Source organism: Acomys russatus, chromosome 16, assembly GCF_903995435.1.
Source record: "Acomys russatus chromosome 16, mAcoRus1.1, whole genome shotgun sequence".
Taxonomy (NCBI): Eukaryota; Metazoa; Chordata; class Mammalia; order Rodentia; family Muridae; genus Acomys; species Acomys russatus.
The window spans coordinates 15807424-15868371 of record NC_067152.1 but is presented as its reverse complement, the minus strand read 5'-3'; the positions used below and the strand labels follow the sequence as shown (position 1 = coordinate 15868371).

At 46.1% G+C, this 60948-nt stretch overlaps 2 protein-coding genes across 2 annotated transcripts in view; one reads left to right on the top strand and one right to left on the bottom strand.

Annotated features, from left to right (window-relative positions):
• The first annotated feature begins 3790 nt into the window (after nt 1-3790).
• Dgke (diacylglycerol kinase epsilon) lies at nt 3791-22281 on the top strand. The gene is made up of 11 exons (XM_051158272.1): nt 3791-4358; nt 9600-9759; nt 11205-11324; nt 12898-13041; nt 13512-13669; nt 14310-14361; nt 15207-15320; nt 16579-16650; nt 19666-19793; nt 21489-21600; nt 21956-22281. Exons 1-11 carry the CDS (start codon nt 3901-3903, stop codon nt 22133-22135), a joined length of 1698 nt encoding a protein of 565 aa, XP_051014229.1. The 5' UTR covers nt 3791-3900; the 3' UTR covers nt 22136-22281.
• A 25841-nt stretch (nt 22282-48122) lies between these two features.
• Trim25 (tripartite motif containing 25) overlaps nt 48123-60948 on the bottom strand; it is a 21562-nt gene continuing 8736 nt past the window's right edge. The window contains exons 3-9 of the mRNA XM_051158270.1: nt 56762-56995; nt 54605-54799; nt 52477-52519; nt 50344-50367; nt 49923-50024; nt 49735-49833; nt 48123-48713 (exon numbers count right to left, since the gene is read on the bottom strand). Coding sequence (XP_051014227.1) covers nt 48184-48713; nt 49735-49833; nt 49923-50024; nt 50344-50367; nt 52477-52519; nt 54605-54799; nt 56762-56995 — 1227 coding nt within the window. The 3' untranslated portion in view covers nt 48123-48183. The remainder of the gene's footprint in view (nt 48714-49734; nt 49834-49922; nt 50025-50343; nt 50368-52476; nt 52520-54604; nt 54800-56761; nt 56996-60948) is intronic.

The following is a 60948-nucleotide window of genomic DNA, read 5'->3' as shown; positions in this document are numbered from 1 at the left end:
ATAATTAGGGACTAGGATGAAGCTCCTCAGTGAGGGAGTGAGGGCTTAGCACGCAAGTATCACAGAAACAAACTAAGATTTCTCAGAAGCAGAAGTTTCTATGAAACTTGTCCTATTCAGGAAAAGTTATCAGCTAATATAAATTTATCCCAGAGGTTGCTTTTGTTTGTTCAAATTGGCCTTGATATAACTAGGAAGCCTAAACTGGCCTCAAACTTGAAGTAATCCTCCTGCCTCAGCCTCCCCAGTGAGGGAACAGGTGTTTACCACTACAATGAGAATATTAATCTTTGAAACATTTTCATAAGCATTGATCTCCTCACTGCCTTTACATGCATGTGCGCATCTAAGGAAACCACATGAGACCGGGGGGGGGGGGGGGCCGGGGGGCGGGTGGGCGGGTGTGCTTGTTATAGCATCTACGAGCAACGGCTTCGCTAATCATGGAAGCAGGTTACATAAAGTATGGGTCACATCACAGAATGGAGTGCTATGGAGCCACTAAACAGGACCATTTTCGCTTAATTTGTGTGTATCTATACATAGAAGTATATAAACACAACATGCTGAGTCCGTCTAGTGTTGTTCATATGTAGGTGTTTTTAGGGCTGACCACATGACACTGGATAATCAATCAAGAGCCTTATACTCTGGGCACGGCTGATTCCTGCCCACCCCCCTCAGTCGTCTTTAATTGACTGTAGCTTTTCATCTATGGGCCTTGTTGAGACACGCTAGTATGTGCCAACTGCTGTCATTTTTCAGGTCTTGGTTGGGCTATAAATATGGTGAGGGGGTTAGTTTTGGTTTATTGGGGCCGTTTTGGTTGGTTGGTTGGTTAGTTTTTCGAGACAAGGTTTCTCTGCGTAGCCTTGGCTGTCCTAGACTCACTTTATAAACCAGGCTGGCCTCAAACTCAGAGCGATATGCCTGCCTCTGCCTCTCTAGTGCTGGGATTCAAGGTCTACGCCACCATGCTCAGCTAAATATGGGTTTCTTTTAAATATGCAAAAGTTAGGGCTGGAGAGATGGATCAGAGGTTAAGAGCACTGGCTGCTCTTCCAAAGGTCCTGAGTTCAATTCTCAGCAACCACATGGTGCTCACAACCATCTATAATGAGATCTGGTGCCCACTTCTGGCATGCAGGCAGAACACTGTATACATAATAAATAAATAAATCTTTAAAAAAAAAAAAAGCCAGGTATGGTGGGGGGCTGGAGAGATGGCTCAGTGGTTACGAGCACTGGCTGCTCTTCCAGAAGTCCTGAGTTCAATTCTCAACAACCACATGATGGCTCACAACCATCTATAATGGGACCTGAGCCTCTTTTGGCCTGCAGGCATCCATGCAGACAGAGCACGCATACATAAAATAAAAAATAAAAGTTTTGCCGGGCATGGTGGCACACGCCTTTAATCCCAGCACTCGGGAGGCAGAGGCAGGACAATCACCCTGTGTCAGACAGAGCAGTGATTGCCAACCTTCCAACACTTTGACTTTTGTTTGTTTGTTTGTTTGCTTTTGTTTGGTTTGGTTTGGTTTGGTTTGGTTTTTTGAGACAGGTTTCTCTGTGTAGCCCTGGCTGTCCTGAACTCATTTTGTAGGCCAAGCTGGCATTGAATTCAGACATCTGCCTGCCTCCACCTCACAGAGTGCTGGGATTGGCATGCACTGCCACGCCTGACTAAAAAAAAAAAAAAAAAGTCATTTTTTAAGAGTATGCTCTGTTATTTTTCTCTTAATAAATTTAAGGGTTCTGCGCCCAGAAGGATTTATAGAAAATGGTGATACTTGCGCACACAGTGCCAGTGGTCAGAGCAGAAGGTGTGCCAGTCCCAGACTCACACTGTGGTCCTGGCTGGTGGCGTCATCAAAGCTCTCATCTGAGGGCTGTTACAGAGTATGTGGTGTGTTAATGCTCCCAGAGCCAGGCAAAGTGGTACTGTAGAGTCGGAGGCAAGACAACTGCAGCAAATTTGAAGCCAACCTGGCTTACACAGGAAAAGCATCTCAAAGGGAAAATAATCTCAGGGCTCTTCCTGAGAAAAGGGGAAACAGAACCTGCATTTTAGAACCCCAGGGCAAGGTTCCCACGGGAGCAACAGCAAATTAGAGAAACTCTTTCTTCCATGGGTTTTACTGAAGCTGACCTGGAAGACCAAAGTAGTTCTTTTTAGAATTTTATTTATTTATTTATTTATTTATTTATTTATTTATTTATGTGTGTTTATGGGTGCTCACATGCCACAGAGAGTATTTGAGTCCCCAACTGAGCCCTTCAGGCTTAGTAGCAGGTGCCCGCACCTGCTGAGCCATCTCACCAGCCCATGTACAGCCAAAGTAAAGCAAATGTGATCTGGGAAGTGATAAACCGTTATCAGTGGGGTTGTTTTAGGCTTGAGGGGGTTGTTTTTGTTTTTGAGATGGAGTCATAGTGTGTACCCCTAGCCGACCAGAAAATGGGCCCTGGTCACGCTTTTCAGAAAAGGCAAAACCCACAGTTCATTGCCATGTCCCGTCAGGTCCCATCAGCGGCTAGCATACATCCTGATGTATTTCCTGCCCGTGAACCTCCAACCCACATGTGAGCAAGCACATCCATGCAGATGGATCAAACAAACAGAGGGCAAATATTATTCTTAGTTGCAAACAGAACTCTTAACCTGAAAGGTATAGTTTTCCTGCTTTGGTTTCACGCACGCTATGAAGTGCATGTAGGTTCCCGAGGAGGCCAGAAGAGGGCGTCTGATCCCCTGGAGTTTGTGTTCCGGTCAGTTATACACTACCTGGCACGGGTACTGAGAACCAAATTCAGTTCCTCTGAAAGAGCTCTTAACCGCTGAGCCATCTTTCTAGCCCTTAATAATTCTTGTTAGACGTGTTTCTACAGGCCTGACGCCCGGCGAAGGCTCGAATTTCCCACACAGTAATTGCAAAGCAATCAACCAGTATGTGTGTCAATAATCCCAAATAGAAGACTAAGGTAGCTCAGCATAGTGTTGGCTAGCATGTTGAACCTCTGGGTTGAACTGCTGGGTCCCCAGCACCAATATAGAAATAAATAAATACAGACAGAGAGCAAGAGCATTGGTCACTTTTAGCAATCTTTGACTTAGGTCTTTCGGAATGAAACACTTTTGAAAGAGCAGTAACGCTTTCAAAGGGGGCCAGCTTTCACCATTCTAATATGCATTATCATGCCACTCCCTCCATCAGTGAGAAAGGGAGTCAGGCTCAAGATCAAATGCTATAAGTCACTTACGGTAGAACTTCCTTTGGTTCTGAACTTAGGCCAGTCAACCTTGCACACTAATATACGCATTACTCCGCCCCTGATTTCCCGAAACCACGCCTCCCTTCACTAGCCCCCTCCCCCTCCACTTGACCCTGCCTATAAATGGTTGTATCCGCTCAGGACCCGCCTTTCTTTAACCCCGCCCACTAGCGGAATGGGCCGCCATAGGCCTTGTACTACTTGGCCCCGCCCATGCTCTGGTCGCGTCAGGCTCCGCTCATCCCTCGCCGAGCGGCCGGCCGGCTTGTGGACTGCGCAGGTGCACACCGCGAGCGCTGCCTCTCATCCCACGCAGATCTCGGGGCGTGAGGGTAGGACGGAGGCCGCAGGTTTGGCTTCGCGTAGAACCCAGGGCCACGTGAACGGATCGGGGTCTCCAGAGACCTCGCGAGAGGGGCGAGGCCCCCGCGCGACGGCCGTTGCGAGCCTTGGTGGCCGCGAGCCGGGCCTGTGCTGGACTGAGCCCACGGGTGCTTCCTGCGCCCTCCTCGGGGCCGAGGCCGCGCGCGCGCGCTGCGAAGACGAGCCGCAGCCCCACGCAGTGAGTCCTAAGGCGAGCCCGCTGGACCCTGTAGCTCCCTAGGCCACGCCCGGCCTGGGAAGATGGAGGGGGACCGGCGGTCCGGCCCACCCGCCCAGAGCCTGCTCCCCGATGGCCACTTGGTCCTGTGGACGCTGTGCTCCGTGCTGCTGCCGGTATTCATCACCTTCTGGTGTAGCCTACAGCGGTCGCGCCGGCAGCTGCACCGCAGGGACATCTTCCGTAAGAGCAAGCACGGCTGGCGTGACACCGACCTGTTCAGCCACCCCACCTACTGCTGCGTGTGCGCGCAGCACATCCTGCAGGGAGCCTTCTGCGATTGCTGCGGGCTCCGCGTGGACGAGGGCTGCCTCAAGAAGGCGGACAAGCGCTTCCCGTGCAAGGAGATTATGCTCAAGAACGACCACAGGGCCACGGATGCCATGCCCCACCACTGGATCCGCGGCAACGTGCCCCTGTGCACTTACTGTGTAGTCTGCAGGCAGCAGTGTGGCAGCCAACCTAAACTCTGCGATTACAGGTATGGGACGGCCCTGTGGGAGGCAGGATTGCAAAACAGTGAGTCGTGAGACCTAAATTCATCTCAACTCAGCAAATGATTTAAGCCACTCACTCAAAGGCATCCCAGGCTTTCACGGCAGGTCTCGTTTATATGTTGCTTTGGTGGGGGGGAGGGTATTTGTTTTTTGTTTGTTTGTTTTCCCTTTCTGAGACAGGGTCTCTCCTGTAGCCCAGGCTGCCTCAAACTCACTGGGGAGCAGAGGATGACCTTGAACTTCTGATTCTTCTGCCTTCACCTCCCCAGAGCTGAGATTACACCTCAGCACCACCAGAACCAGTCCACGAGGTGCTGGGGATCCAACTCAAAGGCCGTGAGCACGTTATTCAAGCCCTCTGCTGCCTACTGAACTCCACCACCACCACCTCCTACTTTTTCACCCCTGCTAGGCGTCTTAAGGGCTGCCTGCCTCGTGGTTACTCTATAGCACCCCATCTTATATAAGGAAAAATGAAGAGCACACAAAGTATGTCAGTCACAAAACCGATGGGTCACCCCAAAGCTGTGCTTTTCCATTTCTTTTGCTAACAAAAGGTGTTGGGGTCATAGCGAAGTGTTTGACACACAAGATTAGGAAAGGAGTATTTCTTTTATGTTTTCCCTCTGTTTGTTTATATGGGGAGGTGCATTTTCAATGGAGTTGTACATGTGGGGGGGGGTGGGGTCAAAGACAGAACTTTATGGCGTGAGCTCCCTTCTGCTGCATGAGTCATGTGGTTCTAACCCATCATTCTGTTGGGCCATCTCACCAGCCCTGAAAGGAATATTTCTGTTGTCATATCTTTCAGGACTGATGTCTCAGATGAGTCACCTTAGTTAAATTTAAGAATATTTTCATGAGCCAGGCGTGGTGGTGCACACCTTTAATCCCAGCACTCGGGAGGCAGAGGCAAGCAGATCGATATGAGTTCAAAGCTAGCCTGGTCTACAAAGCGAGTCCAAGACAGCTAAGGCTACACAGAGAAACCCTGTCTCAAAAATCAAAAACAAAAAAAGTATATTTTCATGGCCTCAACGATACACACCCCACAATGCAAAATTCATTATTTAGTGTGTATGTTGAAGCCATACAATGAGTTTTGCGTTGTGGAAAGCTGTCTGAAATAGGCTTCTGTGTTTGGGGCGGGGGCGGTGGGGGGGCGCGGTGTTACAGATCATCTATTCTCATTTGTTTCACGCTTGAGAAAATTAAAGATAAAATAGCACAGTTCCTAAAAATTTCTAACACCTAGTTTTGTCAGAGCCTTGTCAGAGATTTTATTTCTGGCAAATAGAAACTCCCACACACACTTTCAAGAACTGAACAGAAAGGTGGTACTGGCTCTGAAGCTACTGGGGCGGGGGTTGTTGGTATCTGTATGTGAGTGCAGATCCCCACAGAGGCCACAAGAGGGCGTCAGCCAACCCTGGAGCTGAAGCGGTAGGTGGTTGTGAGCTCCCCATCATGGGTGTTGGGAATCAAAGGGTCCTCTGGGAGAACAGTAGTACATACTCTCAAGTATTGGTCAACCTCTCCATCTTATGTATGCACTTATTGTCCCTGCTGGGACACACTGAGAGCAAAAGAGAGCACTATTAATAATGATGCCAGATGCTGGGCTTGGTGGTACACACCTTTAATCCCAGCACTCAGGGGGCAGAGACAGGTGGATCTGGGAGAGTTCAAGGCCAGCCATAGTGAGACCCTGTCTTAAAAGACAAAACAAAAAATAATTTCTTGTATTTGGGCCTGGGGAAGTGGCTCAGCCATTGTACTGGTTACTCTTCCAGAGGACCCAGGTTTAATTCAAAGCACCCACATGGGAAGGGTCAGAAATTCGCAGTCACCCTTGGCTACAGAACTCAAGGCCAAACTGGGATACAAGAGACTAACTATCTATAAATAAATAAGCAAACAAACTGATGCATTTTTTAAAAAATAACTGACAATAAAAGAGATTTCTGGGTAAATAAAAGTGTATGCAGTTATCAAAACCTAATGACAGGGCCATCAAGATGGCTTAGTGGGTAGACTGCTGCCTCCAAGTTTTACCACCTGAATTGAGCCTGTCCTAGGCCCAATGGTGGAAGGAGAAAACGGAGTCCCAGAAGTTTTCCTCTGACCTCCACTGATGTGCTGTGGAATGCCCCTCTAACACATTGTGATACATTAGAGGATAGGTAAGTAGGTAGATAAAAGGGGTTTAAAGCCAGGCATGGTGGCCCACGCCTTTAATCCCAGGACTTGGGAGGAAGAGCTGTGAGTTCAAGGCCAGCCAGGTCCACAAAGTGAGTCCAAGACAGCCAAGGCTACACAGAGAAACCCTGTCTGGGGGTGGGGGGAGAAATATGGCCAAGGCTACATGATAAGACCCTGTCTCAAGTCAAAAATAATTTTTTTTTAAAAGATGACTGTAACACATAACTGAGTTCACAAAAAAGGCAACAGTTTACCTAGGTTATCAAAGATCTCTCAATTAATACAATAGAGTATCTTTTTTTTATCACTAAGACAAGTTTTTAGGTACTAATGAGCAGTACTTTAAAAGAAATGTTTTTAGGGCGTGGGGTGTAAATTAGGTGGTAGGGTGCCTACCCTAGCATGCACCTGGGATTGAGTGCTATCTGTTGATGACTATGGATACCTTCCTACATTGCTAAATTCTCAAGCATAAATTGGTATTATTTAAAACATAGTTTCTTTTATTTTTTGAGACAGGGTTTCTCTGTGTAGCCTTGGCTGTCCTAGACTCCCTTTGAAGACCAGGCTGACCTCGAACTCACAGCAATCCGCCTGCCTCTGCGTGCCCCGCCCGCTTCCCCAACACCCACCCCCCCCCCCACCCTGTGCTGGGATTAAAGGCATGCACCACCACGCCCGGCTGTCTAAAATACAGTTTTACGGGCACACCTTTAATCCCAGCACAGGAGGCAGAGGCAGGCGGATCTCGGAGAGTTCAAGGCCAGCCTGGTCTACAAATCAAGTCCAGGACAGCCACGGGTACACAGAGATACCCTGTCTCCAAAAACAAAACAACGTAGTAAAGAAATTCATGAATATATTGTAGTTTTTAGAAACTTAAGTAACACACAAAAATAACAGGATTAGAAGTCCATGCCCTTTCAACCTGAGTCTTTTCTTCCCAGAAGAAATTATTATGATCACTTCCGTGAGCATCCTTGCAGAGTATGCCCAGTAACAATGTGCTGCTCTTAGGTTGTGGTTCTCTATTATGAGGCCCCAATCGTGTAAGCCTGTGCCAGGAGGCTAACCCGAGGCTCTGCCCTTGTTTTTTGTTTTTGTTGGTTTGGTTTGGTTTTTGGTTTGTTTGTTTGTTTGTTTTGGGGGTCTTTTATTATTTTATGAGTAGTAGGGTTCCGCCTACATGTGTGTCTGTGTGCCACATGCATGCCTGGTGCGCACAGGTCAGAGGAGGGTGTCAGGTCCCCTAGAACTAGAGCTATAGGTGCTTTTTGAGCCGCCTCGTGGTTGCTGAGAACCCAGCCAGGTTCTCTGCAAGAGTGACAAATGCTCTCAACTGCTGAGCCATCTCCCCAGCCCCTGCTCTTGTTTTTTTCAACACTATAGGGGGTTTGTTGTTTTATTTTGCCAGGGGTGTGTGTGTGTGTGTGTGTGTGTGTGTGTGTGTGTGTGTGTGTGTGTTTGTGTTTCTTTTTCAGTTTTGTTTTGTTTTGTTTCAAGAACAGCACTTTCCTAAAGGCAGGCAGTGGTGGCCCATGCCTTTAATCCCAGCACTTGGAAGGCAGAGGCCGCAGAATCTCTGTGAGTTCAAAGCCAGCCTAGTCTACACAATGAGTCCAGGACAGCCAGGGCTCTGTCACACAGAGAAACCCTGTCTCAAACAAACAAAAACAACACTTTCTGAATGGGAAACTGTGACTCCTCAAATATGTCCCCTGTGCTTGTCTCCGTGGTGGGAACAGTTTGCATACCAAATCTGATTGGCTGTGCAGGTGTGAAGCCAAAGAGTCAAATACATCAGAGTCTCATAGTCTTGCTCGGCTTAAAAATCAGTGGTGAAATTTGACCCTCTTCCCCACAAATAAATGTGATACTGTGGGGGGAAATATACTATATTAGTCTAGAATGAGCTAGGCCACAGTGTAGGTAGGTAGGTAATAGAATATTTGAATAGCATGAACAGGTCCTGGGTTGCATTCCAGCACCGATTTTTTTTTTTTTTTTTTTTCCCAAGCCAGGTTTGGCCATCTATAATCTGAGCACTCTGGAGCCTGAGTCATTAGGATTAGGAGCTCAAGACCAGAGGACCAAATAGCAGGATCTTCTCTCAAAACCAACGATATTATATGCACTGGTGCAATAAAATAGTAATTAGCTGTAGGTCACCAGTAGATGGATTATTTACATCAGTCGTGTAACTATCTGTTACAGTTTCTGAAGTTAAAGGCCAGGGTTTATAAATGTCATGAGCTATGTTATAACTGTCCTTTACACATTGTGCAGGTATCTGGTTTTAGCCATCAGTAGAACTCTTGAGGAAACAGCAGTAATTACTTGACAAATCTCAACATCCAAAACACCTTTAAAATAGAAGGCCACGAGTTAACATCCAGCAGGAAAGTGTTCAGCCCCCCCTCCTTTTAAAATTAGTTAATTCTGTCCTTCTCTGATGGCCTGCGTCTGCTCAGTCAGATGTGTCTTGCTGCGAGTGGATTAAATAGCTTAGCAGATTAATAATAGAAAGCCTGAGTCTCGCCAGCACTATTCCCTGCCTATTGTTGGCACTGGCACCCAGTACAGAGGCAAATCTGAAAGCACACGTCCTGTCTTTGTTTCAGAAGCAGACATGGAGCTATTTATCAGCTCCTAAAAGAAATGGGATGTTTTACTTTCCACATACAAGTTGAAAGGTTTCCAGACCAGACCTGAGGAACCACAGATGTCATAAACAGGTTTCAGCTAAAGCACACACACTGCTAATGTGTACAGCTGTTCTAGATTGACCTTGTGGGGGGGTGGGGGGTTGAGGGCATGGTGTACCTTCAGGTGTCGCCACGGTACAATATTGCAGCAAGAAGTTGCTATTATTTTTTAAATTATGATCGTAAGTACTACATTTTTTGTCAAATTCATTACATTTATTTGTGTGGGGATGTGCTGTTTTAACTTCGACAGAATGTGGGTTTTGGATTAGGAACACTGGTTTAAAATTAATTGACAGCGGTTTCTTCTTTCCTCAGGTGCGTTTGGTGCCAGAAAACAGTCCATGATGAATGCATGAAAAGTAGCTTAAAGAATGAGAAGTGTGATTTCGGAGAATTCAGAAATCTCATCATCCCACCGGGTTATTTAACTTCCATTAACCAGATGCGTAAAGACAAAAAAACAGATTATGAAGCGGTAATTAGTTATTTTTTATAAATTTATTCACTTAAAGATGGCAAGTAAAATGTTTAATTAATTCTGTGTACCTGAGAAAGTGGGAATTAAGTAAATAAGAGGTCATGGGTTATAAATGTTATTATGGTAAGTCATAAAACCTTGCCCAATGCCCAGTATGATGGCCGTAGAGTGGACTGCTTTATTAATGAGTTCCTTTAATTTTTTTCCATGAGTGTGTATGTGTATACATGTATGCACTCACACATGAGTATCACACACACAAAACTGAAAATGAAAATAAAACATTTTTAAGTGCTTATCACATTTACTTATTTCATGAGGTGAGGTGAGAGGTTAACTTGTGGGAGTTGGTTCTTTGTACCAAGTAGCCTCCAGGGAGTGAACTGAGGTATCAGGCTTGGTAATAAGTGTTTTTACCTGCTAAGCTGTCTCACCAGCCTCTAAGTATTAGTCATAATTCATCTAGTACATGCTTGGATGTTCATGTTTAAAGGACCTCTAGCTGTCTTCTGAGAGGCAGTTGTGAGCCGCCTGAAGTGGGTTCTGGGGACAACACTGCAAGAGCCCTATGAAAGTACTGTTTAAAGTATGCTAAAGGGGCTGGAGAGAGGGCTCAGCAGTAAAGAGCACAGGCTCTTCAGAGGGCCCAGGTTTAATTCCCAGCACCCACATGGCAGCTCACAACTGTCTGTAACTCCAGTCCCAGGGGATCTAATGCCCTCTGGTTTCTGAGGACACTGCGTACTTATGATGCGTGTACATGTAGACAAAACAGTCATACACACAAAAATAAATTTAAAATATATTAAAGATTGATTAAATTTAGCAGGTGGTAGTGGCATGCACCTTTAATCCCATCACTTAGGAAGCAGAGGCAGGTGAGCTTCTGAGTTCGAGGCCAGCCTGGTCTACAGAGTAAGTTCCAGGACAGCCAAGGATACACAGAGAAACCCTGTCTCAAAAAGGGGGGGAGGAAGTGATTAAATTTGATTTCTTTAAAAGGGCAATGTGAAAAGATTGCAGTGGCGACCGGGGAAGTGGTTCGGTCAGTGAGTACTTGCCGTGTAAGCATGAGGACTCATCCTCAGCATCTGTGTAAAAGGCTGAGCATGGCGGCATCTATGTGTAGTCCTGCCAGCAGAGGGCAGAACTCCTAGGGCTTGAGGCTAGCCAGCCTAGCATAACTGACAAGTTCATGACCCATCAGGAGACCCTAGCTCAGTAAAGAATGTAGCCTCTCGTTGCTGGAATGCCTTTCATCCCAGCACTTGGGAGGCAAGGACAGGTTGATCTCTGTGAGTTCCAGGCCAGCCAAGGCAATGCAGTAAGACTCTCGAAAGACCAATTACAGAACCGTCATTACTAAAGAAAGCTTTATGTTTGCCATCTCTCAGACACTAATCCTGTTTTTTGTTTTTTTGTTTTTCCATGTTCGTTTTTAGCTAGCTTCTAAGTTTGGAAAGCAGTGGACTCCGTTAATAATCCTGGCCAACTCTCGGAGTGGGACCAACATGGGAGAAGGACTGTTGGGAGAGTTTAGGATCCTATTGAATCCAGTCCAGGTAACTAAAGAGAAAAATCATCCTTTCTACATCACCTGCCTTGGTCTTAGCTTTTATTTCCATAAAATGTAATGGTTATAGATGCTTTAAATCACTGCCTAGTCATAGGAAAGAATATAACAGACTTAAGCCCTTCAAATATAAAGTAAAACAAAAACCGCACAACCGATCAATCCTGTTTCAAGGGAAATCAAGCCTTAGGTCCCACAGGGATGGGTGCAAATGTTTGATGGCAGCATTATCCATAAATGCCTCAAAGTGGAACGGCTTGACTGTGCATGGCCTGCTCAGTGGATAAATAAACTGTGTACCCATAGAGCCACCAGGCCCGGCTCAGAGAGAAATTTTTGATAAGTAAATTATACCTTGATTTTTTTTTTTTTTAAATGGGTCAGGCATGCCATTAAAATAGAATATGCAGCCAGGCGTGGTGGCTCGTGCCTTTAATCCCAGCACTCAGGAGGCAGAGGTAGGTGGATCACTGAGTTCGAGGCCTACCTGGTCTACAAAGCAAGTCCAGGACAGCCAAGATAACATAGAGAAATCCTGTCTCGGAAAACCAAAAAAAAAAAAAAAAAAAGTGCCTGTCTAGGTGTAGTGATGTAACCCTATAATCCCAGTACACAGGAGGCAGAGACAGGTGTATCTCTGAGTTCAAGGCCAGCCTGGACTACAAGTAAAGAGCCTCTCTTAAAAGCACATTTTAAAAAATAAGAGTATATGTATATGCTAGATAACATGCAGCTGTCAGAAATGTAATTGCTTTTTTTCCTTCCAGTTTATGCTTTTTACATCTTTAGTACTGGATCAGTAGCCCAATGATAAAGCAGCTCTAGCCCTGAGAGCCCAGATTTAGTCCTAATAGTAAGATGCACAAATTTGCATTTCCTGAATGATGTAAATATTTTTTGCTATTGCAATATAGCTTTGTAATTACAAAACTGGCAACCAAAGTCATTTAACAGATATGCAGTGATTTATCGAGTTTCCTACTGTTGAAAGTTGAGACTGTCCCTGCACTTGGATTACTATAAACTGTCCCACAGAAGCCACCAGCACAGACAGCATTAGCCTCTTAACTATTTTCCTGTGTCAGTAAATACTTACAGATATTCAGAGTCCTTATACTTTAGGTCACTGTGTATTTCTCAAAATTATTTTCTAGAAATTTGCACTAGTGTTGTTTTGTTCTGTTTTTAAGGCATGAAATACGGAACACTGGCTAAAGATAAGCTTAACACACTTTAGTTTGATGTGAATAAAAAGGAGTCAAAATGGAACGGTAGTCTTAGTTTGAATTGTCTTTCAGCATCTGCAGAATCACAGGCCTCTGACTTGACTCCCAGACCTCAGTGTCCTGGGCAGTAGAATCAGGCCGGTTCCTCCTTCGTAGGTCAGTGCAGGGTGAGCCACAGTGAACAGGTCTGGTCCTGTCTCTGAGGCACTGTAAAAGGAAAACACATAATAGTCAGTACTGCTGCTCAGCTATACCTCTGTTCTTCTAGAATTCAGTCATCGGCAGGCAAAGGACAGTGTTAGGCAAAATAATTTTTTCTTGCCCTTTCACTTTTAGGTGTTTGATGTAACTAAAACGCCTCCGATCAAAGCCCTGCAGCTCTGCACGCTTCTTCCTTACTACTCAGTTCGAGTCCTTGTTTGTGGAGGGGACGGGACTGTGGGCTGGGTCCTCGATGCAGTTGATGAGATGAAGATTAAGGTACCTGGCTTTAGCACCTACTGCATGGGGCTGATGGTTTGGCTCCGTAGTAGAGCACCTGCCTAGCATATGTGGCTTCAGTTCCTAGCACTCCACCCACCCCCAAAGGTTAAAATTAGCAGGTGACTATTAGAAGATGAAGCCAGTCAGGTGTGGTGGCGCACGCCTTTAATCTCAGCGCTCAGGAGGCAGAGGCAGGTGGATCGCTGTGAGTTCAAGGCCAGCCTGGTCTACAAAGCGAGTCCAGGACAGCCAAAGATAGATACACAGAGAAACCCTGTCTTGAAGGAAAAAAAAAGGAAGATGAAGCCAATTTGGGTAGTTAGGAATGAGACACTGATTAGAGGTCAACACAACCTACAGTTGTTATGTTTGTGTCTTTGTTCCTTTAGTCTTTACATTTCACAAAATACTATTATGCTCCAAATAATCTAAAGGAAAAAATCTGCAGTACATCTTCTATATTCTAGGGACAAGAAAAATACATTCCACAGGTGGCAGTCTTACCTCTGGGAACAGGCAATGATCTGTCCAATACCCTGGGTTGGGGTACAGGCTATGCTGGAGAAATCCCGGTTGCACAGGTCTTGAGAAATGTAATGGAAGCAGATGGAATCAAACTGGACAGGTAAGCTACGCTGTGCTAGCAAGTCTGTCATTTGAGCTTGGGGATATTTTTCATATATATGAAGATGTGTGTAGCTATAGAATTTAATGAAGTTGGCCAGGCATGGTGACTCATATATGTAATCCCAGCACTTGGGAGACTGAGGCAGGAGAGAATTGGGATGAGTCTGAGGCCAGCCTGGGCCATAGAATTGAGATCTCGTCTCAAGAAACCAAAACCAAGTTAAATGTAATTTAAATTAAAAGAACTGAGCCAGACGTGGTAGCGCACGCCTGTAATCGAAGCACTTGGGAGGCAGAGGCAGGCAGATCACTGTGAGTTCGAGGCCAACCTGGTCTACAAAGCTAGTCCAGGATAGCCAAGGCTACACAGAGAAACCCTGTCTTGAAAAAAAAAACAAAAAACAAAAAAAGAACTATATTCGTTGTGCTGGTATCTTAGTCGTGGTATTATAAATAATTTCGTTATAAATTATGCCAAAATTTGAACACTTACTTGGGTGTAAATATGATCTCAAATGCTTTAAAATAGCATCCATTAAAATAGAAATTTTCGTCTGCCAGGCTATCTAGAATACGGGTTTTTTTTTTTTTGGTAAAAAGTACTCTCTCTTTTTTTTTTTTAAACTTCTATTTTTTAGATGGAAAGTACAGGTAACAAATAAAGGATACTACAATTTAAGAAAACCCAAGGTATGTTTCTAGTGCTTCAGCTGTAAGCAGTTCAGCAAAGGCACACAGTGTCTGCGGTACATGACTCCAGGCTGGGGGGGGGGGGGTGAGGTGGGGGGAGGGGGAACAGGGAGAGACCTGGTATCTGAAGGGAGCTGGGTCCAGAGCGGAAGAACACCCAAATGCTGCTTCCTCACTGACCCCTGCTGGGTTTGGTTTCGTTTTCCCCCCACTGGCTTGTGTTTTGGGAAGTGCTAGATTATTACCCTCCCACTGAGCCACATCTCCAGGCCCCAAACTGGACTATAAATGTGCCAAAGAAGAAAATATTGCCCAAGGACGCTTAGTCCTGGCCTGGCAGATCAGGTTAATTTGGGTCAGCAAAGAAACACAGAGTTTCCCACACAGAGGTAAGCATGTCAGCAAATAGCAAATAATACAGAGATAATAGAGAATATGTGAGCCAGGCCCAGTGATGCACGCCTGTAATCCCATGGAGCTCTGTGAGTTTACTGAGAACCAAAGTCAGGATCTCACACATGCTGCCCACGTACCCTGCCACTGAGCTACCTACAGACCCAATCAGTATTTTAAGAAAGATCCTGAAGACAGTGTGACCGTAGTTCAGAGACTCAAGGAGAGCCTTGAGGACACTAGGGTCCCAGAAGCCTGCATATGTAGAATCGAGCCATTCCAGATGGGAAGTTCTGAGGTAGGATGTGCAAGTGAGATGGAAAGTAGGAGTGGCTCTGGAATTCCCGGCCTGTAGCTTCAGCAGGCAATGTGTGACAGTAAATACAGAGCGCGGGCTGGGACTGGCCTGTGCGCGGCACAGCTGCTAGAGTCACCGTCCTTCCTCTCTCCAGGAGTTCACAATGAATAACTACTTCTCTATTGGACCCGATGCCCTCATGGCTCTCAATTTTCACGCTCACCGTGAGAAGGCGCCATCTCTGTTCTCCAGCAGAATCCTTAACAAGGTGTGTGGGATAAAATAACATTTCCTGCTTATCACCGAAGGTACAGTAAAAACCAACACTTCAATTATGTTTAGCACTCTTAGATTCAGATCACACTGGTTTATGGAGACATGTGCTCTCCTGTATATCGGATTTCTAATTAAGATGTGTAGATATATTTTGTTAACAATAACAAGAGCTTTAAAACTGTAAGTGGAGTGCCGGGCGTCAGGCGTGGTGGTGCATGCCTGTAACTCAGGCAGATCACTGAGTTCGAGGCCAGCCTGGTCTACAAAGTGAGTCCAGGATAGCCAATGCTACGCAGAGAAACCCTGTCTCAGAAAAAAAAACAAAACAAAACTAGAAGTGGAGATATTTTACCTAGATGGAAGGTAATTGGCACATGTTGAAGTTTATCTTAAATAGCATAAAGAAATTCTAGGGAAAATAAACTTTGTTGCCTTAGGAAGCCCCACAAGGCAGGTGAAGTGAGGAAAGGGCCGTTTGTTACCCATGGCTCAAGGCACCACCATCACTCCAGTTCCTAGCAGAGCAGACTCCTTTGTTGGAGATATTGTTTCGGTTTTTGTTTGTTTGTATGTTTGCTGGTTTTTTGTTTGGTTTGTTGTTGTTATTAGTTTTTGTTTTGTTTTGTTTTGTTTTGAGACAAGAGTCCCAGATGTAGCCCCGACATTTGCTAAGTAGACTAGGCTGGCCTGTAATTTTCAGGGATCCATCTGCTGCCGCTGCCGCTGCTGCTGCTGTGCTTCACCATGCCAGGCTCTGTTTAGGGTTTGTTTGATTGTTATGGCTTTTGACTGTGAAATATAAGTGCAAATTAGTTGTATCCCTATTTCTGTTTTACAAATCGTTGAAATTTCGTAGTAGGTTACAGAGGGCGGGGAATGTCTTTGTGACTTTTATGGACAGCTGAGTGATGAGCTTCTGGGAGCAAGAAGGCAGGGCTGCTCAGCATGACTCCGTAGCCAGTGGTGGCTCAGACTTCAGGTATCTTGACCCCAAGTGGTCTGTTTAGGCATATTTAAGCACAGCACAATTTGGTGAAAGCTTTTCTGATGATACTTAACTCAATTTGTCCAAGCAGACAAATAAAATAAGCCAAATGCAGATCAGCTGTTACTCCACCTGCCTCTGCCTTCCAAGTGCTGCTATTAAAGGCGTGTGCCCCACACTGGGCCTTGTCTTCTTAATGTTTTAATGCCATAATTACAGTGTCTTCTTAATGTTTTAATGTCATATTTTTGTCTATTTTTCATAGGCTGTTTATTTATTCTATGGAACTAAAGATTGTTTAGTGCAAGAGTGTAAAGATTTGAATAAAAAAATTGAGGTAAGATACTAATGTCTTTTCTAAAGTTGGGCATTGTCTAGATTCTGCAGTTCTTTATCAAAAGCTAAATTTTTTGGAAACATACTTTGTTCATGAATGTGGAATGTTTGTATGCCAGGCACTTGGCTATGTTCTTTTTTTTGTTTGTTTGTTTGTTTGTGTTTTATGTATATAAGTGTGTTTGGCCTGTATATATATGTGTGTGTCTGGTGCCCTTAGTGGTCCAAAAAGGGTACCAGATCCCCTGGAACTAGAGTTCAGGACAGTTGTACAAGCTGCCTTGTGTGTACTTGGGAACTGAATTTGGGTCCTCTGTAGGAGTACCAGGTGCCCTTAACCAGCGAGCCATCTCTTCAGCCTCCACTTAACGAGGTTCCTTCATATGCATCATTCCTCTAAATTATCATTACAGCTCTAGATGGCACGCATTACTATATTCCAAGAGACGGCAAAACTGTCTGAAATTTAGTAATTTTCCTAAGTTACATAGTTCTTAGCCATAGGAACTAGTAGTCACAAGTTGAACCCAGGTTGTTCCCAGAATCTGTTTAACTGGAGCTGGCTGATATCAAATGTAAAGTTCTTAACACAGTGCTGACTCATTTGAATGCTCAGGAAAATTTGAAAGATGAGTTCATGGTTTTTAGCAGTCATGTGTATCTTGCTTGCTTCTAGAAAGATTCCATAATGGTTAATAGCGACAGAAACATTAATTAGAAAGCATCGAAAAGTAACAAGGGGAGAAATGATAACCACCTTGGGGCAAGAATGGAGCACGTGGGCATCAGGAAGCAGCCGGGTCCACTAGCCCCGTCCAGCAAGCCCGTGGCTGAGAGCCTCTGCAGGCAGGCACTGGGCAGGGAAGGAGCTGCGAGGGTCCCATGATGGTTGTGCTGAGTGTGGTGCTGGGCATCCGATGTTTGTTTGTAAGAGAGCTTCAGTGCAGATCATGGCTTGCAGGGAAGAAGAGGGCAAGAGGCAAGGCTAAAGACATGCAGACAGATGTTGAAGAAAGTGGGTTATTAATATTTACTATTAACCATGTAATTATTACAGTGGTTATTTTCTAACCCACTACCATATCAATAAAAGACAGACACCTCTTAGATTTGTAATGCGCCTTAAACTCTGGGGCGCAGCAGAAGCTACCCCCATGAGCTGTCATTTACCCCCCAGGCCACATCCCATGCCTCTTGCTCCACCTCCTGACCTAGGGTTAACTTCATTAAATCCTGTGTACACAAAGCTCTTGATGTGTGGAGGGCTCAACCATGCCAAACAAAAGACAGGTTTTTACATTCACAATCTCAGGGATCACATTGAGATAAAATATTCTGCAACATCTGATTTCCTACCAACTGGCTGTAGGGAACACAGTGTAGATAGTGCCAGGCTCCTGGTCTAGAATGTAAGGCCCCATGCTACTTTCTCCTAAGATGGGTGATGAGAACAGGTTGCAGAGGAGCTTTTTTCTTTTCCTTTTTCTTTTTTTCTTTTTTCTTTCTTTTTTTTTTTTTTTTTTTTTTTCTTTTGATACAGGGCTTCTCTGTAGCCTTGGCTGTCCTGGATTTGCTTTGTAGACCAGGCTGGCCTCAAACTCACAACAATCCACCTGCCTCTGCCACCTGAGTACCAGGATTAAAGACATGCACCACCACGCTCAGCTTCATACAGAGCATTTTTATTTATTCATATTCTACATGTATATGAGTGTCTGGGAAGGGTTACACCCACATGCAGGTACCCAAGTACCTAAATCCAGGGCAGTCTCATGCATTCTTCTGGCATCCCTGGATACTAGGCATGTAGGTAGTGCACAGACATAGAATCCGGAATTCATATTACACATAAAATGTTTTAAACATATAAATGTTTAAAAAGGGGGGAAAAAAAGAGCAGGGTAGTGAGAATTGAGAGAAAGGATGTTGCCCGGCATGGTGGTGTATGCGTTTAGTCCCAGCACTCAGGGAGACAAAGACAGATGGATCTCTGTGAGTTTGAGGCCAGCCTGGTATCCAAAGAGAGTTCCAGGACAGCCAGGGATGCACAGAGAACTCTGACTCAAAAAAAACAACAGAGACAGAGAGGATGTTGTTGATAAGTTGATTAAAAACTGCTCTGCTTAGGGCTGAGGGGATAGTTGGTGATAGCTTACAGTGCAAATGGAGGCCTTCCGTCCCCAGAACCCAAGGTTTAAAAAAAGTAAAAGTAATAAGTGCCAGGCAGTGACACTCTCAAAACCGAGGTGTGGCTCAGAGGTTAAGAACACTGACTGCTCTTTCAAAGGTCCTGAGTTCAATTCCCAGCGACCACATGCAGCTCACAACCATCTATAATGTGATCTAGTGCCCTCTTCTGGCCTGCAGGTGTTTGTACAGGCAGAACACTGTATATAATAATAAGTAAATCTTTACAAAAACAACATGCATATAGCAGTTATCTTCAAAATCATGAAAGAATTCACACTGGAGAGAAACCCTATGAATATGGTAAAGCCTTTACATGTCTCAGTACTCTTCAAAAGCATGAAAAAATTCATACTGACAAAAAAAAAAAAGAAAATCCACCAGGAATCTAAGAAATGAAGTATAGACTTGCCAACCTCATTCATTTTCCACACTGAGTCCTCTCCCTGGTGCGTGAGTCAGATGAGTAGAACCAGTCCATCATTAAAGTATTGTCTCCTTTTCAAATTGTTGACATATTGTCATCCAGAAATACAGGGACAATTTAAGTAATAAAATCTATATGTAAATGAAAAAAAAAAAAAAAAAAACAGGGTGTGTAGCCCCTGGGAACGATACCTGAGATTGACCTCCAGACACCAGGAATAAACGAATTAAGACGGAAGTCATTGTTTGAAGAGAAAGGCCAGGTTGCCTTGAGTTGAGGTTGGAAGTTGTCTTCCCCTCAGGTGTCTCACATCTAGGAATATGCTTAATAAGTTTGAGTTCCGTAGATGGGTGTGCAAATAGGGTGCCCTGTAGTAACTAACTACTTAACATTTCTTTAAAGCTAGAACTGGATGGTGAACGAGTTGAACTGCCTAGCTTGGAAGGCATCATCGTTCTGAACATTGGATACTGGGGCGGTGGCTGCAGACTGTGGGAAGGCATGGGGGATGAGACTTACCCTCTAGCCAGGTATGCACCCTTGCAGTGGAGCTGGTGGGCGGTTTGGGGCGAGGGCTTGGTTTAGTTTGGGGGGGGGGAGAATGTCTCACTGTGTAAACCTGGTTAATCCAACTCTGTCCTCCCCTCCTGCTGCAGCCTCCCTAGGACTAGATTGTAATTCTGAGGTACCACAGCTACAGTCTGGGTTCATCACTTTCCCTTAAAGCGCTCTGGTTTGGGTTGTTTTGGTTTTTGTTTTGTTTCAAGACAGCGTCTTACTGTGTAGCTCTGGTGTTCTGAAACTTACTGTATAGATCAGGCTGGCCTTGAACTCACAGCCTCTGCCTCCCAAATGGAGTTAAAGGTATGCACTACTGTACCCAGCCTTCTATTTTTGTTTTTGAGGATTTGGGGGGTACGGGGAGGTGGTTATTGGTTTGCTTGCTTTGGGAGGACTTGTTTTTTTGTTTTGGGGTTTTTGTTTTGTTTTTTCTTTTCTTTTTTTTTTAATAATTTATTTATTTTTATTTTATGTGCATCAGTGTTTTGCCTTCATGTATGTCTTTGTGAAGGTGTCAGATCTTGGAGTTACAGACAGTTGTGAGCTGCTATGTGGGTGCTGGGAATTGAACCCGGGTCCTTTGGAAGAGCAGTCAGTGCCCCCTTGTTTTGTTTTTTCAAGACAATATTTCTCAGTTGTAGCCTTGGCTGTCCTGGACTCACTTTGTAAATCCACCTGCCTCTGCCCTTGAGTGCTGGAATTATTAGTGTGAGCCACCACACCCAGCAGTTTGTTTGCTTTCCCCCTTCCCACCCCACAGGGTTTCTCTGTGTAGCCTTAACTGTCCTGGACTCACTTTGTAGATAAGGCTGGCTTGCCTGGAACTCACAGTGATCCACCTGCCTCTGCTTCCCAAGTGCTGGGATTAAAGGCATGTGTCGCCATGCCTGGCTCTTGTTTGCTTTTTAAACTTTCATGTTTCCCTCAGGTTTTTACTTCTGTATTGTTGTTATAATGACAGTAAAAATCCCAAATGTTCAAGTTTATCAATAAACACTCAGGAGCCAGATGCTGGGGTGAAAGCCTACTAGCTCAGTGAGGCCAAGAAAGTACCCAGCTGACCTTCCTACTCAGCCAACATCCCAAAAGGAAAACAAAAAAGCCCAAAGCCTGAAGCTTGCTAGCTCAGCTGACAGCCCAGGAGGAAAAGCCAAAAAACTAAAAGCCAAAGAATTTGCTCACTCAGAGCTTCTTATCCATGCTGTCTTAAAGGGCTTTGAACTCAAAGGGCCTCCTACGCTTTAATCCCCGTCAGCTGGTGTCTTGCTCCACCTCCTGGCCCATGGTTAACTGTATTAAATCCTGTGTACACAAAGCTCTTGGATTAAAGGTGTGTGCTAGGGCTGTCTGAACCACACCGTAATCACCTGTTTACAGTAAACACAGAGTTCTTGGATTAAAGGTGTGTGTTAATGCTCAACGACAGCAAAGAAAGGGGGTTTTACAGTTCACAATCTTGGTAGTTCACAATGGGATCAGATATCCTGCAACACTGTATATGGTAGTAATAAGTTAGAGTAGGGTATGGTGGCGCAGCATTCCTTTAATCAAATAAATAAATAAATAAGTTGATGGCCTGCTTGTATTAAAAGAGTATGTGGTTTTCCATGGATAATGTGATTTTACTGCATTCTGTAATCCACGTTTTCCTTTTCCAATGTTAGACATGATGATGGCTTACTGGAAGTCGTTGGAGTGTATGGGTCTTTCCACTGTGCTCAAATCCAGGTGAAACTGGCAAACCCTTTTCGAATAGGACAAGCACATACAGTGCGGGTAAGTGGCATAGCTCTGTAACCAGCTACTTTTTTGTTGGTTTTTCGAGACAGGGTTTCTCTGTGTAGCCTTGGTGTAACCAGCTATTTTCAAGCATTAATATGGAGAAAGCAATGTGGATCCATTACTTTCCCTAAGCTTTATAGCCTATAGCAGGGGCTTGCAGGAAGCTAGCCAGTTAAAGAACTAAAATACTCACTGGAAATGAATCCCTAAACAATCTATTAAAAAGATATATTCAGATTAATTTTTTTTAAATGTCAGAGGTTAAGGACCCACAAAAGATAGTGGTGGTTAGGAACCCCTTCCTGTGGTGCCTAGAACTGACGTCTTTCTAATTGTTCCCTGACTTCAGCTGATTCTGAAGTGCTCCATGATGCCAATGCAGGTGGATGGGGAGCCATGGGCCCAAGGACCCTGCACCGTCACCATAACACACAAGACACACGCGCTGATGCTGTACTTCTCTGGAGAGCAGACGGACGATGATGTTTCAAGTGCTTCTGATCAAGAGGACTTAAAGGAAGCTGAGTAGAAGGATGGAATGAAGCAGCATCTGCCAAACCAGGAGACACATGGCCGTCCACAGGAAGTACTGTTGGCACTCTGCTCTTCATTTCATTCCTAGTATAATGTGTGTGAGCTCTGTAAGCAGCATTTCCACAGCTAGGCTTCGGCACCGCACAGACTCTCTTGTCACCAATACACTCTGATCATTTCTCACTAACTCTGAGAAAACACAGCAAGTTCACGAGGATGGAGCGCTCCTCCTGGCTGGACGTGCTAAGACTGGCGCTCACTCTGCACTGTGCACTCACTGTCTGCATGGACAGGATGTGGATGAAAAGATCATTCCCTTAGTTTTTTTATATTGTAACAACATAACATGTTAAAAAATTAACTTGCTTTTTGGACTGCTGTGGTTAACACTGGGCTTCTGCCTGCAGTGTGCTTCTTGAGATCCCCCACACCCCAAACCAAATGGACCCCACATCCTGGTTTCTAGGAGCACCTGAGGAGAAAAGTGAAAGAGAAACAGTATTTAACAATTTTCACAGTAGAATCTTTTGTATCAATTTTATTCCTTCAGGTATTTAATGACCATATTGAGCTGAAATGCAAAAATGTTTTAATTGTTTTTGTTTGGGCAATACTAGGTCCTCTGGAAGTCTAAACAAATGTTCTGTCATTGAACTACATACATATATACATATACATATGGCTGGATGGGTCTAAAGTAAGATATAGAGCACTTTGGATTGGAAGCTCTACAATTTCCATCTTCTCTTTAAATTAAAAGATAGTGTTGACAGTGAGAAAAAATACACATAGTGAAGCTTCTGGATCAAATTAATTACTTTAAAAAAAAAAAAATTCAGGCTGACTGCCTTCAACTTGAGTGGTCTTGTGTTGTGAATCACTGCAGGACTCTTGACAGCGTCACCCTCAGAGAGGGAAGCTCTGCTAAGATGTTTATATTTATTTCAAAGTGAGAAAGATATATATTTTTAATTTAATTTATTATTTACCTTGTGGCATGATGCTCGTGTTTAGCGTTTACACTGTATTGTACAGCTTTATTTAGAGAAGTGCTCACATAAATCTGCTGGCCACAGTCACATAGAACTCTCTCTTGGCTCCCATGGCATATATCCTCACCTATGCTCACTCCTCAGACTCTAAAGGGGAGGGCACATGATGAAGAACTTGGGGTTTCAAAGCTTTGTCTCATTGCACCTCCAGTCTCCGTTGCCAAGTGCTTATTGAAGGCAGTTCCGCGGCTCTCCATTAGGGGGTGCTCTTCTGCTGTTGTCAGTGGCCTGCCTCTGCACTCAGCTGCACCAGTGGGCAGCTAACTGGGTGTATTTCTGACAAATGGCATGTTTGCACTTGGTGGTCTTGCATAAATTAATTGCTAAAAGACTAGAATCTATTTCCAAAACCACCATTTATCTCCCTTTTAATGGTTTATTATGGATCTTCAGTCAGTGAATTGCTATAAACTTCAATTTGAGTCATCTCAGGCCTAGAACATGTTCTTAAAGGACAACTTATAGTATATATTAGTGAGCGCATTGTCTAAAGTAATTTGACACTGCTAACTTAGCCTCTTCCACCTGTTCCTGGGTGATGCCAAATTCTACCATGGAAAGGTGTTCCATAGGTTTGTTAGTTACGCATGCGCCTCCACTCTGGACAACTGCAGCTGAGGGCCTGGGGGAGTTGTGAAATGATCCAACCTCAGACTGTTACACAGTCACTCTCTGAGGCTGTTGAGTTGACTTGGCTGTAGGTTATACCTGTAATTCACAATGCTCATTTGTGGTGGAAACAGATTGTCGATTCTGGCCTGTCAACCAAAATAGTTAAGTAACTACTATAGAGACGCACCAGGCAGAAGCGGGCTGGGGTCTCCTTCCTATGACGCACCGGGGTGTTTTCTGATATGTACTCACTCAGATTCTGTAACTTTCACAATACACAACACTGCATCGCAAAGCATACCAGCACTTGGTTTTGCTACATACGGCTCACCCTTTTAGGCACCAGTTTACCCAGCATTCGGATAAATGGATAGGCCTGTGCCTTGTTTGAATACAGTTTATAGGTCTTGGTGTTTGCGAGTTACACGTTAGGCGGTGGCAGCTTACTACCAGGGCTCTGTACTTTACATATATACTGACTCACCGTGAGACCCCTCTGTTCTGTTTAAACCCATAGCAACATATCTTACACGTTCTCAGGAAAAGCTGCAAACCGTCTCTTGTCCTCTTCTGCCCTAATACATTCCTCACACCATGTGACTTAGTGGCTTAAATTCCGAGTACCCGGCAGCTCCTCTCGGTCCTTAGAGAGTTTTCAGTGCTTTGTTTTTTTTGTTTGTTTTTTTTTTAATAGAGTCAGGGGTTCCTGTCTCAGAGTAGAAGTTATCCAGTAGGAAGGGAACTAAGTTTAAATGTTTTAGATTTTCTGTAACTCTTAGCCGTGAACCTGATGTGTAGCTGATATTTATAAAAATTTTATAGTGAAAACTATTTATTTTATTTTTTTAGATTATGAAAACCTGTAGTATTTGCCTTTTGGACATTTGTGTACCCAGTTGTAATGAAGACTGACTCAGAAAAGTTCTTTTTATGTTTTAACTTAGCACTTGTGCCAGCATGTCAGAAAGAGCAATTTTCATCTGTAATATAAAGTAAAATATTTCTAATGTACACTGTGGGATTTTTTAATTTGCACTAGCTAGAAAACTTGAAAGGTTATGATAGTTTACACATTATTGTGGACCTAAATACATAATCTGATCAGAAAGCTCACTAGAATAGGTATAATTTCATGATACTTTTGTTCAAAATAAAAATATTAAAGCAAGAAACCAGCACTTTATATTCAGAAATGTGGTAGGTGGGGAGTGGTTAATTTGGTTTCTGTGACTTTTTAAACTTCTGAACCATTTAGGACAGGAAATGTTAAGTAGATTATATATATGTGTGTTTGTATATATTTTTTTCTTGCTTTTTTGTAATCTAGAAATTCCAAAAGAAAGATAGTTTTGTTACTTGATCCCAGTCCTCATGAAGTCACGTGCTCGGCCACAGCACAGGCTCTTTGGCTCACCTTGAAGCATGTCTTGTGTTTCCAGAACCCTCAGGCCTACCCTCTGCATCTCAGGGGTTCTCTCAGAGCCAGGAGGCCCAGGAGTGTGATTGAGGGGTAAATTCCTGAGCCTGGTCGAAGGACAGAGGAGCCCCCCCCTCCTTTATTTTTTTGAACAGCACTCATGTTTATATTAAGTTGGCAGCATATGCTGTTAGAATCCCAATACCTAGAGGCTGAATTCAAGGCCAGCCTAGCTATATATCTCAACAACAACAAAAAAGTTTATATTCTAACCCAATTAATGGCCTAGTTATTAATGATTGGTAGTCCCTGCTGTGAATATAGTGTTTAGACTGCCGGATGGACTTTCAAGGAAGTAAGAGCACAGCTAGTGGAGCAGAGTGAGCGAGCACTCAAGACAAACCACGTGCTGTCACCTCTCAGTGCGGCATGTTAGACTGCACTGGGCTACACTGAGTGGTGTGTGGGACCAGTAGGTAATACTGCCACTGCTTAAAAACCAGCTCTCCCTTGGGTATGGTAGCAGTATCTGTGATCTTAGAAAGAGGCAGGAAGATCTTGGAGTTGAAGGCCAGCCAGCATGGTGTTTGTGTATGGGTGTTTTGTCTGCATGTGTTAACACCATGATGGTTCACAGGGAGGCCAGAAGAGGGTGTGAGGTGAACTGCAATGTGAAGGCTGGGAGTTGAACTCAGGTCCTCTGGGAGAGCAACCAGTGCTCTTCACCACTGAGCCATCTCTCCAACCCCAAGATTGTATTTTTTTAATAATTTATTTCTATTTTATATCATTGGTGTTTTGCCTGCATGTATGTCTGCGTGAGGATGTCAGATCTTGGAATTACAGACAGTTGTGAGCTACCATACAGGTGCTGGGAATTGAACCTAGGTTCTTTGGAAGAGCAGTCAGTGCTCTTAAATTTTTTTTTTAATTTATTTATTTATTATCGTGTATACAGTGCTCTGCTTGCATGTACTCCTGCAAGCCAGAAGAGGGAGCCATCTCACATTACAGATGGTTATGAGCCACCATGTGGTTGCTGGGAATTGAACTCAGGACCTTTGGAAGAGCCCGCGGCGCTCTTAACCACTGAGCCATCTCTCCAGCCCCCGCTCTTAAATTTTTTAAAAAGGCATTTGGGAAGCACTTTCTTTGATGAATTTGACACGTAGTTGATTTTCTAATGGTTTTTGGTTTTGGTTTGGTTTTTGTTTTTGAAACAGGGTTTCTCTGAGTAACAGCTTTGGCAGTCCTAGAACTCGATCTGTAGACCAGGCTGGCCTCGAACTCACAGAGATCCACCTGCCTCTGCCTCCCAAATGCTGGGATTAAAAGCATACGCCACCACCGCCCAGCTTTCTAATGATTTTTGTACGCATTCAAAACCTTGTATTTTTCTGAAAATACTTCTTTGGGGAGAGTCTCAGTTGCCATTTGGAATACACTCAGCTATCTCACAGCTTTCCGGGGGAAGGGGGGGATTTTTGTTGTATAGTAAAATGCCAAACATAGTCACAAGATGTTGTGACTATAATGTGGAAATTCCCTGTGAATTCAGTTACTTGCCATAAATACACACATGTGTTTATTACTCTGATGCCCCTTGTTTGCTGTGTAGGAACATGAGGCTTACTGGTCTCAAAGGCTATATCCAAAGATTCTTGAGGAAAGCATATTAGAAAGTCAAGTTTTAATGCAGACACTGCTGAGATTTAGCCCTCTGGGAACATCTGCAGAATATAGCTACCCAGAAAGCACGCAATCATGACGCTGATAGCAGACTAAAAACAGTTCCTCGGTCTCTATAAGGATAACCTGGGCTACTCACATTAAACGAGGAGCCAGCACAGAATACACTGAACAGGAAAGGAATTCGATCTCTGGTGACTGACACAGAATGTTGAAACAGAGTTTGGAAGTTATATTGTTTCCTGGGTTTTTGTTGTTTGTTTGTTTTCTCTGACAGTGTCCAAGCAGGACAGCATCCTGAATGGATGGGCAGGCCAAGAAAACTGCAGGCTTAGACAGCACTGTGTGCTCTTAGGTGGTGATTGCCTCTTACGGGGCTTCCGTTGCTGGGCTCTGGGCTATGCTAGTGTTCCTTACAGCTTGAGCATTTGGATGAAGCAGCTGACTAGACTGGCCTTCTGCTCCGTACGAGTTTAGGGCAGCCTGGCTGGATCCTTGACCCTCTCACAAGAGCCAGCTACTCACACCCCTTAACCCACAGCATTGAAGATGCTCAGTGTGTCCTCTGGAGCAGCCAACCAGCTTCTTGCACGTTTATCCCTGCTCTGAGCACAGTACTACTGTCTACCACTGGCCATCACTCTTACGTTAATTGCTTCCGTTGAGTCGGGTCTGTATCCTGCGACGAGTGCCTACAAGCAGAAATGTAAGGAGAAGCATTTGATATGTCGACGTTATGCCTGCTTGTTTTAAAATAAAATGTAAAGTGTAGCACTTAAAAAGTGTGGTGGTTGTGTTTGTCAGTGACATAAAAGAAGCTGTGAGTCTCCACCCATGGTCGCTGTCCTTCAGCAGGGCAAACAGACTTGGTGATAAATTCTAAGTCAGATATTTTTGGGTGGAAGGAAAAACAGAAAAATTATAGAGCCTCTGGATGTGGTGACATACCCTGTGGTGACTTGAGTAAGAATGGCCTTCATAGGCTCATGACACTTGGTCCCCAGTTGATGGAACCTTCAGGAAGAATTAAGAGGTATGGTTTTGGAGGAGTGGGCTTTGAACCTTCAAAAGCCCCTCCCATCCGCAGTGTGCTCTCTGCCTCCTGCTTAGGGTTTGGCATGTGAACTCTCAGCTGTTCCTGTTGCCATGCCTTCACCACTCTTCCATTAGAATTGTAATTCAGTGGCACCGAAGAGACGGCTCATCAGTTAGGAGCACCTTCTGTACAACCATGAGGACCTGAGTCCAGATCCTATACCCATATAATAGGCTGGTGTGGTCTGTCAAATCCCTGTAGCCCCAGCATTCAAGAAACAGCCAAGCATGGTGGCGCACGCCTTTAATCCCAGTACTCGGGAGGCAGAGGCAGGCGGATCTCTGTGAGCTTGAGGCCAACCTGGTCTACAAAGCAAGTCCAGGAAAGCCAGGACTACAAGAAAAACCCTGTCTTGGGGGGGAAAAAAAAAGGCTGGAGAGATGGCTCAGTGGGTAAGAGCACTGTCTGCTCTTCTAGAGGTCCTGAGTTCAATTCCCAGCAATCCCATGGTGGCTCACAACCATCTAGAATGAGATCTGATGCCTTCTGGCCTGCAGGTGTACATGCAGATAGAGCACTCATACATAAAATAAATAAAAATCTTAAAAAAGAAAAGAAATGGAGACAGAAGGATCCTGGAGCTTGCTCACTACTAACCTAGAAAACCAAAAGGGCCACACATAGTGGCAATACGTCTTTAATCTCACACTTAGGAAGCAGAAGCAGGGATCTCTGAGTTTGAGGCCTGCCTGTTCTACATAATGAGTTCCAGGCCAGTCAGGGCTGAAAAGTGAGAACCTGTCTCAAAGAAAAAGAAAGAAAGTGAAAGGGAAAGAAAGAAAGGAAAGGATGGAAGGAGGGAGGGGAGAAACCTGTTATACCCAGGTAAGTAGGCGACTGTATAAACTAGAACATAAAAGCCACCCCATATGTCCCAGGTAGGAGGTGCAGTAACATCTGCAGAACATCTGTCATTCATAAAGCAGTTTCAATTATTCCTTTCAAAAAATGAAAGTGAATTAGCAAAACATATATAATTTCTGTTGCCCAAATCATGATGGTTATTCAGAAAGGTTAATGACTTGCTGAGGCTACCCTGACTCCATTTTGCATCTGCTTAGACACTTTCAGCCCTCTACCCGATCCCTCCAACAACCAGGTCTGCCTTGGCAACACATCTGGGATTTCCGTGACCCTGACCATGGTCCAGATGTATTAACCAAAATAAGTAATGAGTATACAAACCACATAAGCTAAAATAGCTGGAAAGGGTATAAATCAAAATTAATTGTCATTTTGTGTCTGAAATAATTAGACTCTATCAAAATAAATGTTGCAAGGTTACTCTGACCTCATCTAAGATCGATATAATTGTGCTTTTTTTGGCTTTTAAAAACACTACCCTTAGTCGGGCAGTGGCGCATGCTTTTAATCTCAGCACTCAGGAGGCAAAGGCAGGTGGATCACTGTGAATTCAAGGCCAGCTTTGTCTACAAAATGAGTCCAGGACAGTTAAGGCTACACAGAGAAACCCTGTCTCAAAAAAAAACCAAAAACAAAACAAAACAAAAAAACCACTACCCTTGGGCTGGAGAGATGACTCAGAGGTTAAGAGCACTGACTGCTCTTCCAGAGATCCTGAATTCAATTCCCAGTAACCGCATGGTGGCTCACAACTATCTATAGTGTGATCCGATGCCAGATTCGATGCCCTCTTCTGGCCTACAGGTGTACATGCAGGCACAACACTGTATACATAATAAATAAATGAATCTTTAAAAAAAAAAAAGAACAGGCCAGGTGTGGCGGCACACGCCACGCCTTTATCCCAGCACTCAGGAGGCAGAGGCAGGCGGATCTCTGTGAGTTCGAGGCCAGCCCAGTCTACAAAGTGAGTCTAGAATAGTCAAGGCTACAGAGAAACCCTGTCCCAAAAAACTAATAATAACTATTATTATTATTTACTAAATATTTAAATAAGTTATTAAATATTAAAATTGAAAGGTATCTCATTATCTCTCACTGTATCGATTAGACTGGCTAGCCAGCAAGCCTGAAGGATGTGTCATCTCCATGTCCCCAGTGCTGGGTTTAGAACCGTATGCCACCACACCTGACTTTTTTACATGGTGTTGGGGGATGGGATGGAACTCACATCTACGGGTTCACACGGCAAGCACTTTACCAACTGAAATTATCTTCTCAGACCAGAAAGCAGAATTTTGTAAGGACCTCGTCAGAAGTGGCCTGGTAAGATGATGCCGCCAAGCCTGATGGCCTAAGTTTGATCCCCAGGGCTCACAAGCTGGAAGAAGGGAGCAGCCTCCATATGTTATTCTCTGATCTCCACATTTGTGCTGTGGCTTACATACATACATACTTACATACGTACGTACATACACATACACACACATACATACACAAACACACACACACACACACACGATAAGTAAATGTAAAAAAATACAGATTTTCAAAACAAAAAAAAATACAGATTTTTCACCAGGCACAGTGGCTCACACCTGATATCCCAGCACTTGAGGAAGCAGAGGCAGGAGGATCTCTGTGAGTTCAAGGCCAACTTGGTCTACAAAGCCAGTCCAGGACAGCTAAGGCTACACAGAGAAACCCTGTCTCAGAAAAAACAACAACAACTACTACAGCAAACAATCAAACAAAACCAAACAACAGATTTTCCCAGCCAGCATGATTGATAGTGTCCATTTTTAATCTCACCTCTCCCAGAGGCAGGTGAGTTTCTGTGAGTTTGAGGCCAGCATGATCTATGCAGCAAGTTCCCGGCCAGGCAGCAGGGCTACATATTGAGACTCTGTCTCAAAAACAAAAACAGCCAAAACTCAGCAGTTCTAGCCAGGGGTGCCACACACGGTCAATATAAACTGGCCATGCATGAGCTTGTTCTGCACGGTCTGCTTCTGCCGCCCCCAGTCATTTCCGGCTCTGACTCACACAGTGTGTGAGACTGCAGGGTCAGAAGAGTTAACAGGAAAAGAAAAGTGGTACCATGAGCTTAGAAGGAGCTGGCAACCTAACCAATTCAAGTCCAAAGATGTCACGCTGGACAGGGTGGCAGGAAGAGCCGAGTGCTAGCTGAGGCTCAAGGGGAGAGGAATTTGGAAAAGTAGCAAATAACTAGGTAAGGGAGGTTTTTTTTGTTTTTGTTTTATTTAGGTTTTGTAATTGTTTTGTTTTTGTTTGTTTGAGGTTTTGTTTGTTTGTTTGTTCTTGTTTTTTAGTTTTTCGAGACAGGGTCTCTCTGTGTTAGCCTTGGCTGTCCTGGACTCACTTTGTAGACCAGGCTGGCCCCAAACTCACATCAATGCTCCTGCCTCTGCCTCCCAAGTGCTGGGATTAAAGGCATGTGCCACCACACCTGACTTGTTTTGTTTTTGAGACAGAGTTTCTGTGTGGGGCCCTGGACTCACTGTCCTGGACTCACTTTGTAGACCAGGCAGGCCTCAAACTCACAGAGATCCTCCTGCCTCTGCCTCCCAAGCGCTGGGATTAAAGGGGAACACCACCACCCCATCTCCTATATAGCAACTTCGAGGACAGCTTTGGCTACAATGAGACCTTGTCTCTAAGAGGGAGTGGGTGGGGCTTGAGCCTTGGAAGGACAAATCTATTCAATTACTATTAGGCACACTCTCGTGTGGTGACAGAAACAAAAGCATGGGATGCTAGCTCACAAACACACAATCTAGGCCAGCTCCTGGCTGATTGGATCAGTATGCTTACTTGGAGCCACTTAGGGGCTGGTGACATAGTTCAGCAAGGAAAAGTGCCTACCACCAAACCTAATGACCTGAATTTGATCCCAAAGCCCCAAATAAGTTACAGAACTCTACTACAAAGGCGAGAACCAAGCCAGAGGGGTGGTAGTGGTGGCATACGCCTTTGATCCCAGCGCTCAGGAGGCAGGGGCAGGCAGATCGGAGTTCAAGGCGAGCCTGGTCTCTAGATTGAGTTCCAGGACAGCCAGGGCTACACAGAGAAACCCTGTCTCAAAAGAACAAAAACAAACAAAGGTGAGAACCAGCTCCCAAAAGTTGTCCTCTGACTTCCACAAGAATGCACAGGCCCATACATACACAATAAATAAATCAATGCTATTAAGAGAAGTGTAATACAAGTGAGTCCAGGATGGCCAAGGCTACACACAGAGAAACCCTGTCTCGAAAAACCAAAAAAAAAAAAAAAAGAGATAGAGAGAGAGAAGTGTAATAAAGCCCGGAGGTGGTGGCACATGCCTTTAATCCCAGCACTCGGGAGGCAGAGGCAGGTGGATCTCTGTGGGTTCAAGGCCAACCTGGTCAACAGAGTGGGTCCAGGACAGCTAAGGCTATGCAGAGAAACCCTGTCTCAAAAAAAAAAAAACGGTCAAAGTCATCCTCAGTTATTTACAGAGTTTGAGGCCAGATTGGGATTTTTCTTAAGAGACCCTGCCTAAACAAAACAAATAAGCCAAAGGTGCCAGGTCCCCTTGATTTTTGTCATATAAACCAGAAAGGGTCCAGCACTGACACTGAAGGCGCCAGAAGACCACAGTGAACATGGTTGAGGAATGGGCTAGGAAGCTGCCTCTGGGCTTCTGTATTCTAAAGTAATGGTTTGATGGGGCCGGACAGGAAGTTCTCTGCTTCCTCCCACCTCCCCCGCAGAAGCCCTGAGAAACGAGAAACTGTCTGATAGCTTCTCCAGACTGCTAGAAGAAGGACCCCTAGCACTCCATTGAAGGCCTCCCAGATCCAAGAAGATCATAGGGTGTTCTGCCAAGACTACCTTTCAAGTTCACCTGAGTACGTTCAAGGTCACCATGATGCCAGGGCGAAGCCCTCCCCACACATAGGAGCTGGCCTTTTCAGAAACTGCAGATGAGCTGGGTTTTAGATACAGACACTGGACAGGGAAGTGCCTAGGGCTACTGTGAATGGACAGTGTAGGCCTGTGTGTCCTGTGCAGAGTCGTGGCGATGACTGGGTCTTGGAGAGACATTTCTAGTCTGGGGTCAGGTCCTGTCTCTGTGACACCTGTTGTGGTTTCAATCTGAGATGTGCCCCGCAGGCTCCTGTCTTGAATGTTGTTCTCCAAACTATTTTTGGGAATCTGTGAAGCCATTAGGATGGGGGGGTGGGCGACCAGCTTGCTATAGTTAGTCACTAGAGGTGAGCCTTTGAAGGTCCTAATCTGGCTCACTCTGCTTCCTGCTCTGTCCTGATGTGAGGTGTCTCCGCCAGACTGCCACCACGATGACATCCACCATGCCTTCCTGGCCTTCCTGAACTGAGACCCGTCTGAAAGTGTGAGTCAAAACAAATCATCCCTCAGGTTGTTAATGTCAGGTATTTCATCACAGTGACACCGAAGTAGCAGACACAGGGTTGCGTTATTAATTGCCTCAAAACTTGGTAGTTACATTTGTGAGGCGGCGGGGCGGGGGTGGAGGGAATGCTTTTCAAGATGAGGCTTCCCCCAGTTCAACTCAAACTAAGGGGTTCAGGTAGGTGATACTGGCTGAGTCCACAACACCCTCCTCTGACCTCTCTGGGTGGCCAATGTGATACACAGGGTCTCCAGAGGCTCTGTTGTAAAAGGTGGTCCCGTCTCTCTTTGGTTCTGCTGGGACAGCTGCCCTGAGACCCCAGCCCTTTCTTCAGTCTCACTCACATCAACAACACAATATGTCTTCCAGGTGCTGGGAGAGCAAACAGATGCATGGGTGCTCCCAGTTGCTGTTAATGGCTGGTGCAAAGGGATCCCTCCATCCTCCAAACTACCCCAACAGATGCCATGTGGACAGGAAATGAGCTGCGCCTCCCAAGCTGTGCACACATTGCTGACTCAGAAGGGGAACACACCTGTTTTCTTCTCCAAGTTCGCTGTGCTTGTCACAGAGGGTTGACGCAGGCAGAATCAACCCGGAGACACCCTGCCTCGGGACTGAGAGTTCTTGAGATGGAGGATTTCCTCATTCTTAAGAGTTGGGTTTGGGGGCTGGAGAGGTGGCTCAGAGGTTAAGAGCACTACTCCTCTCTCAGTGGTCCTGAGTTCAATTTCCACCAACCATATGGTGAGTCACAACCACCTATAATGTGATTGATACCCTCTTCTGGCCTGCAGGTGTTACCTGCAGGCAGAGCATTATATACATAATAAATAATAAATAAATCCTTAAAAAACAAAAATGACTTGGGTTTTCAAGCACGGCATGGTGGCTCATGTCTTTAAACCCAGGAATCAGGTGGCTAAGGAGGGAGTTATGTCTTAAGTTATGGTTCAACGCCAGCTAGGGCTACAGGTTAAGATGATGCCTCAAAAACAAAAACAAACAAACAAACAAACAAACAAACAAACAAAACCAAAGTTGGCAAAATGGCTCAGTGGGTATAAGGGTACTTCAAGCCTGATGAGTTTGATCCCAGGACCAGTCATGTGAGAAGAGAGAACTTTTTCCCACAAGTTGTCTTCTGGCCGCAGGTGTGTCCTGGCATCACCCCACTCCTCCAACACAACTTTATGTAATTAAAAAATATATATGACAAGTTGTCCTCTGATCTCCACGCACACTCAGTGCCACATATGCGCGCACACACACATACCCCACACAAAAGAAATATTAAAAACTTAAATTTTTTGTAAGAACACCAAGGCTGGAGAGCTGGCTTGGTAGTCAAAAGCACTGGGTTTGACCCCCCAGCACCTATATGGCAGCTCACAACCATCCATTTCTCTAGTTTCAGGGGGCGGTGGGGGTGGGTGGGTGTCCAAAACCCTCTTCTGGCTTCTGCAGGCAACAGACATGCATGTGGTGCACACACATACATGCAGCTAAAACATGGATACACATAAGATAATCATTAAAAAACAAAGTTGGGTTCATTACTACAAGTAGCACCCTGGGGCCATGTTCATGCAGAGTGCTGCGTGGTGACCAAGAAATAGAAAAGTGCTGGGCGTGGTGGCGCATGCCTGTAATCCCAGCACTTGGGAAGCAGAGGCAGGTGGATCTCTGTGAGTTCGAGGCCAGCTTAGTCTACAAAGTGAGTCCCGGACAGCCGAAGCTACATGAAGAAACCCTGTCTTGAAAAACAAAAAAAAGAAAGAAAGAAAGAAAAACAACAACAAAAAGCAAAATGAGAAAGTGTGCTACCAGGTATTGTTCTTTTTTGTTCTTGTTGTTGTTGTTGTTGTTGTTGTTTTCCGAGACAGGGTTTCCCTGTGTAGCCTTGGCTGTCCTAGACTCACTTTGTAGACCAGGCTGGCCTACAGTGATCCGTCTGCCTCTGCCTCCCGAGTGCTGGGATTAAAGGTGTGCGCCACCATTAACCACGCCCGGCTCCAGGTGTTGTTCTTACATTGGGTGGGAATCACAGTGGTGCAGGGGAAACAGCCGTTGAGAAGTCGCCCTCCAAATAGTGGAAGTGACGGTCACCAGAAGGTCAGAATGACAACCAATAAGAGAAAGCAAAGTCAGCTCACGCCTTTAATCCCAGCACTCAGGGGGAGAGGCAGGAAGATCTCTGAGTTCGAGGCCAGCCTGGTCTACAGAGCGAGTTCCAGGACACCTAGGACTGCACAGAGAAACCCTGTCTCAGAAAACAAAAGCAAAAAAAAAGCAAAGTCAAGTTTACCCTGAAAACAAAACTGAGGAACCGTGAACATCAACTACCAAAGAGTCAGTCAGAGACAGGACAAGGGCCACAGGTACGCTCTTCCCTCACCTCAGAAAGACCTCAGGGGAGCCATGTGTGACACTGCAAAGTCTGATGTCCTCTGACACACAGTTCTTAGTGTAGTTCTCAGACACCAGCTAGAATGTGAGTTCTGGAGACCTGTGGCATCAGGTGCCAGAGAGACAGAGACAGAGACAGAAAGGAAAGAGAGAAAAAGAGAGAGAGAGAGAGAGAGATTGATTTAAGCTCTGGGGTGGTTCCAAGTCACCAAAACGCTAAACAGTGGGGAATTTGCTCCCAGGGGCTGTGAGCACTGGGAAAGGCCTCGATGTCATGGAGGACATCAAATCCTCAGCAAAAATGATCTTACTGATAAAGCAGTGCAGACACGCAGGGAAGGAAGTTTTTGTTTTTTGTTTTGTTTTGTTTTCCCATAAGAAACGGAAGGCAACACTCTGCCCAGCAGTGTCACTCGAGGGCAGGAGAGGGCAGATACAGAACAAAGCCTGGCCTGTGCCTGGCAACCCCTCTGAGGAGTCTAACTTCCCCTTTTCTCTAGGACTCTGAGCATCAGGGTGTTGTTAGTGTTTGAAACAGAATCTCACAGTGTGTCTCAGGCTGGCCTTGATCAAAATCCCCGTGTCAGCCTGGAGAGCGTAGTGATTTCAGGTGCGGATCGTCATCCTCTGCTCAGGTTTTAAAGATGATGATGATTATATTTGCACAGGATTGGGGGTAGGGTGTGGGGGTGAGGGAATATGCACATGTGGGTACCATTACCCTTTAAGGCCAGAAGAGAATGTCGTTGGAGGGATTCCTGGAGCTGGAGTCAGAGCTGTGAGCTACAGAGCTACTGAGAACTCCACGTCCAGTCCTCTTGCAAGAACAGGAAGTACTCTTAACAGATGAACCATCTCTCCAGCCCACGGCTCAGGACTTACACACACACACACACACACACACACACACACACACACACACACACACACACTTTACTTCCAAGCCTTCATTTTCTCTCTTACCTTTGCCTTCTGGGGCCTAAAGAGCTCACCACTCCCACAAAGAAATCTTCCCTGATGCTTTAGATAGAGCGGCAAACAATGTCTATTTATTATGTTACAGTCTTGTCTCTTTTCTCTATAGTCCCCTTTCCCTACCTACATCCCCGTGTAGGATCTAGAACCCCCATCACACACCGGGCATGGATTGGGGGGGGGGTGCTTTTTCACTTCTGTATCTCTAGCATGGTTGCAACGCCTGGCACATGGCAGCCCCTGCAGGTAAACTTCCTGGGTGAGAAAGTCACCCTTCTGTCGATGCTTGGCAGCAGCAGTGGCAGAGTTCACAGCAGGGACCCACAAAGGCTGGCCAGGCAGGCAGGACAAGTGTGACACTGAGAAGCAGCTGTTCTAAATGGAGCAGCAGACATTGAGCTGAGAGCACTGGGATTTCCTCTGAGTGGTGTTGCTTTAAGAAGGACTAGAGGGCCAGTGTCTCAGTCAGTCAGTGTTCTGGTGCTGGGAAGAGACATCATGACCCTGGCAACTCTTATAAAAGACTTGCCAGAGGCAGGTGGATCGCTGTGAGTTCGAGGCCAGCCTGGTCTACAAAGGGAGTCCAGGGCAGCCAAGAACAGTACTGGAACCATAGCTAAGAGCTATGTCCTGATAGAAAAGCCTGGGATGTGTGGTATGGGCGCACCCTCAGTGACACACTTCTTCCAACATGGACACTGTTCCTACTCTTTCTCATCCTCTCAAACAGTGCCACTTCCTGGTGACTAAGCATTCAGACATATGAATGTATGGGGCCCATTCTTTTTCTTTTTCTTTTTCTTTACTTTTGTTGTTGTTTTTCAAGACAGGGTTTCTCTGTGTAACAGAGTGCTGGCTGTCCTTGAACTCACAGCGACCCACTTGCCTCTGCCTCCCGAGTGCTGGGATTACAGGTGTCCTCACTTCTAAAATACTCTTTTCTTCCCCAGTAAAGACTACGGGGCTCCTAACAATGGCATCTTTGTTGGCTGCCTTTCACACAGGCGACAGATGAGAGGTCATTGCCTGACATGGCTATAGTGTGCCTTAAAGAAATCTGTCTTAAAGTCTATTAAATAGACTCTCTATGAGTCAGTAGAAATGGGGAAGAAATAGGAACTAGAAACTGGCCCACCCAGCAGGTGCCATTGGCTTCGAGGACAAAGTTCAAAGTTACACAGGAACTAGAACCATCCAAGACCAGGTCAACCTTTCTGTTTATGTTTCTGGGAGAGTTACTCTATGAAAGACTGCACATTGATACTTCCTGTTTCTTTAGTGCCTGTGTGGATGTGTGTGTGTGTGTGTGTGTGTGTGTGTGTGTGTGTATAACACAGCTGAAACTGCTCTCAACCTTATATATTTTTCTTTTTTTAAATATTTATTTATTTATTATTATGTATATAGTGCTCTGCCTGCATGTACACCTGCATGCCAGAAGAAGGCATCAGATCACATTACAGATGGCTGTGAGCCACCTTGTGGTTGCTGGGAATTGAACTCAGGACCTCTGGAAGAGGAGTCAGTGCCCTTAGCCTCTGAGCCATCTCTCCAGCTCAACCTTATATATTTTTTAAATGTTTTAGAGATAATTTCTTCTTCTTCTTTTTTTTTTTTTTTTTTTTTTTGTTTTTTGAGACAGGGTTTTTCTGTGTAGCCTTGGCCATCCTGGACTCACTTTGTAGACCAGGCTGGCCTCGAACTCACAGCGATCCACCTGCCTCTGCCTCCCAAGTGCTGGGATTAAAGGCGTGCGGCACCACGCCCGGCTGATAATTTCTTTTTTTATGTCCATGTGCTTGTACATTTGTATGCACAGCTGTGTGAGTGTCCGTACAGGTGCCTTGGGAAGCCAGACTAGGGCTTTGGACTCCCAAGCGCTAGAGTCACAGGCTTTTGTGAGCTGCCCAACAGGGGTACTGGAAACCCAGCTCTTATTCCCCTTGACTAAGCAAATGCTCTTCACAACTGAGCCAGTGCTCCAAATCAGTCTCTCTTTTTTTTCTGTTAAAGAATCACTGATTAACTTTTGTGTTTTCTACGCCTTTAATCCCAGCACTCAGGAGGCAGAGGCAGGTGGATCACTGTGAGTTCAAGGCCAGCCTGGTCTACAAAGCAAGTCCAGGACAGCCAGAGCTGAAAAAAAGAAAAGAAACAAGTGGCTTTAGAAGAGGTAAGAGAAAGGCCAGAAAGAAGACATACAAACACATATGCCCTGACTCTGGCCATGTGATACCCTGAGTTGGCTTAGAATTTTGCCAGTAAGGTTCTGCCAGCCTAGTAGAATGGTACCTTAGTTGGTGTTCTGTGGCTGTAAAGAGACGCCATTACCAAGGCAACTCTTATAAAAGAAAGCGTTTGACTGGGGGCTTGCTTACAGCTTCAGAGGCTTACTCCATTATTGTCATATTGTTGCGACAAGGAGCATGGTCCTGGAGCAGTAGCTGAGCTATATCCTGATCTCAGGCAGGGGGAGGGGGTAGGGAGAGACGGGGAAGGAGAGAGAGAGAGGGAGAGAGAGAAAGAGAGAGAGGAGAAGAGAGAGAGGAGAGAGAGAGAGAGAGAGAGAGAGAGAGAGAGAGAGAGAGATAGGGCGCAAAGGACCCAGTGTGAGTTCAAACTTCAAAGCCCACCCCTACAGTGACACACGTGGTGATCCTTCTGATCTTTTCATACAGTTCCATTCCCTAGTGACTAAACATTCAGATATAGGGGCCATGGGGGCCATTCTTAGTCAAACCACCACAAATGGCATGCGCCTATAGTCCCACCCAGCACTTGGGAAGTTAAGGCAGGAAGTTAGTGAGTTTGAAGCTATAATATGGTACATTGAAAGCCCATCTTAAAAAAAAAAAAAAAAAAAAAAAGCTGTTGGTACTGGAGAGATGGCTCAGCGGTTAAGAGCACTGGCTGCTCTTCCAGAAGTCCTGAGTTCAATTCGCAGCAACCACATGGGGCCTCATAACCATCTATAATGAGAGCTAGTGCCCTCTTCTGGCATGTAGGTGTATATGCAGGCAGGACATTGTATATGTAATAAATAAATCTAAAACAAAACAAAAACCTGTTTCTATTGTAAAATTAAACATAGCTTTCATGCGCTACACCAATGACTCCTATAGCAGAAGCTTTTCATTATCCCATAATACTATGTGTGCATGTGTATTGTGTGTGTGTGTGTGTGTGTGTGTGTGTGTGTGTGTGTGTGTGTATGGGGTCTGTCTAGCTGACTTGTTCTGATAAAAGAGGCCTGATGTCTAGCTACAAAGCAGCCCAGGCTGGCTTCTAGCTCACTGTGCAGCCAAGGATGAGACTAGATTGTCTCCACCACCCAAGCACTGGAACATTGGCACCATCATGCCAGGGTTAGTTCTGGGCATTGAATTCAAGTCCTCTTACGATCCAGGTAGGCACTCTGCTGAATGAGCTACACGCAACCTTGTTTTTCTTGTCTGCCCGCATGTGTGTGAGCTCTCCCCCCCCCTCCCCCCCCCCCACCTCTCTCTTTTTTGATAGGTCTTGCTAGGCAGCCGAGGCTCTGTGTGTGTGTGTGTGTGTGTGTGTGTGTGTGTGTGGTATATGAGTGTGGGTGCATGAGCCAGGTGTGGAAGTCAGAAGACAAGCTGCAGAAGTCAGTTCTCTCCTGCCATGTGGGGCACAGGGACCTAAATGAAGCCAGCATGCTTGGCAGCAAACACCTTTACCCATGACCCATCTCATTGGCCCTCCCCCAGAATGCTTTGATCTGAAAAGTTGCCCTGTAAGGTCCTTAGATTCTTTTTTTTTCTTTTTTTAAAGATTTATTTAGTTATTATTATGTATACAGTGCTCTGCCTGCATGTACACCTGCAGGCCAGAAGAGGGCACCAGATTACATTATAGGTGCTTGTGAGCCACCTGTGGTTGCTGGGTATTGAACTCAGGACCTCTTGAAGAGTAGTCAGTGCCCTTAACCTCTGAGCCATCTCTCCAGCCCCTGGCCCTTAGATTGTTATAAACAAGATTATAAGCTTTGTTCACCATTCCTTGTGACACCCCACAGTAAGGATTCTTCCAGTTTGGTGACTGGTTCGTCTTATCTCTGCCTAACACCCTTTAGGACTTCCCTGTGCTCTGATCTACTAAAAAGAATGGGCTTCTTAGAAACACTTTGAACAATGTAACTTCTAAAGCCACCAAAACACTACAGTTGGCTATCGCTGAAACAGCACTCACAGGTCTCTCTTGAGAAGTCCACACCCATGCCTTGGCTGTGTACCGTTCTTTTTTAGGCACCCGTCTCCCTACTGCCTGTGCTTAAAAGCTGTTTTCCTTCTTTTTAAGATTGATTTTTTTTTTTTTTTTGTATATGTGGATGCCTGAGTGTATATATGTGCACCACGTAGTTACACATACACACGGAAGCCAGAAGATAGCTGGACCCCCCCGGAACTGGAACAACTGGTGTTTGTGAATCCACATGGGTGCTGCAACTGGTCTCCGGTTTGCTGCAAGAGCAGCAAGCTCTTTTGACCTGTGAACCAAAGTATCACAGGGAAAGCTAAGCTAAAACAAACACTCCAGGGACAGACTGGAGTGGGCACCTTAGCCGGCTGAGGATGTGTTTTGTTTTATTTTGTTTTGTTTTTGGAGACAGGGTTTCTCTGTGTAGCCTTGACTGTCCTGGACTCGCTTTCGAACTCACAGCGATCCACCAGCCTCTGCTTCCCAAGTGCTGGGGTTAAAGGCGTGCACCACCACACCCAGCTGTGCTGAGGATTTTAAAGAAGTTTTTGACATTGATGTATTCATTTTGTGCATGGGGGCACATGCGGAGGTCAGAGGATGAACTTGCTGGAGGCGGTTTCCTTCCACCTCATGTTTACCAGGCCATTTAGGCTTGAAAGCAAGTACCCTTACCCTCCGAGCCATTCGTCCAGCCCTTTATAGAGGCTTTTATGAATATTCATGAGGTGGGTGGCATACTCTTGATGAGCCTTTTTTCTGTCTGAAATTTCTGTGAACCAGATCTTCCCTTTTAAGAGTATTTCTTCCCATGATTCCTTTAGAAGGGAACAGGCATCAAAACCACAGTATAAGTGATATAACAATGTCAGGTCTTTTGAGGACCTAAGCAAATGCCTGCATCAGTTCCCAGTATAGAAAAACAACCTACCTACAGCAGCAAGATGTTTCATTTCCCCCCCCCCCCCCCCCCCCCCAACCCCATGCCAGCCTTGGCTGTCCTAGACTCACTTTGTAGACCAGGCTGGCCTTGAACTCACAGCAATCCACCTGCCTCTGCCTCCTGAGTGCTGGAACGCAAGGCCTCTGCCACCAGGCAGCAAGGATGTTTAACTATCAAGGACATCTCTGACCATCTGGGGACAAAGGTCCCAAGAAGTGGCTGTAGTTTTCCTTGGGGCGATCTTCCTGGAAAAGGTGGAGGCTTCCTTAGAAGGTGTTTTTTGTTTTTTTGTTTGTTTTGTTTTTCTCTTGTTTTGTTTTTGAGACAGTGGTTCTCCGTGCAGCCCTGGCTGTTCTGGCACTCACTCTGTAGCCCAGGCTGGCCTCAGCGATCTACCTGTCTCTGCTTCCAGAGTGCTGGGACTAAAGGCATGCGCTACCATGCCCAGCCTAGAAAATATTCTTGCAGTTCTCTGTGTGTTGCAATATGTGGAAGAGCAACACCGCCTTAGGCAGCTAGAGCCAGCCAAGACAGGCCTTGTTGTTGTCGGTTGGTGCTGCTTCCCGCCCCCAACCCTGTCCTTCCTCTTCTCTGAGCAGCCTGCAAGCCTTCTTCGTCACCTTTTCTCAGTGTTCCCAGACGTCATAATGTTAACTTCAACATTAATTTTAACATACATTTGTTTCCACCGTAGTGCAATCTCAGCCGGGAGTCACTCAAATAGACCATGGACAACTTTAAAATTGTTCCCAACAGAAGGTTGGGGAGTGGGGAAGGCTGGAGAGAGATAGCTCAGAAGTGAAGAGCACTGGCTGCTCTTCCAAAGGTCCTGAGTTCGATTCCCAGCAATCACACGGTGTGGCTCATCTGTAATGAGGTCTGGTGCCCTCTTCTGACATGTAGGCACACACCCTGGAAGAAGACTATATCCATAATAAGTAAATACATTTTCTTTTTCTTTTTGTTTTGTTTTGTTTTCGAGACAGGGTTTCTCTGTGTTGCCTTGGCTGTCCTGGACTCACTTTGTAGACCAGTCTGGCCTCGAACTCACAGCGATCCGCCTGCCTCTGCTGGGATTAAAGGCGTGCGCCACCATGCCCGGCTCGTAAATAAATTTTCAAAGAAAGAAAAAAAAAAATTGAAGGCCACTCTTGGCTACACAGCAAATCAAGAAGCCTGGGCTAAATGAGACTGTTTCAAGCAGAAACACCCCTGACTTTGGGGCTGGAGAGTTAACTCAGCAGTTAAGCTTTCTCAGCTTTCTCCTCTTAGCAGTGCCTGAATAGCAGGGCGGGGCGGGGGGAGGGGGTGGGGGTCGTGACCACCCAGAGCTCCAGGGGGTTGGCATAAAAGCTACTGCCTCTAGGTTTCTTAGCAACCTCTAATGTCATCACCTGCCTCTGCCAGGTGTGTGCATGCCTGCACCACAGTGTGCTTCAGCTGTGCCAGATATAAAGGATTTACCCACCACTGCACTCTGGATCTTACTTTCTTCTCTTTCTCTCTCTTTCTAGCACTCTCTGCCTGTCTCTATGTCCCCCAGGGGTGCCCCTTCCCCTTTCTTTCTCTCCCCAAGCTTCTAAAATAAATCTGTCTATATATGTATTTATTTTTAATGATAAAAATACGGGGGAGGGGCAGCCCTCTTCTGGAGTTCAGGGTGCACCTGCACTCACATGGGCACATTTCCACATTCACAAACGCGGCTTGCCTTGACTGAGTCGCCCCTTGCGAGTTTTATCTGAATGACAATGTTCTGGGCCAGGTGAAGTGGCATCTCTGAAGTGTCTCTGACTTTGTGAGTATTCCCAGAATAAGTGGAGAAACAACTCTAAGAGAGCCCTGTGTTTTCCTGTGACAGGCTGCCCATCCCTGCAGGCCCCATCACCTCTGTTCCAGCAGCAATTGCTGTACTGCAATGGTGGGACGGACGGGGGAGGGAGGGTGGCGCATGCCAGCCACCAAGAAATGTGGTGCCCCAAGTTAAGGGACACATTCCCCACCCCCCCCAATGCCTTGCCAATCCTGGAAGTGACTGAGACCCGCCAGCGTTTTGGCCACTTGCTAGAATTCACAGACGGTAGGACAATATTGCATTTGTAATTTGAACTTTATTCAAAAGAACAAGAATCAGAAGCAGTCAAATAAAGACACATACAGGGCAAGGCCTGGAAAGGTCTCAAGCACAGAGCTCCCCTGTCCTGCCGTCATGGGACAAGAGTGCGTGAGCCAGAAGCACAGCCATGTTGTGTTCATCTGCGGGGAAGTTGCACTCGGTCTCAGCCAGAGCTGGGATTCAACCGTCATTTTCAGGCAGGATTCACAAAGGTCTTGCACTGCCCTCACTCTCCAGTTCCCTCTTCTTCCCTCCAGAGGTCCTTTGAGCCCAATGCCTCATCCCTGTTATCAATCAGTAAGCTAGCTGTCTTTAGAGTGCCTGGCTATCACCCTGAGCCATCTCCTCTCTTGACACAAATTCCACTGTGACCAAGAGACAGACAAATAACAATGATGCTCCACCCTCTCAGGAAATTCCAAGGACTTAACACACACACCAGGGACACAGGCCAGCCAGATTCTTTAATAGCCAACAAAGTATCTACACTTCCTGAGACACCTATTCCTCTGTAGAGAAGATCACAAACAGGGTCCATCTCTGGTTGAGACTGTTTTCCATTTCACTATTTAACTTTTCATGGTAGAAATGTTCAAGCCCACACAACAGTAGGAAGAGCAAGAAAACAAGCCCTGGGCTCCCTTGCTGGTTACTCAAGCGGGGCTTAGTCAATGTCCCGCCTTTGTTTGCACTATCTTGAAGTTTAAGCTCTCACATTCTCTCTCTGAGTATTCTCCACCCAGGGTTCCCTGCAGTCGGTGCTACGCTATGGCAAGCTTCAAGGGAGCAGAAGTCTGGAGTGGAGACTGAGCACTCAGAGGCCCTGGGCAGAAGTTTTCGGGGGGTGGAGCGAGTACCTCATCAGCGGATTTCAGCTTGAGTAACATCTTCCACCCACACCTCAATCCAGAAGGGTCCATGAAGGCTACTTCAGTGCATTCAAAGTAAGGTCCAACAGTGGAGCGATGAACAGCCAAAACTATCCCAAGTCCCCAAAGGCCCCACCTCTTGTTTTTGGCTCACATTTACATCTCCTCTTAGAATTTGTTCAAGGATGTTTTTTTCAGCTGGTTAACAACCAATCTCCCCTACGAGGTGGTTCGACTTCTAAGGGGGTAAATATCACCTGCTCTCTCACAAGTCTTTTTCTCATCCCCCACTTGTGACCTAAACAAAAAAACATGTTTATCTCTCCTTCATACACTAGTCAGCCCTGCCCTGTTTGTCACGATTATCCTAATAATGAATTACCTCTAAAACACTAGGTTCAAGAAGTTATAGTTAAAACATCAGTAATTCATTAAATCAATAGTGTAAAAAGATAATATATCAACATTAGTAATATATCAAAAATCAATTTTCCGAGTAATTAAAAAGACTAGTCAGCCAGTTCTGAATAATAATACAAAGACTTGACCTTTACTTTATCACACCAGAGTGACTGAGACAATCCTCAGTACCTGGGTCTAGGATAGTATTTTACAAGAATGTTTCTGGAATTCTCTGTATGTCCACAAGGCCCCAGGGTTTTCCTGTCACCCATGTTGGGCATCTCCACGTTGGAATGACAAGAGTCGTGAACAGGGCCATCCTCCTCCTCCCCTCCTGCCTGCCTCTGCAAAAGGCTAAGTGAAATGGAAACCCGGGTTCCGTCCATGCCAAGAGCCTGTGGTATGCCAACCCAGAAACGCTTACGGTTACGGTAAGGTCTTACCACTGCAGACAGAAGGGTATCAGACAGCAAGGGTATACACTCCTCCACTCACAACTCCAAAGCATCTCACCCAGCTCTGGGCTCCGGTTGCCTGCTTGGCTCTCTTAATCAACAGAGAGGTGCGTGCCTTCCTAGCCTGAACTGCACTCCTAGGAAGAGTCTCGTCTGCAGAAGAGCCTGAACAGGAAGCCCAAGTTAACCCTTGGGATTCCACTTCTCTTAACCAACCTGCTTCCCAAGTCTCACTTGGCTTCAAACAAGGCTTTGTTTCAGAAGATCAGCAAAGATGCTTTGGGAGCGTCTTCATGTTTGGAGAAGTACCACCAAGAATGTGGCAAAGGAGGAAACCTTCCAAAGCCCACATCATATCTACAGGGACATGCTCCCTGCAAAGATGCTCCCAGGGAACAGAGCATTCCTCTGGGAGAGGACATAGATCACACATCTGTCAGGAATGCCATGCTAAGAGCCCTGGAATCCCATACAAGACCCTGAGATGTGTTATGCTCTCAAATATCCATCCATATGAAAGATCTAGGGACCCCACCTTCCCTAATGTGACCCCTCTTCATAAGAATGCTTACAAGAGAGAGAGAGAGAGCTCCCACTTAGCAAAGAGAGAGCTGGACGCCTGTCCCAAGAGGCCAAATCCTTACACTTTCTTGATTTGACATCAGGACAGAAGGAGGGTGCCCTTCAGTGGCCTCGGCTATTTTCCCTGGGTGAAAGGGTGCAGAGAAAACAGCCGCTGGCTAGACCCTCCTTAACTTATCTTATCTTTTCTTATCCTTAAATGTCTTCCCAACCTGTGGTTTGGTCTGTATGAGCATCTGGAATTAGAAGACAGCAGAAGGATCAGGGCAGGTGACAGGCCTGAGACCCATCACTCGGCCTGCAGTCTGTGGCTAGGGATAAACAGGAATATCGCTGTCTCCCACAGGTCTATTATAGGACCCTTCAGGCTACTGGTAGTCACCCCAGTGGGGTGATCTAGCGAGGTTCCTGAAGCAACCACACACAGTATGTCCATATGACGGTAGGGTTTGGAAATGTGGTGTGGCTGGCCGGCCACTTAACTGTGGTAGCCACGGGAGGCAAATGTCAGCATTTATAGCCATCGGCCTGATATCTACAACAGAGGAGGGGGACACTACTGCTGACAATGCAAAATAATAGTTAGAGCAAAGCCATTAGGCTCCCATCAATCCAGCCAGGGTTCTGCTCCCCAACCCCCACTGCCAGCCAAGGCTATATAGGAAGAGAGGACTCTAACTGTGTGGTCACAGTCAACAGGTCCCTGGAGAGATGTCCCTTGGGAAGGGAGAGACTCCCATCTCAACCAGGTCTGGGTTATGTTGACAAAAATCAACACAGGCTGATCCAGAGCAGAGCCTGAAGCCTTAGCTATAGAAGGTTCCTATAGAAAGGGTCATATGGAAATTCAGAGTAGGGGTGATGCTCAAGAGTCGAGCAAGGGCTGGGCGTGGTGGCGCACGCCTTTAATCCCAGCACTCGGGAGGCAGAGGCAGGCAGATCGCTGTGAGTTTGAGGTCAGCCTGATCTACAAAGTGAGTCCAGGCTGGCCAAGGCTACACAGAGAAACCCTGTCTCGAAAAACCAAAAAAAAAAAAAAAAAAAAAAAAGTCGAGCAAGGCCCCAGATTCAATTCCCAGCACCAAAGAGATAATATATACACTGAACTCAATAAGAGGTTTTTGTTTGTTTGTTTGTTTTGTGGTGACAGGGCCATACTATGTAGCTTTAGCTGTCCTGAAACCTACTATGTAGACCAAGGTGGCCTCAGACTCATAAAGATGCGCCTGCTTCTGCTTCTTAAATACTAGAATTAAAAGCATGCACCACTATACCTGGCTTTTTTTTTTTTTTTTTTTTTAAGAACATAATCAAAGCAGGAAGGTCCGAAGGCTACCCCAGAGAGCAAAACAGGGTGGACATCTGTCACCTGAGAAAGAACATGATATCAGGCATTGGTGGTGCACACCTTTAGTCCCAGCACTCGGGAGGCAGAGGCAGGCGGATTGCTGTGAGTTCGAGGCCAACCTGGTCTACAAAGAGTCCAGGACAGCCAAGGCTACACAGAGAAACCTTGTCTCCAGAGGAAAAAAAAAAAAACAGAAAAAAGGAAAAGAAAGAGCATGGCTATAGATTTTTCTGTAAGACAACAGGAACACTAATGATTTTACTCTCTGAGGCTCCACCCAAGTGGCTAGCGGCTTAGAGATTTCCCAGAACACTGGGAGGAGGTCAACCTGCCCTCAGGGCCATCAGGAGGTAGATATTCTTCCTACCCACAAGACAATTACCCCACCCCTTTCTGAGCCAAATCTCCCCCTTTTACTCCCTCTGTCCCCTCCCTGGCTTCCCTCCCAATCTCCTATCTGCTGGGGACTCCTTTTTCGGACAGTCCCTCCTACCGCACTTTTTTCCCCCCCGCCAAGTCTTGGATATTTCCCAGCAAGGCCAAGTGTCTGTGGCTGGCTTAGAGGCTTGCCTACTTGGAGGAGCAGATGGAGAGTGTGGTGCCCGCAGAGAACACCCAGAAGGCTGGGTACAGAGCTTCAGTAAAGTCCACCTTGAACTTGTACATCGGATAGAGCTTTTCAGTGGCAGCAAAGAAAATCACAAAGCCGTGGTCACAGTTGAGAAGCACGCCAACCCGCGTGGCCTTGGTGGGGGGCAGGGTTTTCTCCACGTTGTTGTGCCAGGCGGAGATCTTGTTGTTGAACCACTCCACACACCACGAGTTGGGGTTCCGGCCCAGTCGGCTCTCAGGGCCCTGCCGATCCATGCTGCCATAGCAGACGCCGACGCCGCAGAAGTTGTTCTTCTGTAGTTCCACCTCCCAGTAGTGGATGCCTTTCTTGTAGCAGTGCAGCCCCAGCACCTGAGAGCAGTAGGTGAACCTCTGGGGATGGGAGCGGTAGTGCTGGGGCACATCAGCCACAGAAGCGGTGGTGTAGTTGTCCGTGAGAGCCACTTTGTTGTGGGCGGTATTGTAGTCGAAGATGACTTTAACGAAATCTGAGAAAACATCCCCCAGAGAACCAATGACAAAGGGCCCAAGGTAATTGCACTTTTCTTTTTCTTTTTGGTTTTCCGAGACAGGGTTTCTCTGTGTAGCCTTGGCTGTCCTGGACTCAACTGTAGACCAGGCTGGCCTTGAACTCACAGGGATTCACCTGCCTCTGCCTCCCGAGTGCTGGGATTAAAGGCGTGCGCCACCACCGCCCAGCGTGGTACTTGCCACCCACTCATCTAACTAGCCATCTGTCTACCCATCCACCCACTCATCTAACTGGCCATCTGTCTACCCACCCACCCACTCATCTAACTAGCCATCTGTCTACCCACCCACCCACTCATCTAACTGGCCATCTGTCTACCCACCCACCCACTCACCTAACTGGCCATCTGTCTACCCACCCACCCCCTCACCTAACTAGCCATCTGTCTACCCACCCACCCACTCACCTAACTAGCCATCTGTCTACCCACCCACCCCCTCACCTAACTAGCCATCTGTCTACCCACCCACCCACTCATCTAACTAGCCATCTGTCTACCCATCCACCCACTCACCTAACTAGCCATCTGTCTACCCACCCACCCACTCACCTAACTAGCCATCTGTCTACCCACCCACCCACTCACCTAACTAGCCATCTGTCTACCCACCCACCCACTCACCTAACTAGCCATCTGTCTACCCACCCACCCACTCACCTAACTAGCCATTTGTCTACCCACCCACCCACTCATCTAACTGGCCATCTGTCTACCCATCCACCCACTCATCTAACTGGCCATCTGTCTACCCACCCACCCACTCATCTAACTAGCCATTCATCTACCCCAACACCCACTCAAATACACATATCATCATTTATCTACCCATTTAGCTACCTACTGATGCACTGACCACCCAATCGTCTGTCTGTTCATCCACCCACCCAGCCACCCACTTGCCCATCTATTCATCTGCCATCCATGTATGCATTTAGCCACCCACCCACTCTTCCATCCACATAGCCGAGCTACTCACACTCCAGGAGCTCGGCTCTAGACTTGGTTAAGAAGTTTTCTAGTATCTTAGCCTTGAGTGCTGTAGAGTTTGGCTGTGGGGCGTTGGCTTTGGGTGTGGCTAGAAGAGGAAACGGAGAGTGGTACTTAAGAAGACAAACTCGGGACAAATGGTAAATACTTGCCTGGCACTTGTCCTCAACAACTCACCATCGGGGTTGGTTGTTTTAAAATCCATTGTCTGTCCCGGAGCTCCAAAGGTGGGAAGCTTGTTGGATGAGGAAGAGGAGAGGGTAGGGCCAGCAGCACCAGCTGGGAGGTGAGGGAGGACAAACACAAAGAGCAATATGACATAGGGGACTAGATTTCTCTCCCCTTCCAAGATGACTGTCAGCTTCCACAAACACATCTGACCAGCCAGGGCCACACAAGTGAGATCTGATAAAGCTCTCTGTCTGTCTTACACTGGGCCTCATCTCTCTGCTCATCCCTGCCCGCCTTCCCAGCATACATCTGTGAGAATGGCTCCATCGCAGAACCCTTGTTAAAACAGGTCAACTGTTGCTGCCCACCTTAGCTCTAAGCTCAAACAAGTCAGGAAAACAAAAAGATACACAAATGCATGACTTACGGGTTTTCTTGGTCTTCTTTTCCTCTACAAAAGAAAGATTTTAGGATTGAGATATTTTAAAGCGCAGTGCCCCACACAAAAGACCAATACTAGCATTCATCAGCATGCATTTGACTCATACAAACTAAGGAAGGAGGTGGGCGTGGTGGTGCATGCCTTTAATCCCAGCAAGGGCAGAGGCAGGCTATCATTGTAAATTCGAGGCCAGCTTGACCTACAAAGCGAGTCCAGGACAGCCAAGGCCACACAGAGAAACCCTGTCTCAAAAAACCAAGACAAAAACAAAACGAAAAACCAAGGAAGGATGACATATAAGGCAGTGGTTGATAACACATCTACAAGTAGGGGCACTCCCACCAGGGTCATGGATGGTATAGACCGTCTATTAGGAAATACAAAAGACTTTTCTAGGAAGTGTTTACATTAATTTGGGTAATTGTAACAGGGAATTCATTTGTCAAAATGTATTTAACTTTTTGGCAAAAAAAAAAAAGAAGTCAGAGAGAAAAAAAACCAGTCCTGGTTAAGTATTAACAATAGTGCTTAAAGACATCCTGTCTTCCCCAGGGCTCGCCTCCTTCTACAAGCACACTGTCACCAGGTGTTCTAGTCCACAGAGAGAACAATACCCAACGGTGGTTTGCTGAAGACAACCCACACAAAATAAACAAGCAACAAGCAGTGAAGCTCACCCGGAATCCTCTCACTCACCAGGTACAACTAACATCAGCTGCCTTGGTGCCACTTCATACCGACCTTGGGGCAACAGTCCCAGCTTGCCTGTGCTCACAACCAGTGTGTCCAGGGGCCACCTCACTTGCCATCCTCCCGCCGTCTCGATTGGCATTATTTTCCAAATGAGAGGGACAAGGAGATTCACACTATTCTTTCCCAACCTCATGCCCACATTCCCAATGACAGCGACACCATCACAGTGTTGGAGGGAGGGGAGCAGGGGTAAAAATCTAATGCTTGAGGTGCGGGGTATAAAAAGTGTTCTTGGGGCTGGAGAGATGGCTCAGTGGTTAAGAGCAGTGACTGCTCATCCAAAGGTCCTGAGTTCAATTCCCAACAACCACATGGTGCCTCACAACCATCTGTAATATGATCTGATGCCCTCTTCTATCTGATGCTCTCTTCCGTCATGCAGGCATACATGCAATAGAGTGCTTATATACATACATAAATAAATAAATATTTTTTAAGTGTTCTTTTTACAGCCCACAGAAAAGGAAAACCTTTCTGAGACAGGATCTCTCTACATAGGCCTGGCTGTCCTGGAATCACTCTGTGGACCAGGCTGGCCTCAAACTTACAGGGATCTACCAGCCTCTGCCTCCCGAGTGCCACCATGCCCTGCTTACTGCTTATTCTTTTTATAAATGAACCACTATATTATACATGTGTAGAATCGAATTTTCGCTAGTAGGGACAATTAGGAAAACATTTTCTAAGGCTCAGTGGGAGAGGGCAATGGGGTGGGGAGGGGGGGAAGGAGTGAGAAGGACAGGACTGGGGAGATGACTCAGTGAACGCAGCACTTGTCACATAAGTGTGGGGACCTGACCCCAGATAATGCTCAATGGGGTAGCATGCATTGTAATCCCAGAAATTATACAGCAAGATGATGGCTGGCCATCACGGGAGAATCCCCAGAAGCCTTCAGGCCAGCAAGCCTGGCGCCTGCCACGGCCAACAAGAGGCCCTGTCTCAAACACGGTGGAAGGGAAGGACTGATACCCAAGCTTGACTTCTCACTTCCACACAGGCACCCACACTGAAGATACACAGAAAAAGAAAGATGGAGAAACGATGCTGCAACAGCAGAGTGCCTTAAGGTAAGCAGGGAAGAGAGCACACTTATCTGACAAATGTCCCTCAGTCACATGGCAGACTTGGCAACTTTCCAATCCCACACAGCCAGTGTGGGATAAAAGTCACTTTTCCTGCCCCACTGAAGCACCTGCCTGGCCCTGTTGCTAAACTTTTCTCCAGTTGAGGCTCCTGTGAAACTTGGGATGGGCCATGACCGTCTAAAAGCTTCAGCAGGCCCTGGGATGATCTCAACCAAGCACCTGTCTGCCACAGCCACACTGACACCAGGGAGATGACACCAGAGAGGGGGCTACTTACGTGGTGTTTTCTTCGTAGGGCGTGTTGGTTTGGACGCAGACTCCTTACCATGGTCCCCCACATCACCTGTGCCAAAAAAAAAGCATCCAGCTGTACGTGGTCCTCCCCATTGACTCCAAGAAAGGTCAGAACATCCACTCGGACAGTCCTCCCACTCACCATCCCACCCAGTCATTTGCTAGAGACAGAAGTAAAGTATTAGGAGGACGACTCCGTTTGTTCCATTTGTTCCTTCTCTTCGCTGCTTAAAGCACAACTGGGGGAAAGCCTCCTCCACCAGCGCCCAGCACTGGGATTCCTCTGGTTTCTTGGGCCATACAATGAAGGAGAACACCAAGTTGATGATGGCTGATAAGACTCCTGAATGAAGTCGAAGTGTCTGGTATGGAGTGGAAGGTAGGCCAATATCAATCTCTTGTCCACTGGTTCTTTCTTTCCTCTCTCGGCAGTCTAGTCACTCAGAGATTTACCCCCATGTGAAGTACTTCCAGAACCTTCCACAGAGGCGCTTCATTTGTACATGTTTCCGAAGCCCCTCTGCAAGGACACTGGGTTGGCCCATGAAGTTCAGGGCCATCCCCTGGGTTACTCGACAAGGATTTTACAAATGTGCCAGGCTCTGTCCTCAGCGCTGTGGGACAGCTTCTGATAACAGGCCTGGCCCCAGCCATCACCAGAGGTCAGGGAGGGAGACAGCAGCGGGTCTCAAGGAACAGTAAAATGACACGTATGTAAAGGATCCCAAAAGAAAAGGCTCCTACCCTAAAGTCTGTCAAGATGGCTTTGTGAGTAAAGGAGCTTGCTGCCAAAGCTGAGTTCAATCCCCAGGACCCACTCAGTGGAAGAAAGCCAACCCCCATTATTTGTCCTCTGACCCCAACCCCTATGTCATGGTGGACACGTCCATACAATTACACATACATGCATACATACAAAATAAATAAATAAATGTGTTTTATTTTTTAAAAGTGAGAATGTTAGCCGGGCATGGTGGTGGTGCACACCTTGAATTCCAACACTCAGGGGGCAGAGGCAGGCGGATCTCTGTGAGTTTGAGGTCAGCCTGGTCTACAAAAGTGAGCCCAGGACAGGCAAGGCTACACAGAGAAACTCTGCCTCAAAACACCCAAAATAAGAAAAACAAACCGATCAAACAAACAAACAAACAAATGCCTGTGAGGGATTATCAAATTTCCTACTGAGGTGGGAGGACCCACCCACTCGGGGTGTACTCTTCCTTGACTGGGACGCCAGACTGTACAGAATGGAGAAATCAAGCTCAGCACTAATGTGCATACACTTATTACTCTTAAGACTGCACGTGAAGCCAGGCGTGGTGGCGCATCCCTTTAATCCCAGCACTTGGGAGGCAGAGGCAGGTAGATCGTTGCAAGTTTGAGGCCAACCTGGTCTACAAAGCGATTCTAGGACAGCCAAGGCCACACAGAGAAACCTTGTCTCAAAAAACAACAAACGAAAAAGACCGCACATGTCACGTGACCAGACTGCAGGTGTCGTGTGATCGGCTGCTTCAGGCTCAGCTGCCTTGACTCCCTGCCATGACGGTAGATGACTTGAATTGTGAACTAAAAGAAACCCTTTCTCCTTTAATTTGCTTTTATCTGGATATTTTATCACAGCAACAGACCAAACACAGGCGCCTTACAAAACTGGAACATCTAACGGTCTATTCCTGTAATCCCGGTTACCCAGCAGCCTGAGGCTGGAAGACTGCAAACTCAAGGCCTGCCTAGACAACTTGGCAAGATCCTTCTTTAATGCCAGATATGGTAGCACAAAAACTTTATTTATTTATTTATGTTGGTTTCTCTGTGTAGCCTCGACTGTCCTAGACTCCATTTGTAGACCAGGCTGGCCTTGAACTCATGGAGATCTGCCTGCCTAGGCCTCCCGGAGTGCTGGGATCACAGGCCTGTAACACCCCCACCCTGCGGTGACACACACCTTTAATCTCAGCACTTGGAAGGTAAAGGCTGGATCTTTATGAGTTTGAGGTCACATAGCAAAACACTCAGAGCTACATAATAGACTCTGCCTCAAAAACAAACAAACAAACAAACAACAAAAACAAAGATTCTGCCTCAAAATAAAAATGTTCAAAGGGGGCTGTGTGAGTTGGATCGCTGTTGTTACCTGAGGCGGAGGGCTCCTCAGCCTTCTCCTGTAGCTGCTTGAGGGAAAGCTTCAGCTCAGCCTTGAGGTCCACTGCACCCTGGTAGATCCCCTTGATCAGCTCAGAGTCTAGGTCTACCTTTGGGATGTACACTGGTTTCGTTGACACTCCTTGCAACTTCGCAGCTTTCTGGAACAAGCCAAGGTGTTAAGCACAGGCGCCAGGACCCAGGCTCCATCCTCATCAAGCCCACAGATGTTTCCTTTGTCAACAAGGAGTCCAACTGCCTGTTTCAGTCACAAGCCCAAGGTCACCAGCAGTTTAAGAACTGGAGCCGGAAGGACCTCAGGTCACTTCTCTTACAGAGCAGGAAAGAGGTCTAGATGCAGCAAGTGGCTTGCCAGCAATTGTGCCCATGAGAGGCACAGACACAATGGACAAGCTCTGGAGCTCTTCCTCTCCTCCCAAGAGATACAAGACCCTCCTCCCCAAAGACGCCCTAACCAAAAGTCTGATGATGAGCGGGGATGTCTCAAGCATATGAGCCTGAGCCAGAACGGCCTTCTATGGAGTGGAAGTATCACTGAAGTTGGAAAGCTTGTTCACTAACTGGAGTGCCCCGGAACCAAGGGAGCTCAGATGGGAAATTTTGAATCCTCTCTCAGAGAACTCAGCAGCTCTCAGGCCCAGGAATGAGCTCCTGGGAACAGCATAACACCTCCACCTAGGTACCAGTAGGCATCAGAGGCAGAGGAAGTCCCATGACTCCCGTATTGTGCAGGGAATCTGGGTCCTTGGGAGACTAGACTAGGGAGTTCACAGAGATCCCCGCCCTGCACAGGACAGGCTCGGTCCTGTGGTGATGGTGGGGTGGATTGGGGGAGGGTAATACTCTACAACACTAATACTCTGTAACAGTGGGACCCAAGGAGGTGGCTCTGGAAAAAGGACATAATCTACTGGGCAGAGGAGACCAACATGGTGCTCCCACTCAGTGCTCCACCTACGGAATGAATAGATAGGGCCTGCTGTGGTCAGAGCACAAGGCATGGACAAAGGGTATTGGCAAAGAGATGAGCTTGAGAGAAGACCAAGTCTGGATAGCAAGGACCTCCTCATTCATGGACCACGCTAAGACACACAGCGTGCCAGACAAAGCAGGAAGACAGTGCTTCCAGGGACCATGTGAGGGAGGACCATGAGGGACACACCAAGATGGTCCCAAGAGTCTCCTCTTATACACACCCTTTATGACCATCCCTTTGAGTACAAGGTCAATAGGAAAGGACATGATTGACAACAAACTACAAGGGACAGAGAAGGAAGCCACAAGAACAAAGAAGACATCAAACCAGTTGAAATAATTAACCGAAAGGACGATTATCCTGGGTGGGCCAGACTCCACTGGGTGAGAGACCTTCACAGAGGAACACAGGCCTTCCTAGAGGAAGCAATGTTTTTGCTGGCTTGAGGAAACACACGCTGCCAAGTTGGGGGAAAGGCCTCAGCTGACAGCCAGCAAGAAAGTGTACACCTCATCTACAGCCCCAAGGAACTAAATTCTGCCAGTAGCCAGGTGCACTTGGAAAACAATCCTGCACTCCAAAGTCAATATAGCCCAGCCTGCAGGTGGAAAGCCACGCCCAGATGATGAGGCAAGGGGACAAGTAAGATATTAATCAGAGGATCTCCAAAGCCTCTAAACTTGCCGGACCTGGTGAGCACACCTTGAAGCCCAGAACTCAGGAGGCAGAGGCAGGTGGATCTCTGTGAGTTTGATGCCAACCTGGTCTACTAAGGGAATCCAGGCCAGCCAGGGCTACACAGGGAAACCCTGTCTTGAAAAACAAAACAAAGCCGGGCATGGTGGCGCACGCCTTTAATCCCAGCACTTGGGAGGCAGAGGCAGGCGGATCGCTGTGAGTTCGAGGCCAGCCTGGTCTACAAAGGGAGTCCAGGACAGCCAAGGCTACACCGAGAAACCCTGTCTCGAAAAACCAAAAAAAAAAAGAAAAACAAAACAAAACCAGTCCCTACTCCTTGAGGTCCAGCCTACTGTGGACTCTGGGATGCTGGGCAGAACACACACAAGCGCAGCGGGATGCTGGGCAGAACACACACAAACGCAGTGGCACCCTTGACACGACTCACCTCCAGAAACTCAAACTCGTCCCCTTTGCCCAGGATGAGCTCAACTTCTGCCTTCAGATTCTGCATCTCGCTCTTCTTCTTGAGAAGAACCTGGTGGATGGTGTCAATCTTTGCACAGACTCTCTTCTCTTCCTCCTTCATCTTCCGCATGGAGCTGGTCTCCGCGGCGTCGATGACGGCCTTCATCTCCATATACTCTTGTCTCAGTTGGTCTGTCTTCCTGGTCATAGACTCCTACCAGGCCAAGAGGGAGGGGCTCCTGTCAGATTTGGTGAAGGCTGTACTCCAGTGTTGGGGTCAGAGGGGAGCACCAGGGACACTTCGTGGTGCCACTCTGGGGGATGACCGGGGTGGGGGTGGGGATGAGGAGGGGAGGGGCAAGCCACGTGGCAGCGTCCTGTCCATCTCGAAGTGTTCACACCCCAAGACCCAGCAACCCCAATTCCTAGGAAGTTTGAAACAGCAAAAAATGAGCTACTTGGGCTGGAGAGATGGCTCAGGGGTTAATAGCACCGCTTGCTCTTCCATAGGTCCTGAGTTCAATTCCCAGCAACCACATGGTAGCTCAGAGCCATCTATACTGTGATCTGATGCCCTCTTCCGGCATGCAGTTGTACACACAAAGTACTCATATACATAAATAAGTAAATAAATAAATCTTTTTTTTCTTTTTTTCTTTTTTTTTTTTTTTTGGTTTTTCAAGACAGGGTTTCTCTCTGTGTTAGCCTTAGCTGCCTTGGACTCAGTTTGTAGACCAGGCTGGCCTCGAGCTCACAGCGATCCACCTGCCTCTGCCTCCCGAGTGCTGGGATTAAAGGTGTGTGCCACCACACCCAGCCTTTAAATCTTTAAAAAAAAAAAAAGTGAGCTAGTCACTGTGGCATATGTCTATTACCAGAGTTTCTCTGGAGACTGAGGCAGGAGGGTGTTTGTGGCTAGCCTGGGCAATATAATATAGTAAGACTATGGACGTGGGGGTGGAGAACCTGAACAAAGGAGAGACGTGATGCAAAGACTGAGAACTGATCATAAGATAGAATATCAAACAATAAACTGGGGGTACATGTGGGTTCATCTCCACAAGGGAAAACTACATAAGCAGAAGAAGCGGTTAGATTCTGTTCACACAAAGCATATTAACAGAATAGTGGTGTCTGCTACTAAGAAATGGAAACGCGCGCACACACACAAAAATGCATACATATATAAACACATGGGAATGAATGAACAATTCAAGATGGTAGCTACACCTTGGAGTTTAGGTATGATAAGGTAGAAACATCGAGCCGGGTGTGGTGGCACAGGCCTTTAATCTCAGCACTCGGGAGGCAGAGGCAGGTGGATCTGTGAGGTCGAAGCCAGCCTGGTCTACAAAGTGAGTCCAGGACAGCCAAGGCTACAGAGAGACCCTGTCTCAAAAAACAAACAAACAAAAAAAAAAAAAAAAAAAAAAAAAAGGTATGGGCTGGAGAGATGGCTCAGAGGTTAAGAGCACTGGCTGCTCTTCCAGAGGTCCTAAGTTCAATTCCCAGCAACCACATGGTGGCTCACAACCATCTATAATGGGATCTAATGTCCTCTTATGGCCTGCAGGTGTACATGCAGGCTGAACATTGTATATGCAATATGTAATAAATAAATAAATAAATCTTAAAAAAAAAAAAAAGGTAGAAACATCGGTGTGTTGCAGGGTATTTGATCACACTGTAAACCTGGAGATTGCATTGATTATTGGAAAAACCTGTTTCTAGTTGTGGTATGGCTCAACCCTAGAACACATCTTTTTTTTTTTTTCGGTATTTCGAAACAGGGTTTCTCTGTGTAGCCTTGGCCATCCTGGACTCACTTTGTAGACCAGGCTGGCCTCGAACTCACAGCGATCCACCTGCCTCTGCCTCCCGAGTGTGGGATTAAAGGCGTGCACCACCACGCCCGGCTGAACACATCTTTTTTTGTTTGTTTGTTCTTGTTTTTCGAGATACGTTTTCTCTGTGTAGCCTTGGCTATCTTGGACTTGCTTTGTAGACCAGGCTGGCCTCGAACTCACAAAGATCCACCTGCCTCTGCCTCCCGAGTGCTGGGATTAAAGGTGTGCGCCACAGCACCCGGCTAGGACACCTTTGATCTAAGAGATTTCTGTTTGAATATTGTAAACAGGATTACATAAAGTCAACCATAGATCAAGAGGTGGAGCAAGCAACCAGTTGACAGGAAGTGAACATAGGAAAACAAAACAAAACCATAGAGCTTAAGAGGAAGTCAGGAGGATGGGTAGAGAGACACATTCAGTTTAAAGGAAAGGGAGAGAGGGGTCATTCCTCCTGGGACACTGGCTGAGTAGGAAGGTCAGCTGGGTACTTTCTCTGCCTCTCTGAGCTAGCAGGCTTTTACCCCAGCATCTGGCTCCCAAGTCTTTGTTGGTAAAATCAAAAGATTGAGATTTTTGTTAAAAACAACAGAGGTGGGAATGCACTGGGGATATTAATTTCGTCAAAGGCAGTTTCCAGTAAATTTTAAAAAGAAAAAATGAAACAGTCTCCAAAAATCTCTTAAATATAATCATTGTCTGGAACTCTCTTTTTGAGTGCTATGTGTAGCTTCTAAGCATCTGAAATGTGTCAAGTCAGCTGAGCGGAGGTAGTGCATGCCTTTAATCCCAGCACTTGAGAGGCAAAGGCAGGTGGATTTCGAGACTAGTCTGGTCTATCTAGTGAGTTCCAGGACATCCAGAGCTACACAGAGAAACCCTGTCTCAAAAAAACAAAAGGAAAGGAAAAGAGAAATGTGTCATTATTTATGAGTAGACACTGGATGTCAAAGACTTGATACCAAGAGAAAAAATGTAAAATATTTCATTAATACTTTTTATTAGGCTAGAGTCAGCTTACTGGTAGAGCAAGCACAAGGACTTAGGTTCAATCCCCAGTACCACCAAAAATAAAAATAAAAAATAAAACAATAAAAAAATATAATATAGATATATATAGATAGATAAATAGATAGATAGATAGATAGATAAAAATACATCAAAATAACATTTTAGACACACTGAATTAAATAAGATGCATTACTAAAATTAGTTTCAGGGGTTGGGAGTATAGTTCAGTGCAGAGTGATTACCTAGCATGCATGAGATCATGGGTTCAAGGTTCACATAGCTCATTTCACGTTGTTCAAATTAGTTTTAAATAAGCTGGGTGTCTGGGATGTTTCTGGTAGGCAGTGTTGTTTCAACAGTCATGTTTCTGAATAAACATATTGGGTAACCTCAATAGTCCAGAATCATGACAAACAAAAATATGCAATGCACACAAAAAGAATGGAATTCAATTTTTTTTTGGGAGGGTGGTTTCTCGAGACAGGGTTTCTCTGTGTAGCTTTGGCTGCCCTAGAATCACTTTGTAGATCAGGCTAGCCTCAAACACACAGAGATCCTACTGCCTCTGCCTCCTGAGTGCTGGGATTACAGATGTGTGCCACCACACCTGGCTGAAATTCAACTTTTGGTGTGTGTGTGTGTGTGCGTGCGTGTGTGTGTGTGTGTTTTGTTTTTTGTTTGTTTGTCTTTTGAAACAGGATTTCTCTGTGTAGTCTTGAGTGACCTAGACTTATTTTGTGAACCAGGCTGGCCTCGAACTCACATCGATCCACCTGCCTCTGCTTCCTAAGCGCTGGGATTAAAGGTTTGGGCCACCACACGCAGCCTGAAATTCAACTTTTGAAAAAGTGGAGAGATGGCTCAGCAGTTAAGAGCACCTTCTAGAGGACCTGGGTTCAAATCCTAGCACTCACATGGCAGCTAGCCACTGTCTGTAACTCCAGGATCCAACACTCTCACACAGACACGCATGCAATCAAAAAATAATGCACATAAAATAAAAATAAAAAATGGTAAATTTATCACCATCACCACCATTATCGTGTGCACACACCCCCACATGCAAATGTGGAGGTCAGAGGACAATTTTAAGGAGTTGTAGAAATTTTGGATTATATGTAAATGTTTTTGTTCTAATCCCAGGTGTGGGATATGGGGGCTGCTCCTATTTGTCCATAGCTTGTAACTGCCTCGTGAGAGTGTGTGTGATCTTTGCCAGCGGAATAAATGCCAAACCAAGAGAGACCTGGGAGGTGGAGGGGGCGGGGGTTGGTGCTTCCCTTCTGGCTTCTGTTGATGCTGTGTGACA

What these genes read in the sequence shown, in the direction of transcription:
- Dgke (XM_051158272.1), top strand. Translation starts at nt 3,901, where the DNA reads ATGGAGGGGGACCGGCGGTCCGGCCCACCCGCCCAGAGCCTGCTCCCC. An exon ending in TTGATGAGATGAAGATTAAG is followed by an intron (nt 13,042 to 13,511) that starts GTACCTGGCTTT and finishes TCTATATTCTAG; the next exon opens with GGACAAGAAAAATACATTCC. An exon ending in ATTTGAATAAAAAAATTGAG is followed by an intron (nt 16,651 to 19,665) that starts GTAAGATACTAA and finishes ATTTCTTTAAAG; the next exon opens with CTAGAACTGGATGGTGAACG.